The sequence below is a fragment of the Balaenoptera borealis genome (genome assembly GCF_965194805.1).
Source record: "Balaenoptera borealis genome assembly, chromosome: 11".
NCBI classification, from domain to species: Eukaryota; Metazoa; Chordata; class Mammalia; order Artiodactyla; family Balaenopteridae; genus Balaenoptera; species Balaenoptera borealis.
In genome coordinates this window covers 52,848,628-52,917,736 of record NC_138868.1, presented here as the reverse complement: position 1 = coordinate 52,917,736, position 69,109 = coordinate 52,848,628, and the positions used below count along the sequence as shown (strand labels likewise).

General features: G+C 48.2%; 4 protein-coding genes across 15 annotated transcripts in view; 3 read left to right on the top strand and 1 right to left on the bottom strand.

Moving 5' to 3' along the window:
- Positions 1-1,308, top strand: part of C2CD3 (C2 domain containing 3 centriole elongation regulator) — a 125,949-nt gene extending 124,641 nt beyond the window's left edge. For 3 of the 4 annotated variants that reach the window (XM_082343130.1, XM_082343127.1, XM_082343126.1), the window contains exon 33: positions 519-1,308. In XM_082343130.1, the coding sequence (XP_082199256.1) occupies positions 519-659 (141 nt within the window). In that variant the 3' untranslated portion in view covers positions 660-1,308. The other variant, XM_082343128.1, reaches the window with a different exon arrangement.
- Positions 1,309-2,185: 877 nt separating this feature from the next.
- On the top strand, positions 2,186-28,898 carry UCP3 (uncoupling protein 3). Of its 3 annotated transcripts, XM_082343226.1 has the most exons (8): positions 2,186-4,758; positions 10,188-10,407; positions 10,934-11,135; positions 11,397-11,597; positions 12,724-12,825; positions 13,329-13,509; positions 26,411-26,442; positions 28,590-28,630. In XM_082343226.1, exons 2-7 carry the CDS (start codon positions 10,282-10,284, stop codon positions 26,436-26,438), a joined length of 840 nt encoding a protein of 279 aa, XP_082199352.1. In that variant the 5' UTR covers positions 2,186-4,758; positions 10,188-10,281; the 3' UTR covers positions 26,439-26,442; positions 28,590-28,630. The 3 variants fall into 3 exon arrangements, with proteins under 3 accessions (XP_082199352.1, XP_082199350.1, XP_082199351.1); XM_082343224.1 differs by lacking the exon at positions 26,411-26,442 and having other exon boundaries at positions 28,590-28,898; XM_082343225.1 differs by lacking the exons at positions 26,411-26,442; positions 28,590-28,630 and adding an exon at positions 16,002-17,195 and having other exon boundaries at positions 4,589-4,758.
- Positions 28,899-38,739: 9,841 nt separating this feature from the next.
- UCP2 (uncoupling protein 2) lies at positions 38,740-45,514 on the top strand. Of its 2 annotated transcripts, none has more exons than XM_082343228.1 (8): positions 38,740-38,906; positions 39,728-39,884; positions 42,374-42,513; positions 42,671-42,881; positions 43,826-44,020; positions 44,102-44,203; positions 44,544-44,724; positions 45,072-45,514. In XM_082343228.1, the coding sequence occupies exons 3-8, from the start codon at positions 42,388-42,390 to the stop codon at positions 45,184-45,186; spliced, it is 930 nt and encodes a 309-aa protein (XP_082199354.1). In that variant the 5' UTR covers positions 38,740-38,906; positions 39,728-39,884; positions 42,374-42,387; the 3' UTR covers positions 45,187-45,514. The 2 variants fall into 2 exon arrangements, with proteins under 2 accessions (XP_082199354.1, XP_082199353.1); XM_082343227.1 differs by having other exon boundaries at positions 38,742-38,906; positions 42,294-42,513.
- Positions 39,441-68,884, bottom strand: DNAJB13 (DnaJ heat shock protein family (Hsp40) member B13). 6 transcript variants are annotated; one of them, XM_082343217.1, is made up of 10 exons: positions 63,049-68,880; positions 57,917-58,020; positions 56,683-56,844; positions 54,168-54,230; positions 53,296-53,453; positions 52,144-52,257; positions 50,936-51,049; positions 49,872-49,948; positions 49,130-49,311; positions 39,441-39,453 (listed from the first exon to the last, which is right to left on the bottom strand). In XM_082343217.1, exons 1-9 carry the CDS (start codon positions 63,114-63,116, stop codon positions 49,158-49,160), a joined length of 1,014 nt encoding a protein of 337 aa, XP_082199343.1. In that variant the 5' UTR covers positions 63,117-68,880; the 3' UTR covers positions 39,441-39,453; positions 49,130-49,157. The 6 variants fall into 6 exon arrangements, with proteins under 6 accessions (XP_082199343.1, XP_082199346.1, XP_082199342.1 ...); XM_082343220.1 differs by lacking the exon at positions 39,441-39,453 and adding an exon at positions 47,270-47,323 and having other exon boundaries at positions 49,130-49,217; positions 63,049-68,884; XM_082343216.1 differs by lacking the exon at positions 39,441-39,453 and adding an exon at positions 47,270-47,323.
- Between the last annotated feature and the right edge of the window lie 225 nt (positions 68,885-69,109).

Genomic DNA, 69,109 nt, shown 5'->3' with positions numbered 1-69,109 from the left:
CCCAAGACAGGGACATGTTTGGTAGCAGGGCTGTGGGTATGTGCTTCATGTCACCTGGCAGCTCCAGGAACTCCCCAGGGCCATACGGAGAGTGTATTATTCACCAGCATCTTCTCCCTGGCAGGGTCACACGCGGGACAGTCACACTTCGAGGACAAATGACTTGTCTAGACACACGCAGCAAGAGAAGGGATGTCCTGGAGGAGACTGCCCCTCCTCCTCCAGAGGCACAGAAGGAGTCTGAACAGGGGTTTACACCTTAGGTCTGCTACTCCGAGCTGTGGGACCTTGAGTTTATTTCACCTGAACTGTAGTTTCCTCATCCATGACATGGGAACCATGTACTAACCTGTGGGGTCGAGGTGAGGGTTAAACACACTCAGGTATGTAAAGTGCTTTGTAAATCAGTCAGCTCTATACCAGTATTAGCCAAAGGACCAAAAGACGAGAAGAGTCAAAGTCATCTTTAGGCAGTGCCATGTGCGCAGTGCTAACCTAGCTGACCTCTTCCTCTCCAGGGCAAGAGCGAGACCGCCAGGGGAGCCCTGTCCCAAAGGCCTTGTCGTCCCAGACCTAACTCGCTGCCTCCCAGCCTGTCTGAGGAAGAAACTCGCAGGATTGCACGGATATTTTCTTCCCGATACTCCCAGAAAGACTAATGCAGCCCAAGAGACTGAGGGAAGGACCACCCACCCACTCACCCTCAGCTTTGTCTGGCTTGCCTCAGGGCTATGAAAGCCCTGAAACCACCACCAGCCTTGTCCCTGGACACCAGTCAGCCCAGACTAGAGGAGCATCACAGACCAGCCCAGTGTCCACCTGCCAGGACTTCAGCTTCCTCCTCCGCTGGTGAGGCAAAGGCTAGAAATGGTGGATTCCAGTGCCCAAGTGGCCCACCCGTCTTTTGACCAAGGGACCCAAGGGGGCATCTTTCGGCTGGGAAACTCCTCCCAGTGTCCTTGACCAGAGCCTCCTGCTGACACGAGCCTACCCTCTGCCTGAATATGATAGGCCCTTTTGCCTTAAGGGTTGGGGAGGGTGGGTGGAGATTTTGTGCATCGTGCATAGCCAGGGAAATCCTAGGGCCGACCTCCAGTTCATTTGCTTGGGAATAAGGGTATTTTACAGATAAAATTATTTTTATGCTGTGTTGAAATAATCAGTAGGAGAGGAGGGGGAAATTACCTCCTTCAAACTTTTTATCTGATTGTCTGAAACTCTAACCATGCTTTTAACTTATTGTTTTTACCCAGCTCTGAAGGTCATTGTTCCTGCCTGTGTTTGAATAAAATCATATTGGTATTTGTATTCTGTGCACAAGTGTTTCCCGGGTTGGCCACTGGACTGCAGTGTCAGAAATTTGCTTGTGCTCTAACAGCCAGAGAGAAAGCTTTGCGACCATACAATCCCTTGGAGAAGCTCATCTGGAACGGGGGGGTCCACAGTCACCATGAGACTTCTGACTCCTCCAAAGATTAGGTTGATCCAGATTAGGGTGACACCTAGTATTTCCTATGCTGGTACCTCAAATCTATCAGCACAGTAATGGGGCTCATGGCACAGGCCCGCTCAGAATGCCCCATCTCTCTGGGATGAGTACATAGCTCTGGCTTAGACTGTCACACTCCGAACATTCAAGCAGCTACCATAGAAAGGGCCTGTGGGGAGCACTAGAAGGGGGCAGAAATGTGCAGAGTGGCTGGGAGGGAAGGTTGGGAGGGAACTACGTGGAGGGCCCTGCTTTCCACCCCCAAGCACAGGTCATATCAGTCCTCAGAACAACTCTATAACCCACATCTTATGATTCCCGTCTTATAGTTAAACTGAAGCTCAACGAAGTTAAGTGACTTGCCTCTGTTCATGTACTTAGGAAGCAGATCACACAAGACACCTCCAGACGTGTCACAAGGCTTCTGTGCCCAGGATACAGTCAGTTAAGTGCTTTGAATTCGGGGAGTTCATGGAGGAAACCATGTGGGCTGGAGCAGTCAGAGAAGGCTTCCTTGAAGAGCTAAGTCTGGGGGTGAGACCAGGGAGGAACCAGCAGGGCCACGGTCCAGCTGGGGAGAGAGCAGAGATGGGTCCAGCTCTGCCACTTCCTGATAGGTCCCCTCCGGCTTGACTGCGCACGCCTCTATCTGAGCCTCTGTTGCCTCATCTGTAAAGCAAGATGACAAGCCCAGCTTCACTGGGTTGTTGAGAAGATTAAATGAGATGACGTTTGTGAAAGTGCTTTGCCAGCAATTGGCACTTCGTGGAAGCGTAGGAAATGTCAGCCCCACCCACTCCTCCCCCACTGACCCGGAGCAAGTCAGTAGATAGGCAGGCTCACCACTAACTGTGAGGCAGGACATGCCCCAGAGGGTAGAGGGTGATGCAGGGTGCCCTCCTCATCGGTCAAGTGCACTCAGACCAGCATGTCCCCCTTCATCTGTTTGTCTCGGCCCCCTAACCTTCGGCCTGCCAGCTCACCTCCTCCCCAGTGTCTCCCTCTCAGCTCGCCAGCTGCCTGTCTGCCAGGAGCTTTCAAGGCCCAGGTCTCTGCCTCCCTTGAGGCCACAGAGAACCTAGGGGCCCAGGCCTGAGGGGTTAAGCCTCAGGTGAAGACTATTCCTTCCCAATCCTGCTGCAGCTCCTGTAAATAACTTGATGGGGTCGAGTTAGGATAAGGACATGCATGACTCCTACCCAGGCTGAGGGCGGCCTCTGATAACACAGAGGCACCCTGAGGGTCTGAAAACCTCCCCCTACACTTACAGAGTGTGTTATTTACCAGTGTCTTCTCCCCAGAGTTGGATCTATTTTGTGGTAACAGCTCAGACGAGAAACACCCTGCCAAGCATGCAGCACCGGGTAAGGGCATGAGGTACATGTTTGTTCCACCACCACCAACAGAACTAGCCAGTGTCTCCCTACTTCCCTTTCAGCACTCCCTCCACAGAGCCCTGAATATGGGTGCTTCTGATCACCCGGAGGTTGGCTGATCTCAGCCCATGGCAGCCAGCTTTGGAACTTCTAGCACAGACTGGATTCTGGGGACACGGAGCCAAAGCAGACAGACCTGGCCCTGCCCTCGAAGAGCTCCCAGGCCCACGTGAGCTAAGCTGCCCTCCTTCTGGGTCTCACCAGGGCCCACTGCCCCCTTGTTTGGGTTCCTACTATTTACCCCTCCCCACCTCCCAGCTGCAATTCACCCACCACCTCCAGACTGCCATTTTCAGGTGGAGCCAAGAACCTACTTCCAGAACGCTCCCCGCACCTCAGCAGCCCTAGCAGCCCCTTCCCTTCATAGGACTAACCCAACCGCCTGTTCTGCTGACACTAGGGCAGGGCCTGCTCCAAGGAGGAGGACCTTTGCACTTGAGTGTCTGGACTTGTGACCGTGGCCATGGCTCTGCGCCCAAGTCTAGAAGTGGCCTCTGCCTGCTCCTCTGCCCCACCCAGTTACCTCCCTTCCCTTCCCACCTCTCTCCCTTTTTCCTCCCCTGCCCCCTGCCCCTCCTTCCTCTTTCCTCAGTCACCTGGATCCCAGGTTCAGATTCGCCCACCCCTTACCCTCCGTGTCTACCAACGGGGCCTCAGCGGCTGCTGCGAGGGACCCTTCCCGCCCCACCACTCACACCCTCCCCAGAGCCCTTTGGCTTCAGGGGTGTCCATGATGAAGCCCCCAAGTGTCATATCATAGAGAACAGTGGTCCAAAGTACATGACAGTTTGCAGGCTGCAAGTCAGGCCCTGCCACATACTGCGACCTGGGTGAGTCACTGTCCCTCCCTAAGGCTGTTTTCCCCTCTGTAACCTAAGCATCAAAATGCATGGATCCTCAGCCATAGAAAGGAATGAAGTGCTGACACATGCTCCAACATGGATGAACTTGAAAACATTGTGCTAAGTCAAAGAGGCCAGTCACAAAAGGTCACATATTGTGTGATTCTATGTATACAAAATGTTCAGAATCAGCAAATCTATAGAGACAAAGTAGATTAGTGATTGCCCGGGGTTGTGGGGAGGGGAGAAAGGAAGTGACACTGTTGATGTGTACTGGGATATTGGGGAGGGTAATGAAAGTGTTCTAAAACTGATTGTGACGATTGATGGTTGCATAACTGTGAATACACTAAAAACCGTTGAATTGTACCAGGTAAATAGGTAAATTATATGGTATGGGAATTATATCTCAATAAAGCTTTTTTAAAAAAAAAACCCTTAGACTCCTAATTGTACCTACCTCATAGGGTTGTGAAGAGATAGAAATAATGTATGTAAAGTTTCTAGCACGTAGTAGGCACCAAGAAGTGAGTTATCATCATTGCTATTACTAAGAGGAGGCCCAGGAGAGCCCTGCCCAGCCTATCATGGAAGCCTTGACCTTTGGACTCTCAAAAGTGACAAGTCCAAACCCCCCACCCCATATATACCCTCATCACCCGAGGGAGTTCTTCTTTCATCAGCTGGAAAGGGCTAGTTTAAAGAACCCCAAGTCAAGGGAGCTGAAGCAGATCTGGAACTCCGACCTTCCCCCTCACCTCCCTGCCCCTCACCAGCCGCCTCTGGTCAAGTGACCAGGCTGTCAACTAGCTTCTCCAGGATAAGGTTTCAGGTCAGCCAGAGTGTATAAAGACAGGTGCCAAGCCAGAGGCTGCAGGGACGACAGCAAATGACAGAGGGGTGATCAGGTCCCTGCTGCCACCTCCTGGGATGGAGCCCTAAGGAGCCTTAAAGAGACCCTATGCTTCCCCCACTTTGGCTGGACTCACAGGTAAGACCCCACTCTCCACCCCACCTTCCTCCTCCATGTTCTCCCCACGCGGCAGCCTACGGAGAACAGCCAGGAGCTGTCAGGGGTCGCTAACCATAGCAGGACAGAGCCGGTAGAGGTGGAGTCAAGATGAGGGAACGGCAGCCCTGATGAGGGCACTATGGAGGGGCTGGGACTCCACCCCAACTCCTGTGTCACTCACCCAGGACTCACTTCCCCCTTGCCCTGCTGGCTGCCTCTGCTGTGATTTTGCAAATCCCCATAGATAAAGAGGTGGCTTTCTCCTTAGTCTGGCCCAGAGTCCCCAGGATTCCCCCAGAGCATAAAGCCCTTTCCCCATGAGGCCCCCTCTCCTGAGTGGGGGGGCACCCCAGCTCTGCTCAGACGGCTTCCTCAGCGGGGATGCAGTAGAGGCTTTGCCAGGAGGGTGGAGTCAGGCAGCGTATCTCAGAAAAGGGGCTTCTGATCCCTGCTTCAGAGCCACCACGGAGAACTTGTTTCTAATGCAGATTCCCAGACCCCAGCTCAGACCTGAATCTTCGGGGCTGAGGGCCAAGAATACACTCTGTAAACAAGCAGCTCAGGGATCCTGAGCTCTCCCTGAAGTCTGAGACTCTGGGTGGTGGAACAGGAACAGGTGCTAGACAGACCTGTGCTCTAATCCCAGCTCCATCCCATTAGCCTTATGATTAGCTGAAGCCCTCAAAGCCCCAGGGCCCTTGTTTATGCAGACAATCATAGCAGCTACCTTGTATGCCTTATAAAGGGGTTGAATTAGTCAACGCCTGTAAAGCCCTCAGCACGGTGCCTGGTGCAGGAAGCACTCAGCAGATGTTAATGGGGCACCACGACTCTGGGCGTGCAGGCTGAAATGCCCCATCCCTCACGTGCCCCAGCAGAGCACAGGAAGGAGGGTCTGCTCTACGCTTCACCTTTGCCAGTGGGAAAGTTCTTCTGGCTGCTAGGGCTCCCTGGGTACCAATTCAGGAGGCTGGAGTAAAGGGGGAAGGAGGTAAGGAGCACTGGCCTCAGGGCCCCTGCCTGTGCCCACCATCGTGGCCTCCCCCCTGCCCTGCCCGCACTTGATCAGTGACAGTCTAGAGCCCTCCCCACCTGAGTCCACGCCCGTCCACTCCACCTCCCGTGGCGGGCTCAGGACAGCCTCTGGAATAGGCTCCAGCTTCACCCTTGGCTGCTGCTCTTGACCAAGTTCAGGCTCCAACACCTCTTGCTGCACCATCCCTTCAACCTCACTTGTCTCTGAGCCTCCAGTTGCTCCCTTCCAGTCCATCCTTGACACCTGCACCAGCCCGATCCAAACAGGTCTCATGGTGTCATTTCTCAACTTGAAGACACCAACCAGTCCCTGTTCTCGCTAGATTAAGTACAGCTGTGGCATTTGAGGCCCTCCACCAAAGAACACTGTGGGCATCTCAGATCTTGTTGCCCATTTCCCCACCTCAGCAAGTGGGGTCCCTTGGTCACCTGGTCCTCCCTGGACCCCTCTGGCCCTGGGCCATCCCTGTACCAGGCTGTACAGAGAACCAAAATAAGTAGCCCCAGTCCCTGCTTTGGGACCCCCCCCCCCCACATCTAGGCAGGAAACCATTGCAGTTAATGAGTTAATTCTAGGGAGTTCCCTGGCAGTCCAGTGGTTAAGACTCCACGCTTCCACTGCAGGCGGCACAGGTTCGATCCCTGGTTGGGCAACTAAAATCCCGCATGCCGTGCAGCGTGGCCAAAAAAAAAAAAAACAGAGCTAATTCTAAAGAAGGTGTGGGACAGAGGCAGTTGAGGACAAAGGAGGTTCAGAAGGGAAGCCGTGCCTGATGGTTCAGCCCCTCTGGCCAGAGGACACAGGCTCCCCCTGGGACACGGACCCAGCCCATGAGGCAAAGCCCACGAAGTGCTCCCTGCAGGGCCTGGCCCGTCGCAAACACTCCATGCCAGGGGCCCATGGCAGGAAATGCACTGAGTCACACAGCCCTGGGGGGGATCCCACCTCTGCTCCTCAGTTCCTAACTCTGAAAGTGGAATTAAGATACCTAACTTGCAGGACTCTTCTATTAGAGCCTGGGTGGCCACCAAGGTTTTGAAAAAGGGACACTTGTACAACCAGCCAGAGACACTAGAGAAAACAACTCCCAAGGGCCTCCCCGCCCCGAGAGTCGGGCCCTCAGATTCCTGAAGCCGAGGTGCCCAGCAGCATAGCTCCTGTCAGAGGAGGGGAAAGGCCAGGGCTTGAGGGAAGGGAGGCTGACAGGATGCAGGCACTGGCAGCTGTTCCCACACACAACCAGGCACCTTCATTCCAGCCCCAGACAGAGGAGCCAGAGCCTCCCTGCCGGGACTGAGCCTGCCTGGCAGCTGCTGGGCTTCTGCAGGCCAAGGGGAAGGAGGACAGTGTCCCCCCCGCACACCTGCAGTGCTGTCCCCTCAGCCAGGCTCAGCTCCACGCCAACCTCCCGAGGGGCCAGATCCTCCTTGGACCTTCTCAGGGAGGCAGCACAGAAAGGCAGGCAGACGGGCTGTGGGAGGAGCATTGCAGAGGGAGCCTGAGGCCTGACTGCGTGCCGTGCACCAGTCTCAGCCTCTCTGGGCACATTTTCTCCCTCTGCCAAGCTGGACACCGATGCCCACCCACCCAGCCCTCCTCGCCAAGCTCTTGTTCTATGTGCTTAGCACTTAATTCCCCAGAGAGGGGTTTTGCATGTAATTTAAAGGGCTTTGAATGCCCTCAACAAAAAAGCAAGACGGTGGATATCCACCCTACCACATCCACTGGGGCCCCTGAGTGGAAGGAACGGTGAAGGGGGCCTTATTGCCACCACAAGAACCTGGCTGGAGTTCTGTGAATTTGAGGAAGTCTCTTTCCATCTTAAGCCTCTCTTTTCTCACCTGTTAAATGGATTTAAATGCTGTCCTGGCCTCTTTCCAGGGCTGTTTCAAGCCCAGTAGAGCAGAGTGAACCAGGCTCTGACACTGGTGGCTGGTAACACTGAGCAAGCCAACACCTCTGAGCCTCCATTTGCTCATCCAAACGCAGGGAGAGGAGGGGGAAGCTACCTCTCAGGAAAGCTGTGAGAATTCAGTGAGATTGCGTGTAAAGCTCCACTGCAAGAGCCTCACGCCCCACAGCCATTCCCTCCTCCTACCCTAATCGGTGCCCTGGACTCTCGCACAAGCGCACGCCCTTCCCTGCACCTGGAACCCCCCTCCCACTTCTCCAGCTGCTAGAATTCTGCCCACTTTTCAAGGCCCTCCTCCCACCCCCCACCATGAAACTGTCCTAATTCCACCTCACAAACAAGAGAGAGGGTTTCTCCCTCCTTTGGGTCCCTTCCTGATGGTTCCTTCCTTCCAACATTGATCCAGCCCATCTTGCACTGCAGTTATGTGTGGGTGTGTCTAATGCCCCCACAAGACTCCTTGAGAGCTCCCCACGGGCAGGTCACACAGACTGTTTTTACTCATCTCCAGATTTCCTGGAGCGCCAAGCACATAACTTAGCATGAGCTGGGTCTTAGGGAGGTCCATAGGCCACGACAAGGACTTTGGACTTTGTTCTGAATAACTAGGCGGGGCGAGGGCAGTTGGAGAGCTTTAAAACAGGGGAGTGACATGATCTGAATTATGCTTGGACACTAGGTTAGGTCCCCATCCAGAAAATCTCCTCCTGCATTTGCTGTCCAGGCCTAACATTCCAGAATCGGTGCACAATTCCCTTTACGACTCAGTAACCGTCAAAATGCATACAATCCTTATATGTAAGCTATATCTCAACTTTAAAAGTTTTAAAAATAAAAGTAAAATGTTAAGTGCAATTTCATGCTGGGAGAGATCAAAATAAAAGCACCCCCTTCCCCGGGGCAGGATTCAAAAGTTGTCCCTCCACACTATGACCCAGGCTTCCAGACTGGGATGCAGTGGCTGGTGAGCTCCCATCTCAACCTATCCTCCGTCTCACCTCCTTCGTTCCCTTTGGATAATTCTACACCTATCTGTGTTCCTGAATGTGAGCTCCGTGGGGGCAAGGGCCAAACATGATTCATTCCATATCTTTCCTTCCCTAGTACCTGCCATAGTGGTCAAGAAATAGCTGATCATTAAGATAGTCACTTACACCTTAGCATGAATTAGAAACATCAGCTCCTTCTTAAGAACAGACTTTTCTAGGGAAAGGCGACAGCAAGCATAAGAGTCCAGGGAGCCATGTGGGTTGAAGAGACAGGACAAGGAGAACCAGAGTTGTAGACCACAGTCCTGAAAGAAGCCTCAAGTGGTCACCCCTATCTTTTGGAATCCATTTCACCACAGGTGAATAGGTAATATATCATTCCCATTTACCCAAGAGAGGTTAAATAATGTATCTAATGTCCCTCACCCATTAGTAAGCCATGAAGACAGGGCAGGAACTCAGGTTTCCTCACCACAGGACCAGAGTTTTTCCATTACTGTAGAGAAGGGGGCACACACTCTGCCCACTTAACAGTTAACTCTGTGGGACTGGCCCTGGCTCCAGGGGTGACAATGCTGAAGGGTCCAGGATCCCAGCACACTGGGGGGCGCCGAGTGTGTGAGTTGGGGTGCCCATGGGTATGAACTGCTAAGAGATGGCATCAGCACCAAAGGCCTGTGCCAGCTTCCCAAGGTAACCAAGGCTAAACCAGGACCCTCATGTACACATGCCCCTGGTCCACTAGCAGTAAGATGGGTGCAGGCACAAGTGCACACCTGGGGGCAGGGAGGGGGCACAGTCCCCCTCAGAGCCCTGGGGAGGCCGAGCAGCAGAGGGGCCCAGGGTCAGTCACCGCCCCCCCTACCCCGTCCCTCCACAGCAGAACACCAGCCCGGGAGTCCTACAGTGTCGGGAGGAAACATCTCTAGTCACAGGCTAAATGTCTTTAGTGACAGAGAAGCAATCACAGGCTGAGAAGGACTGTGTTTGTTTTAAGTAAAGAAGAGTACATTCAGGCAGGCTTGGAGGAAACAACAACTACAACCCTGCATCCAAGATGGCTAGCAGTTTAACTGAGCCATGAGGCACATTTATTTTGTTGATTTGGGACGGCAGGGCCTAAAGTGATGAGACTTGGCAGGCTCTCTCTCCATACACCTCAGGGAGCAGGCCTTTCCCCAGGAAGCAGCCTGAGGCTGGGGAAGGAGAACGGGGTTGGGGGGTTGCCTGTCCCTGCCTGAGCCTTTATACAGTGAAGACCCACCTCCAACCGGGAAGGGAGAGGGGGCAGGGTGAGGATGGCAAGAGATAAGGGAGGAAAGTGACCTGTTCGTATAAGTCAAATCCACACAGCTAAGCACAGCCATGCACAGGCTTTTCCCTTATAAACACCCTCCTGATGCTGAGGGGGGCCTGGGGACGGGCCCAGAGGGCATGGGCTCTATCCCCTCCTCTGGCCTGTCTCCTGCAGCCTCCTCCATGCACTGAAGCCCAGGGCTGTGCAGCAGCCTCTCTCCTTGGACCTCCGCTGGGCCCTGGAGGGACCGGGCAGAGCCCCTGGGACCATGGTTGGACTGAAGCCTTCAGAGGTGCCTCCCACAACGGCTGTGAAGTTCCTGGGGGCGGGCACAGCGGCCTGCTTTGCTGACCTCCTCACCTTCCCACTGGACACGGCCAAGGTCCGCCTGCAGGTAGGCGCCCTTTGGCCGAGGGTCATTATTCCCATCAGCGGAGGGGCTGAGTTCTCCACCGGGGCACCTGCAGTGTCTGCCCGCTCGCTCTTCCTCACAGCGGACCCTGAGCAGGCCACTCACCCCACTGCCCACGACCCTGCCTCGCCACCTCCCCATCGCCATCACCCAAGACCAAAAGATCTTAATTCCTTGGCAGGACGTGCCAGGGCCCTTCATGGCCTTGCCCTGCTTTGTAAGCCAAAAAGTGAGAAGTAGAAGTAAGGAATTACTGGGTGAGCTTGGGCAAGCCACTGACAACTTGTACCAAGAAAAACAAACCACCCTCTGTTTTCCCTGAGGATCCAACACCACACTGTGTACAACAGTTTGTGGGCTGGAAACTGCTATGCAAAACTGTCACTTTTACTGGGATGTGACGCTGTGATCATGCTTGTTCCGAGGTCCAGCCCCAAGCAGGCCCCCCTGCACACAGCCCCGTCCACCCCCCACCCAGCTCCTCACACCGCTGTGGGGTGTCCCTCAGATCCAGGGGGAGAACCAGGCGGCCCGGAGCGCGCAGTACCGCGGGGTGCTGGGCACCATCCTGACCATGGTGCGCACCGAGGGCCCCCGCAGCCCCTACAAAGGGCTGGTCGCCGGCCTGCAGCGCCAGATGAGCTTCGCCTCCGTCCGCATCGGCCTCTACGACTCCGTCAAGCAGTTCTACACCCCCAAGGGATCGGACCGTGAGTGCCGAGGGGGTGGGCGGAAGCAGAATCTAGGCTGTGGGTCAGAAGACCAGGGCAGTGCAGACTCAGAGGCAGAGCTGGGGCATGAGAAGTTGGTAACATGCCCATGAGGAGACTCTGAGCCTCCGTTAAGGAGGCTCTGGAACCTTGGCCCAAGAGAGGAAGGCATCGAGCAGGGGAAGCCCCCAGAGATCAGCATCAGGCCCAGAGAGGTGCTGGGTGGCGGAACACTGGCCCACTCACTCTCCTCCCCTCCAGACTCCAGCATCACTACCCGGATTTTGGCGGGCTGCACCACCGGGGCCATGGCAGTGACCTGTGCCCAGCCCACGGATGTGGTGAAGATCCGATTTCAGGCCAGCGTGCAAGCTGGGCCCGGGAGCAATAGGAAGTACAGCGGGACAATGGATGCCTACAGGACCATCGCCAGGGAGGAAGGGGTTCGGGGCCTGTGGAAAGGTAGGTCTGGACTCCAGGTTCAGGGGGTCTTGGGCAGTGATTTCCCTACCCTAGGGCTGGAGCAGGGAACTGGGCAAGGGGGGGAGCTCCCAGCACGTGTATTCCAGCGACTCTAAAGGAACATCCCAACCATTGCAACATCCCAGCTGACCCGCCACCCTGCCCCAAATTCAGTTCAGTTTGCCAACTCTTCACCATGCGCAGGACTGTGAGGGAGAGAGAAATGAATAGAAGACATCCTCGTGGTTCTCACAGTCACACAGAGGAGAGGGGACATGTCAAGGAGCAGCCATTCCACAGGGCAGGATATGCTGGGTTCACGTGGAGGGGCAGGGCCGGAGGCAGGAGAGGCCATGTGGGCTGGGGGTTGGGGCAGGGGGAGGTGACGCACAATCTGGGCCTCAAAGGCTCAGCCGGCTCCCGGTGTGCAGAGAGGGAGGGAAGGGCCTCCCCAGCAAAGGCCTATGAGGGTGACTGCAGGGCATGGAGAAGAAACACAAGCCATGAGGAGGGGGCTTCCTTGGGAACAAGGCTTTAGGGTTCCCTACGTGTCTGAGTGGTGGCCACCTTGACAAATGCTGTTGTCTCTCCCACGTGCGGCCGGGGCTCACGTGAATCTTGCAGAGGAAACAGTGACCCAGTGAAGGTTAAAGGCAGGACACCTGGGTCACAGCCTCACTTGCTGTGTGCCTTCCTGGAGCCTGGCCCTCATCTGTGAAACCAGGAGGTGGTCTTGACGCTCTCCAAGGGCCCTGCCAGGGCTACATCCTGTCACTGTTCCAAGAGCCCAGCCTCCCTCTCCCAAAGAAAGGCTTCCTTTTCTGGCTCTAGCCAGGTCTCAGGAAGGCATATTTTAATTTTGATAGATATTGCAGATTATCCTCTGAAATGTGGCCCAAACAAACACAAGAGGGCCTCTCTGTTTTTTGTCTCTAAGATGGACAAGGATAACCTGAGAGTTTTTAAACATCAGAAAGGAAAGTATGGAATCTGCCCACCTGAGGTGGGCTCCTCTGAGACCTCTGGAATGGGGCACCATGTCCCCCCACCTGGGGCCTGTGGCCTTGCAGCCAGGGGGTCCACTTCTCCTCTTCCCCACTCATCAGCCCCACCCCCTCCCTGACAGGAACTCTGCCCAACATCACGAGGAATGCCATCATCAACTGTGCTGAGATGGTGACCTACGACGTCATCAAGGAGAAGCTGCTAGACTACCACCTGCTCACCGGTGAGGCCCTGGGCTCCAGGCAGACGGCCCTCCCATAGCAGAGAGGGAACCCGGGACTCCAGAGAGTGGGCACCACCCACAGGCAACTGGGCTTTAGAAAGAGTAGAGGGAGGTGCAGTGCCCAGCAAAAAGTGCCCAGTACATCATTATGAGGAGTAGGAAAGAAACCCGGACAGGAGGCCAGAGACCTGGCTTCCAGCCCCGTGCCACCTCTCCCCGTGCACCTTTAAGCAAGGGTCACCTTCTCTGACTACAGTTTCCTCCAACTAGGTGGTTGGACTGGATTACCTTCCAACTCTGGGACAGCCCAGTTCTGTTTTACATGTCCTTACCAAGAGGTCCGCCCTGGGCACTGTGAGAGATTTGGAAAACACTATCCTTACACTCAGGGAGTTCACAATTTCATGAGGGACAAACAATGGACACATATGAAACAGAAAGCAGAAAGCAAGGGCACTCCTCATCTCACAGCCCAATATTTGCTCTTCCCTAACCTGCGACAGACAACTTCCCCTGCCACTTCATCTCTGCCTTTGGAGCTGGCTTCTGTGCCACAGTGGTGGCCTCCCCAGTGGATGTGGTGAAGACCCGGTATATGAACTCACCCCCAGGCCACTACCGCAGCCCCTTCGACTGTATGCTGAAGATGGTGACCCAGGAGGGCCCCACAGCCTTCTATAAGGGGTGAGCCTCCCCTCCTGCTGCCAGTACTCCCTTTTAGAGAAGCAGGCCTCCCTCCCCACCTCCCTTCCTTCCCCGCATGTGGATTGTGTCTACCATGGGTCCACCTGGAAACACACTGGTGAACAGCACAGGTGTAAATGCCGCAAAGGACAAGTATAAAGACCTACGGAAATGATTTTTAGAAAGAGTGGACCAGATCTGATTTGGAGAGTCAGGGAGGCTTATCCGAAAGAAAGGTGTCTAGGCATAGGTCAAAGTGCCATCCCCAAACGTCCTGGGCAGGGGAGGAGGAGGGAAAGGTGGTTGGTAATCCTGAGACTTTTCCCTGACCCACTGCCATCACTGTGGATCACCACAGTCAGCAGCCCAAGTGCCCAATGTGCTTCATGTTTTCCTGCTTCTCTGCCTTGGCATTTACTGTTCCCTCTGCATGCAATGCCTTTCCTGCGCCATCCACATGCTCTACATCTTAGCTGTCCTTCAAGACTAGTTCAAATGCCACCTCCTCCCTAACACTCTCAGGTGTAAATTTTCCCCCTCTGTGAAATTCAGCGATACTTCCTCCACACCATTTTTATGGGATCTACCACTTCCTACTTTGTATCAATATTATAGCATTTGAAAGTTTAAATTATCCCCCATGCTAGAGTGCAGGCTCCTTGCAGCCAAGGACTGTGGCTTATACAGTTGACCCTTGAACAATGAGAGGGTTAGGGGCATGGACCCCATACAGTTGAAAATACGTGGACAATTTATAGTCAGCCCTCCATACATGAGGTTCCTCCGTTGCCATGGTTCCTCCATATCCCTGGTTCCACATCCACAGATTCAACCAACCACGGATCCAACCAACTGCAGATCATACAGTACTGTAGTATTTAATATTGAAAAAAGATCTGTGTGTAAGTGGACCCTCACGGTTCAAACCTGTGTTGTTCAAGGGTCAACTGTATACATCTTCCACATCCCAGAGTCCCCAGCACCAAGGCAGCACTCTATAGTGTAGTTATCAACAATCATCATGACTGCTAAGTCCCTAAGTATGAGGCCTTTTGCTAAGCACTTCACAAATATTATCTCACCCCCATGAACTGGGCCGTGTTCTCCACATTTACTGGGGAAGAGACTGAGACTCAGAAAGGTCATGGAACTTGTCCCAGCTCACAAAGTTTGAACGGCAGAGCCACGGCTCAAACCCTGACCATCAGATACCACCCACGTTGTCCGTCCCACGCTAAGCTCTTTGCTTGGCCCTCTTACCTCCACCACTGAAGATAGTCTTCTGGCGCCCAGCGTTAGATTGGGCCCAACAAGCAACCACGTTCTCGACCCTGGGATGACGTCACAAAACTGAGTTCCAGCTGACAGTTCTTTGCCTGTAAGTGCCTCCATCATTTCACTCTTCAGCTGTGGCCACTTGTCTCTGTTTGTACTTTCACTTGGCAAACATTCACTGAGCATCTTGCGGGTGCTGGGCCCTGTGCTGTGCTTCCTTTGAAGAGCAGCCAACCAGTAAGGGACATTTATTGAGGATTTACTAATACCGAGCCTGGTGCTATGTGCTGTACCTTAACTCATTTAATCCTCTCGACAACTCTTTGCGGTAGGTGGTGTTGTCCTCATGTTACAAGTAAGTAAGCCGAGGCTGAGAAAGATTAAGTTCAAGAAGCTGGTCCAGCTAGGATGTGAATCCAGGTCTAACGCCAGAGTGCACATTCGTTGTCCCCGTGCTACACGCCCTGTGAGGGGCCCAGGCTGAGGGTTCAGGAGAGGCCTTGGTGGGAGGTTCTGGTGCCCAAGCTGAGTCCCACGGAGCCAAGAGCAAACAGCCCGGCAAGGAGAGAAGGAGATATTCCAAGCAGAAGGAGCAACATGGGCAAAGCTGTGGGAGGAAGCGTCTGGCAGGAGCTGAGGACCAGGAGGGGATTAGCAGAGAGAGAGGCTGAAGAAGAGCGGGGGCCGGGCCGCTCCCCGAGTCTGCGAAGCACAGCCGAGGGGAGGCTCTCGCCCGGCCGTGCTACCTGCCGCAGCACTGGCAGGCTCTCCGTAGAGTAGCTAAATTTGGTGTCACGTTGTTTTCGCCCTGGGGGGCCTCCAGCTGGAGTCCGGGGTCTCTGCAGGGGTGGCCACTCAGCTTGTAAATGAGCCCAGAAACACCCAGCAGCAGAGTGGAGTCAGGTGGTTTTAACTGAGCTACTTAACCTCGGTTTCTGAAGAGAAAAACCTGGCAACAATCATAGCTACCTGATAGAACTGTGAGAATTAACTGCCTGACACAGTAACACGGCTCAAAATGTTAGTCTTCTTTCCTTTCCCAACTCCAGCTTCTGCCTAAATTCCTTCAGCAGAGAAGAAAATGACTGAACAATCTCAGAAAATGCTCGTGACGAACAGAAGGCTGGTCCTGTGGCACCAGCGCCGAGGGGGGAGCACATAGATCCATGCGGGACTCAAGTCCACCCACCTGACCATGTGGTTGTTTCTCTCATCAGATTTACACCCTCCTTTTTGCGTCTGGGAGCCTGGAATGTGGTGATGTTCGTCACCTACGAGCAACTGAAACGGGCCTTGATGAAAGTCCAGATGCTACGGGAATCTCCGTTTTGACTAAGACAAGGCCACTTGGTACTTAACTAGGACAAAACCAGTTAAGGATGGAATAAAGCAGCGGGTCCACACACACAAGGACGTAGACCCACACATGTTTACAAAACTGTTTACTTGCTGCTGACTCAAGAAATAGAAGAGGAGGAAGGACTGTGGTCTTCAGTGCTTTGTCTTAAGAATACCTTTGTTTTGCACTGACAAAATGGAAAATAAATTACATTAATTTGTGAAACCCATCAGGTTGGATGCCTAACATTTAGGCAAGGAAAAACAGATCCATTTGGATAAAACGGAAGTTTGCAAACTTACGTCCCCTGAAAAATCTGATTAGACGATGAATTATAAACAGGAAAGGGACAGGAGTGGCATGCGATTCACTTGGAAATCAGCTAAGGAGTCTAGAGGGGCACCGCCAAAGCAACACAAAGCTTTTGACTGCAGCCTTCGGTTAGCCGTGGATCATCAGCTATATTTGTAGCGTGCCTGCTGTGTAAAACCCACTGGGATTCCAGGAAACGTGAGAAGAAAAGGAGAAAACCTAGAACCTGTGTCAAAGGAGCACTGCTGAGCCAGTGTGAGGCTTAGACCCATAAATGTTTGCTGATGACACTGGAGAATCAAGAGGGCAGCCTCAGTCTTCTTTCCTGTAAAATGAGAGTAATAATCCCTTTCCTCCTACCTCACTTGGGGTGTTTATGAGGATCAAGTGAGAAGCTGGGCAAGAAAGTACATTATAAAAGCAAAAGCTCTGTACAAATGTAAATATAAGGACCATGCCTTGGGAAAGATTTTGTCAGTCAGTGAGGAAGTGCCAGGGAAGAAGTTTTTGAAAGTCACAGTGGTCTAGAGGTGAGACCAAAGGAACCAGGGGTTCGGGGGCCAGGGGTGACAGAGAATGATGTGCAGCTGCGGGAGCCCCCCACTCCCTGCTGGACTGTGAGGCACCTTGAAGGGTGTGGAGTTTTGGGACAAAGAGATAAATACTGGGCTGAGAGCCTAAAGTACCAGGACTCAGAATTTTTGGAAAATTACTATGACTCAATAAAGGAATTCACACCTTGAGTGTGGGAATGAGAATAGCCACTTTTCTGCCTTCTCTTTCTTGGATGGAATCACCCTTTCTCACTTCAGGCTTCCTGTGTCAGCGCTGGGCCACACCTGGCCCACACACATACACTGCCTTCTGCCCTTCTGCAGGCTGGTTGCTCTGTCGTTTAGGGGTTCGGCTCCTCCATCTGTAAAAGGCAGGCTTGAACCAGATAACCTCCTTCTGAACTTAACTGGCCGTATCTCACATTGATAACTGGGACCCAGAATGCCAGACTTTCTGCTTCTTAGCAGCCTGTGTGGCTCTGATGACAGAACTGGGTTCAAACCACACACACACACACACACACAACTATTAGCAACCTAACCATGGGGAATCCTTGCACCTCAGAGTCCTACAGAGAAGTGGGAATGACAATCCTCACTTTGCAGGAGGTGCTCAGTGATGTCATCCTTCCTTCCCTACTCTGACTCCTCTGCACCCTGGGGAAAAACGAACATCCACTTTCCGAAATCAGCACTTTCCTAAATCTAAATCATAATTTTAGAGCATCTACATATACGAAGTGGAAAGTCCAAGCAAAAGCAAAAAAATAAAAATTATTTTGATTTAATGTCTGGTTCGGCTTTCAAATAAAAGCTATATTTAAAACTTTCTTTTGACTTGACGGCATGTGCAAATCATTTTTAAACACTTGGTCTTGATTTGTTAAGTTCCTAGAGGCCAAGCACTATGCCTTCCATGAGTTTCTATGTAGCAATATTAACCCATCATCTATCCAGAGTATACTATTCAGATGATGCTGCTGAAAGAGAGGGGATAAATGCTTCCGAGAGATATTTTGATTGAGATCAGAAGCCTAGTGACCTCCAACTTCAGGCTTTTGGGAGAGGGAAAACAAGATTGGTGGGAGGTCTTCTGAGGTTTTTCTGGGCAAAATACTAGATCTCTTTCCCCACTTCTTAAAGACAGAGGTTGAACCAAATGACCTAAGACTAAAGTTCTGTGATTCTAAGAACTAAGAGCTTCCTCCAAGTCACAGGCATTCCCTTCCTAGTCCTGCCTCCCAATTTCTGCCACCAGGAAGCCAGGGATGCAAACTCCTGAGGTCAGATCACCAGCTGAGGCCAATACCCATTCCCTCACTGCACCCTCACAGACACCTACCTCCATCAAGTCATTCAAAATGTTACTGAACCAAACTTGAATCCTCTCGCCCACACACAGTAAAGCTGATCTACTGACACTGGGTTGTGGTGAAGGAAAGTATAGCACTTATTGCAGGGCACCAAGCAAGGAGTTCAGGAAAGCTAGTACTCAAAACATGCGAACTCCCTAATGGTTTTTGTTTTGTTTTGTTTGTTTTTGGCTGGGTAGAGTCTTAGTTGTGACACGCTGGATCTTTCGTCACAGCACACAGGCTTCTCTCTAGTTGTGGTGCACGGGCTTGTCTTTAGTTGTGGCACACAGGCTCAGTAGTTGCAGTGCATGGGCTCTCTAGCTGCAGCACGCGGGCTTAGTTTCCCTGTGGCATGTGCGATCTTAGTTCCCCGACCAAGGATCGAACCCGCATCCCCTGCATTAGAAGGCGGACTCTTAACCACCAGGGACCACTAGGGAAGTCCCCCCCCCACCACCAGGTATTGAACCAGTGCCCCCTGCAGTGGAAGCACAGAGTCTTACCCACTAGACCACCAGGGAAGTCCCAGCAAAGCATTTTTAAAGGCAAAGTGAGAGAGGGGCATCCCAGGGTCTGTGAACAGCTTGTGCACAATTCTCTGATTGGTTGATGGTGAGGTAAGAGGACGATGTCACAGGGGTAACATTATCAATCCTTAGGCGCCAGTAGGTCTGGGGACTATGGGCTCATCATCATCAAGTAGTTAATTTCTTCCATTCCGTGGGAGTTTTAACAACTGTAAAACTACTCAGGAAATGTGCATCAGATACGATTATCTAGGTACTTCACAGAGGAGCTAAAGCAGAGACTATAGGAGAGGGGTCTGTCCCAGGAAGGCCCCATAGGGTCCCGCTGGGTTATAGAAAGAAATCTGCTTTTTCACAAACTCTTCTACTATATCAGGAAAAATGAGATAGTTTGACCCCTGACTCAGTCACATTGGTGACATAGTGGATTATTGACTTCACAGAAATCTTGTTAGTAAAAGTAATATTTTTAAAGGAATATTTTATTCAGGAGGAATGAATGTTAAGTAAGGAAATATAATTATACCTCTATAGATGAGTTAATTTGTGTCGGGACACTCTGAAAACTACAGAGCGCTATACAAACCAAAGTATTCATTGTGCATACATCGTTAGCCACACATTGTACAAGGTGCTGAGGTGAACGAGGCCCGTCCTGCCTTCAGGGAGTTCACTGGGGTGGTGGATGGTGGGGCAGGAGAGACAACGATATAGTGTGATGAGAGCCACTGTACGGAAATGCACAAGGCACTCGAGAGCAGAAACCCAGATGAAGGACACCTGACCTGGTTTGGGGCCCAGGAAGCTTCTTTGCAGAGGACACCTAAAGGACAAATAGGAGTTATCCTAGCAAAAGAGGGGAAAGTCATTCTAGGTAGAGGGAATGGCTTGTACAAAGGCCTAGAAAGAAGCAAGAACAAGGGGCATTCAAGTATTGCCAGCTATCAGCATGGCTAGGTTGCAGACTAAAGGGAAGCAGTGAGAGAGATGGGGATAAAGAGGAAAACAGGGGCCCTGAAAGGCTGGAGAAGCCACATATTATGGACTGAATATTTGTGCCCCCAAAATTCATATGTTGAAGCCCCAACACCCAATGTGATGGTATTTGGAGTGTGGGCCTTTGAGAGGTAATTAGGTTTAGATGAGGTCATGAGAGTAGCACCCCCATGATGGGATTAGCGTCCTTATAAGAAGAGGAAGAAAGACCAGAGTGCTCTCTCTCCACCGTGTGAGGACACAGTGAGAAGGCTGTCTGCATGTCAGGAAGAAGGCCCCCACCAGGGTACCTAATGGATGGGCACCTTGATCTTACTTCCCAGCTTCCAGACCTTAATGAGAAATAAACTCCTGTTGCTAAAGCCACCAGGTCTGTGATACATTGTTATGGCAGCCTGAGCTAAGACACCACATTAAGGAGTCTGGAGTACTCTGAGGGTAATGTGGAGCCACTGAAGTGTTTTAAATAGGGACGACTGACTGCAGTGCAGAGAATGAATCAGTGGAGTGGACTCTGGTCATAGGAAGATGAAGCTGTTGTCATAACCCAGACAAGAGTATTGGAAGTGGGAGTTGAGTGAATAGAATAGTAATAAAATCAATAGAAGATTCCATCTGGAAGGAGTAGTGAGAAAAAAGGACAGTGCTCACATGTTCTAAGTAACTTAGAAATACCCTCAGTAATAGTCCCAGCAAATCATTTTTTGGCCTCTGAACCAAACCACTTGGGTAGTAGCAGACTCACCATCCCCAGCTCTGCCTAGGAGAGAGTTTTCTGATAATGAATCAAAGGCACAGATCTTGTAGCATTTATTGCTTTGCCGACTTCTGTTATTTGTTAAACATATGCTGGGTCTGACATACATAGGGGACTAAGGTGCCCCTCCGACAGGCTCCCACAACCCTGGTCACACTGTGCCCACCTGTCTGATGGTCACACTAGCCTATAAGTTCCTTGCAGGCATGAACAGGGTATTGTTTACATCTGTATCCCTCGCCCTTAGTAGAGTGCCTGGAATATTGCAAACTTAATGAGTGAATGAATGAATGTTTTAATTTTTAAAAATTGTAATAAAAGTCACATAACATAAAATTTACCATCTTAACTATTTTTATGTGTTCAGTGACATTAAGTTCATTTATAATGTCGTGCAATCATCCAACCCGAGAACTCGTTTCATCTTGCAAAACCGAAATTCCATACCCATGAAACAATAACTCCCCATTTCCCTCTCCCAGGAAGCCCCTGGCAACCACCATTATACATTTTGTCTCTCAATTTTACTGTTCTAGGTAACTCATATAAGTGGAATCATATAGAATTTATCTTTTTGTGACTGGCTTATTTCACTTAGCATAATGTCCTCAAGGTTCATCATATAGCATGTGTCAGAATTTCCTTCTTTTAAAAGGATGAAAAATATTCCATTTTATATATATATATCTGTATGCCACATTTTGCTTATCCATTCTTCCATCAATGGATATACTTAGGTTGTGTTTACCTTTTGGCTATTGTGAATAATGCTGCTATGAACATCGGTGTACAAATATCTCTCCAAGACCCTGCTTTCCATTATTTTGGGTGTATACCCAGAAGTGGAATTGCTGGATCAATTGCTGGATCATTCTGTTTTTCAATTTTTGAGGGACTGCCATACTGTTTTCCACGGCAGCTGTACCACTCTACATTCCCACCAAGAGTGCACAGTGTTCCAATTTCTCCACATCCTTACCAACACTTATTTTCCATTTTAAAAAATAATAACCATTCTAATGAGTGTGAAGTGGTATCTCGTGGTTTTGATTTGCATTTCCCTGATGATTAGTGATATTGAGCATCTTTTCATTTGCTTATTGGCCATCTGTATATCTTCCTTGGAGAAATGTCGATTCAAGTCCTTTGCCCAACTTTGAATTGGGTTTTTGTTGTTGTTTTTGAGTTTTAGTAGTCCTCTATATATTCTGGATATTAACCTCTTATGAGATATGTGATTTGCAAATATTTTCTACCATTCTGTAGGTTGTCTTTTTACTCTGTCGATTGTATCCTTTGATGCACAAAAGTTTTTAATTTTCATGAGCTCCAATTTGTCTCTGTTTTCTTTTTTTTTTAATTAATTAATTTATTTATTTTTGGCTGCGTTGGGTCTTCATTGCTGCGCACGGCCTTTCTCTAGTTGTGGCGAGCGGGGGCTACTCTTCATTTCGGTGCACAGGCTTCTCATTGCGGTGGCTTCTCTTGTTGCAGAGCACAGGCTCTACGCACACGGGCTTCAGTAGTTGCGGCACGCGGGCTCAGTAGTTGTGGCTCGCGGGCTCTAGAGCACAGGCTCAGTAGTTGTGGCGCACGGACTTAGTTGCTCTGTGGCATGTGGGATCTTCCCGGACCAGGGCTCGAACCCGTGTTCCCTGCATTGGCAGGTGGATTCTTAACCACCGTGCCACCAGGGAAGTCCCAGTCTATGTTTTCTTTTGTTGCCTGTGCCTTCGGCATCACATTTAAGAAATCATTGCCAAATATAATGGTATGAAGCTTTTTATCCTGTGTTTTCTTCTAAGAGTTTTATAGGTTTTTTGGGTTTGTGGTTTTTTTTTGGTCACGAGGCATGAGGAATTTCCCCAACCAGGGATCAAACCCGTGCCCCCTGCATTAGAAGCGCAGAGTCTTAACCACTGGACCACCAGGGAAGTCCATATAGTTCTCTAGATCTTATATTTAGGTGTTTGATCCATTTTGAGTTAATTTGTGTGTATGATGTTAGGTAAGGATCCAAGTTCTCTCTAAAATAAATAAATTTTTAAGAGCTAAAGAAAACCCCTTCCTAAAATAGAGCTTTGCCTTTGAGAGCAAAAAACAATGAATAATCTATTTTGGCAGAGGGGGTGGGGATCTCTTGAGTATTCAAATATACATCTCAATTCATGTCAATGGAATGAGTATGAACCTTGTAACAAAAACCAAAGTTAGAATCCCAGTTCTGATACTTATTAGCTATGTGACATGGGTCAAATTCTTGGTCTCCTTAAGCCCCAGTTTATTTACCTATAAAACATGGGTAATAATTTGACAGAGAGCAAAAATCCACAGCTTTGTCCACTAGAAGTGGTAAACTTTGTAGGAAACAAACTGGATTCCTCATGCATTGTTGATGGAAATGTAAGATGGTAGAGCCACTTTGGAAATTTTTGAATTTTTTAAAATATTAAATATATATTTACCATCTGATCCAGCCATCCTACTTTTAGGTATTTACCCAAGAGAAATGAAATCATATGTCCACACAAAGATTTGTACATGAATGTCAATAACAGCATTATTCATAATAGCCCCAAACTGGAAATATGTAATCCAAATGCCCATCAACTGGTGAATACACACAAAATGTTCTATATCACTGTGATGGAATACTACTCAGCAATAAAAAAGGATCAGACTGCTGATTCATGCATCAACATGGATGAACCTCAAAAAACATTATGTTAAGTGAAAGAAGCCAGACACCAAAGACTACATTGCACTTATATGAAAATTTTAGAAAATGCAAAGCTGTAGAGACAGAAAGTAGATCAGTGGTCATCCAGGGCTGAGGTGAGAGAAGGAAATGACTGCAAACAGACACAACACAACTTTTGGGGGTGATGGAAGTGTTTTAAGACTGGATTGTGGTCATTATTGCACAACTGTATAAATTTACTAAGAATTAATTAAATCATACACTTAGCAATGAGTGAATTGTATGGTATTTAAGTTGTACCTCAATAAGCCTATTAAAAGTGCAAAAGGTTATGACAGTTCATGGCAGTACTACTGTAATAGACAAAAATTGGACACAACTGAAATGTCCCATCAACAGTAGAGTGAATACGCTGGATATGCTCATACAGTAGAGACTATACAGCAACGATAATTAAAGATCTACAACTTCATGTAACTTGGCTGAATCTCACAAATTTAATGTTGAGTGAAAGACAGAAAATAGTACAATTCCATGTATATGATGTTTAAGAACAGGCAAAACAAATATTTGATGTTAAAAATCAGTATAGGGACTTCCCTGGTGGTCCAGTGGCTAAGACTCCACGCTCCCAATGCAGGGGGTCCAGGTTCAATCCCCGGTCAGGGAACTAGATCCCACGTGCTGCACCTAAAAAAAAAAAAAAAAAAAAAAAAAGATCCTGCATGCCACAACTAAAATCTGATGCAGCCAAATAAATAAATAAATATGTTTTAAAAAATCAGTATAGTAGTTATTCTCTGGGAAAATAGTGACTGAGAAGGGACATGAGAGGTTGTTTCTGCGGTGTTAATAATGTTTCTTTTTAAATTTTTTTAGCTTTATTGAAGAATAATTGACAAATAATGTTAATGTTTCTTGATGAGTGCAAATTATATAGAGGCATTCACTATATGAAAGTTTATCAAGCTGTACACTTATGATTTGTGCACTGTTTAATAAGTATGTTATACTTCTATAAAAATTTTACTTAAAAGTGCACTCAGGGCTTCCCTGGTGGCGCAGTGGTTAAGAATCCACTTGCCAATGCAGGGGACCGGGTTCGAGCCCTGGTCGGGGAAGATCCCACATGCCGTGGAGCAACTAAGCCCATGCGCCACAACTACTGAGGCTGCGATCTAGAGCCCGCGAGCCACAACTAATGAAGCCTGCACGCTTAGAGCCCGTGCTCTGCAACAAAGAGTAGCCCCCGCTCGCTGCAACTAGAGAAAGCATGTGCACAGTAACAAAGACACAACTCAGCCACAAATAAATAAAAGAAAATTAAAAAAAAAAAAAAAAAAAGTGCACTCAACTTGAAGAAAGGACTACTGGTGATCTCCAAGAAGTGTGTGTGTGTGTGTGTGTGTGTGTCTGTATCTGTGTGTTTGTAGGGATGATGAGAGGTGCTAGCCACGTAAAGATCTGAGGAAAAGTGTTCCAGGAAAAGGGAACAAGCAGTCCACAGGTCCTATGGGAAGGAGCTTGGCATGTTCAGAGAACAGAAGAAAGACCTGTGTGGCTGGCGTAAAGTGAATGAAGAGATGAATGTGAGATCATTCATTTATTCATTCATCAGATATGTAAGAGTTGTGCCAGAAGCTGAGACATCAGAGGACAGCCAACTGTTCAGAAAGTTTGGCAGAGAAAGAAAGGAGAAAAAATAGCCACTGTAAAAAGAGTAGGAAAGTCCTGAGGGTATCTTTTAATTTATACACATACACACACACACACACACACACACACACACACACACACACACACACACACACACACAGTAGAAGAAAGGAAAGATTGAAGATAGGAGGAAAGGTCCTAGAGAAAACAGAAGAGCATACAATAATGGGTACAGGCAGAAGGGATCACTCTGGAAAGGATATGGTAAACCTAGAAATAAAACAGAGTCACATAGGCAAGAATTTTGAAATGGAGAGAAGCAAAATGAAGGCATTCTCCAATCCTTTCATTGAAATTTGAGGAACGGTCACATATGAGAGTAGATTAGTGAACCTGCATAATTATTTACAAGAATGATGATTTTAAAAGCTCTTTTTTCCTTAAAGTATAATTTAATGAAGAAACTGAGATCCTCTGATGCACCCCTCACACTGTTCTCTGCCGTGCTGAGCTGTCTGGAGCCCTCACCATGGGGCAGCCCGGGCATTCTAAAGTGTAAGGCACCAGGCCTCCAGCAGGCTCCCCACCAGCTGTCCCAGGGCCCTTGCACCATGGATAGGAAGTTCCACATCAGGCACAGCCACTCACGGAACAGGCTGCCCACCAACACGTGATAGGGTCTTGGAAATTCACAGAGGAAATACGCAAAGCAGATTGTCCTCTATATACCCACAGTCAGTTATGATACATATAACTTAATATACGTCATATATAACTTAATATAACTTAAATACGTCAAGAAAGATTGAATGCAAATAGTTTGAGGAACTATTACAGTCGAGATTATTTCACGCTGTACGTTTACCATTTATTGGGTATTATGCTAAAGGGTCTGAGGATAACACCATTATCATATTATACTGAGATTATAGAGGACATTATGAACAATGAGAAAAGTTATGCTTTAGGAGTTCCCTGGTGGCCTAGTGGTTAGGATTGCGGGCTTTCACTGCTGTGGCCCAGGTTCAGTCCCTGGTCTGGGAACTGAAATCCCACAAGTCGCCTGGCGTGGCCAAAAAAAAAAAAGGTATGCTTCATTGCCCAATTTTATTAGGGCTGACTGTCTAAGTTTTCTTGGCAAAAAAAGATAGCAGTACATTGATATTATGGATCAGTGTAGATCATCAAACTTTTTCTTTTTGAAATTTGAGGAATGGTCACATCTTCTACCAATAAAGCTAGTGGAAACTGCCAAAGAGGCATGGTGAGTGGTATAGGCTGGTCAGATCTCAAAAATGACATAAAGATGTGCATTTTGCCTGAGAAATATACTCAACTCTCTGAATCCCTATATTACAATATGCTACATAGTTTATACAACAAAGGATTTATTTGAACGTGTCAATATCTGAATTTTATTCTCCTGAAGGTTTTGTAATGAATTGAGTTCAAGATGACTAGGTGAGTACTTTGAAACTTTATATTTCTTTCAATAGATGAGCATACTAATGTTGCAGAGCTTGCAAATGTCCTTGAGATAGACATACCACTGGCTAAGGATGTTTCCATGTATTGCTGTTTGGGCTTTGCTCCTAAGAAGAGACATAAGTAACAAATGTGCAGCAAGTACATTCATCAAGGTGCAATATTCCATCTGCAAAAAGATTTAAAAGTACTTTCCATCCACAAAAGATACTCTTTTTATTCGATATAAGATGGCAATGAAAGGGACTCCCCTGGTGGTCTGGCGGTAAAGAATCCACCTTCCAATGCAGGGGATGTGGGTTCGATCCCTGGTCGGGAAATTAAGATCCCATGTGCCGCAGGGCAACTAAACCCGCGCACCACAACAACTGAGCTCACGCGCTTCAACTAGAGAGCCCACATGCCGCAAACTACAGAGCCCACGTGCCCTGGAGCCCGCGGGCCACAACTGGAGAGAGAAAACCTGCACGCCACAACTAGAGAGAAGCCTGTGCACTGCAACGGAAGATCCCGCGTGCCTCACCAAAGATCCCACGTGCCACAACTAGGACCCGATGCAACCAAAATAAATTAATTAATTTAATTAAATTAAAAAAAAAAAAAGATGGCAAGGAAAGTAGGAGTCCTGAAAAGAAGTTTTGTCAGCTCTGTTACTGATAGAAATAGTCAAGATCCAGCTGACACAGCCAGTATAAGCGATTTGGATCTGTCTACAGGACTCACAAAGCATATTGCTTTCCTATTTGACTCAACACTTTCCTTTGTAATGATGAGAGATCTCGTACCAAAAGTTGGCAGACTTTCACATAAGTCTCTGGACAGCTTCCTTACAGAACTAGAAAAGGTTCAAAACACTGATGAAGAAAAAGTGCAGACTGCAGAGATATTTTGATCAGGCACTCACTCTGAGAAACACCATACTGTCTCTGCATCATAATAATGATATAGTCACACAACTACATAGCCAGAACAATCAATTATGGTTTTCTTCTGAATCTCTTAAAAGGTGTGAGAGCCTTGTTGATTCGGACCCTGTGACTCGCAGCAGAGTTCTAAACAAAATTACACATGGCTTGTTTCCATGGCTCTTCTCATTAATGAATACAGCCCATCAGCAATAGTACTCCTCAGAATATTAGACCAGTTATCCAGAAGCCACTGCTCAGAAGTCAGATCCCTATTTCTTTTACTGGCCAAAGGTAGAAGACTTCAAAAACCATCAGATATATTTCAGAGCTAATACTGAGTATTAATAATGTTTTGGAGTCATAATCCTGAAGTAATTCCTACTTCAGATTAGCTCAGATGTTAAATGATGGGATGAGAAAAACCTTTTTCATTTGATTAAAACAGAACTATAAGGAAAGTTTGCTGTATCAATATGGATGTTCATAAAACATTGAAAATATTAAGGAATAAAGTGGGCTTGCAGGGATTTCTGTGAATGTGTCACCATATCTAAGCTTCTAGTCAACGTGTAAACAGAAAACTTGATGATGCTTCTGATGAGAAAGGAGAACCTGATTTACCATATTTAACTTCTGGCTCAGAGCAAATGAAGAATCCTGTGAAATGGTCACTGAGGAAGCAACAACGGATTCAACAACAAACACAACTCTGATGTTGCCACAACGAAAGTGACTGGCTTTCTCTTAAGCTGTGCTTTGAAATTCCACCATTTAGCTCTGAATTAAATGAGAAGTTTGTAGGAAAACTGCTACATACAACTTTTGCAGAGAAGAAAGCCTTCAAAGACTCTTGACATTCCAGCATAAAATACTCTCTACGTGTCCTTAACTTTGTTCACTCATTCAGGGAAGGTGCTTCAACACTGGATATTCACACTGAGGCCAGCTTTTTCAAGTCCACTTTACCATCTTATGCTGATACGGGAGTTCTACTTCTTGTAAATTAGAGATGCCATCATATCAGAATGGTTTAGAGTATCACCTTCCTCACTTCTCACTGCTAATCTTCATTTGCAGTAATTTAGTTACACCATTTGTTATTCACACTTGGTGTCTTTTTTTCTTTCTAAAAGTTAGCTTTATAGTGCCAGTCAAAAAAACTATTCTGCTGGTGCAGTATAACTTACACTTAATGATGTTAAAACTGTGTTGTAGGGCTTCCCTGGTGGCACAGTGGTTAAGAATCCGCCTGCCAATGCAGGGGACACAGGTTCGAGCCCTGGTCCGGGAAGATACCACATGCCGCGGAGCAACTAAGCCCGTGTGCCACAACTACTGAGCCTGCGCTCTAGAGCCCGCGAGCCACAACTACTGAGACCTCGTGCCACAACTACTGAAGCCCGCGCGCCTAGAGCCCATGCTCCACAACAAGAGAAGCCACCGCAATGAGAAACCTGCGCATTGCAACGAAGAGTAGCCCCTGCTCGCCGCAACTAGAGAAAGCCCGCGCGCAGCAGCGAAGACCCAACACAGCCAAAAATAAAATAAATAAAATAAATAAATTAATTAATTGAAAAAAAAAGTGTGTTGTATTGTAGTTTGGCAAACATTTAATTTTGTCTGGAGTCTTGCTCATTATAGCACATCCTAATGCAACAAAGAGCTCCTTTTTTTTTTTTTAATTGATCCCTAGGTTGTTTGTTTCTTTTTAACAAAGAACTTTTTAGCAATCAGCACTGTATTTTTATTTTAAGGCAAATCTACATTTCTGGGGTATTTTTGTTTTGTTTTTGTTTTTTGGGGGTTTTTTGGCCACAGCAAGCAGCATGCAGTATCTTAGCTCCCCGACCAGGGATTGAACCCAAGCTCCCAGCAGTGGAAGCATAGAGTCTTTTTTTTTTTTTAATTGGGGTATAATTGTTTTACAATGTTGTGTTAGTTTCTACTGTACAGCAAAATGGAGTTTCCTGTGCTATACAGCAGGTTCTCATTAGTTACCTATTTTATACATATTAGTTAGTGTATATATGTCATTGCCAATCTCCCAATTCAGCCCACCCTCCCTTTCCCCCCTTGGTGTCCATATATTTGTTCTCTACATCTGAGTCTCTATTTCTGCCTTGCAAACCGGTTAATCTGTACCATTTTTCTAGATTCCACATATATGTGTTAATATACGGTATTTGTTTTTCTCTTTCTGACTTACTTCACTCTGTATGACAGTCTCCAGGTCCATCCACGTCTCTACAAATGACCCAATTTTGTTCCTTTCTATGGCTGAGTAATATTCCATTATATATACGTACCACATCTTCTTTATCCGTTCATCTGTCGATGGGCATTTAGGTTGCTTCCATGACCTGGCTATTGTAAATAGTGCTGCAATGAACACTGAGATGCATGTGTCTTTTTTTTCTTTAATTAATTAATTTATTTATTTTATTTATTATTTATCTTTGGCTGCGTTGGGTCTTCATTGCTGCGTGCAGGCTTTCTCTAGTTGTGGCAAGTGGGGGCTACTCTTCCTTGCGGTGCATGGGCTTCTCATTGCAGTGGCTTCTCTTGATGTGGAGCATGGGCTCTAGGCACGTGGGCTTCAGTAGTTGTGGCACTTGGGCTCAGTAGTTGTGGCTCGCGGGCTCTAGAGCGCAGGCTCAGTAGTTGTGGCGCACGGGCTTAGTTGCTCCGCAGCATGTGGGATCTTCCCGGACCAGGACTTTAACCTGTGTCCCCTGCACTGGCAGGTGGATTCTTAACCACTGCGCCACCAGGGAAGTCCGCATGTGTCTTTTTGAGTTATGGTTTTCTCTGGGTATATGCCCAGTAGTGGAATTGCTAGGTCATATGCTAATTCTATTTTTAGTTTTTTAAGGAACCTCCATACTGTTCTCCATAGTGGCTGTATCAATTTACATTCCCACCAACAGTGCAAGAGGGTTACCTTTTCTCCACACCCTCTCCAGCATTTATTGTTTGTAGATTTTTTAATGATGTCCATTCTGACCAGTGTGAGGTGATACCTCATTGTACTTTTGATTTGCACTTCTCTAATAATTAGTGATGTTGAGCATCTTTTCATGCATCTCTTGGCCATCTGTATGTCTTCTTTGGAGAAATGTCTATTTAGGTCTTCTGCCCTTTTTTTCTTTTTTTTCCATATATTTATTTATTTATTTATTTTTAGCCGCATCAGGTCTTCGTTGCTGGGCGCGGTCTTTCTCTAGTGGTGGCGAGTGAGGGCTACTCTTCGTTGTGGCGCACGGGCTTCTCATTGTGGTGGCTTCTCTTGTGGCAGAGCACAGGCTCTAGGCGCTTGGGCTTCAGTGGTTGTGGCACATGAGCTCAGTAGTTGTGGCTCACGGGCTCTACAGTGCAGGCTCAGTAGTTGTGGCACACCAGCTTAGTTGCTCCGTGGCATGTGGGATCTTCCTGGACCAGGGCTCCAACCCATGTCCCCTGCATTGGCAGGCGGATTCTTAACCACTGCACCACCAGGGAAGTCTTCTTCTGCCCATTTTTTGATTGGGTTGTTTTTTTGATATTGCGCTGCATAAGCTGTTTGTATATTTTGGAGGTTAATCCTTTGTCAGTTGCTTCATTTGCAATTATTTTCTCCCATTCTAAGGGTTGTCTTTTCATCTTGTTTATGGTTTCCTTTGCTGTGCAGAAGCTTTTAAGTTTCATTAGGTCCCATTTGTTTATCTTTGTTTTTATTTCCATTACTCTAGAAGGTGGGTCAAAAAAGATCTTGCTGTGATTTATGTCAAAGAGTGTTCTTCCTATGTTTTCCTCTAAGAGTTTTATAGTGTCCAGTCTTACATTTAGGTCTTTAATCCATTTTGAGTTTACTAGAAGTGCAGTCTTAACCACTGGACCGCCAGGGAAGTCCCTACATTTCTTTTTATTAATCTAAGGATAAACTTTATAGGCTTTATGATAACTGGTAACATTTATAAGCAGTCACTGAATATTGTTATGGAGATTTTATGTTACTTTAACAAATCTTATATTTTGTTACCTACACTTTTGGGGATAATGGAAAGTGATTTAACGCTCCCTGTGAAAAGACTTCTTGGTATTTAGAATAGAAAGAGTATAAAACGATAAACAACAATTACTGAGAGAAGATATGATGAGACATTAAGAATTCCTATGGAGGGAATTCCCTGGCAGTTCAGGGCTTAGGACTCCGTGATTTCACTTCTCCCTGATCGGGGAACTAAGATCACACAAGCTGAGCAGCTGCACAGCATGGCCAAAAAAATAAATAAAGTTAAAAAAAAAAAAGAATTCCTGTAGATACCTATAAATTATGTATATCAGCTGAACCTTGTTGAAGGTATGCAAATCAGTACAATTTAACCTTGTTTTATATGTGGAAGTTATGCAAATCAGCAAAATTATGTATAATTTAACCTTGTTTTATAAGGTCTTAATTCAGACTATAAAGTTTCACTGACACTTCACGAGAAATTTTAGAAAACATTCTTTTTTTTTTTTTTAAACCCATTTAGAATTTATTCAGAGTGCAAGAGCAGTCCTTGAAAGGATGTTAACATGGTCTGATTTGCATTTTGTTTTGTTTCTCTCTCTCTTTTTTTTTTGGTAGCAGCATTATTGAAATATAATTCACATATCACACAATTCATCCATTTAAAGAGTAAAATTCAATGCTTTTTAGTAAATCAGAGTTGTGCAACTATCACCACAATCAATTTTAGAACATTTTCCTCATCCTCAAAACAACCACACCCCCTTACCTGTTAACTGTCATGCCCAAATCCCCCCATCCTCCCTAGCTCTACTTTCTGTCTCTATAGATTTGCCTATATAAATGGGAACATACACTATGTGGTCTTTTGTGACTGGTTTCTTTCACTTAGCATAATGTTTTCAAGGCTTATCCATATTGTAGCATGTATCAGTACTTCATTCCTTTTTATTGCTTTTTATACTGTTGAATACTATCCCGTTGTTTGGGTATACTACATTTTATTTATCCATTCAACAATTGGTGGACATTTGAATTATTTTCCATTTTTGGCAAACATCCTATTTTTAAACAATGTTTATGTGTAGACTTTGTCACTCACTTTGGGTTTTCTTTTCATAGAATCTCTAAGGAAAAATAGAACTTTTCCATTTTGGTAGCAATGGTTGCTGCATGCTATCACTTTGATTTAAGAATTTTTTGTTTAGTTTCTATATCAACTAACATAAAATTGAATTTGATGTTTGCAAACCAAGGATTATGATTTCGGGTTAAAGCTACACATTAGAAGCACTGAGGCTGGACTTCCCTGGTGGCGCAGTGGTTAAGAATCCTCCTGCCAATGCAGGGGACACAGGTTCGATCCCTGGTCCAGGAAGATCTCACATGCCACGGAGCAACTAAGACCATGCACCACAACTACTCAGCCTGCGCTCTAGAGCCCACGAGCCACAACTACTGAGCCCGTGCGCTGCAACTACTGAGCCTGCATGCTACAACTACTGAGCCCACATGCTGCAACTACCAAAGCCCGCACGCCTAGAGCCCGTGCTTCACAATAAGAGAAGCCACCACAATGAGAAGCCCGAGCACCACAACGAAGAGTTGCCTCCATTCGCCACAACTAGAGAAAGCCCGTGCACAGCAACGAAGACCCAATGCAGCCAAAAAAAAAAAAAAAGAAGCACTGAGGCTTTCAAGATCAAAATACTCTAGTGATAAATCTACTATGAAAACATTATTTTAGGCATTCTAGATATTAAATTATGCCAGTATAATTTTAAAGATAATTGAATAATTTCAAAGGTTTTCTTAATTCATTTGCTCTTGTAGTATCTCAAATGTTACTTAGAAAAATTGGAATCACCTTTTATATTTTTCAAGTTACCTTCCTTAGGAAGTTTATGTCATGTTATAGTTTAGTTCCTCTAAACGGTAATTATTTACAGTTTAAAATTGTGACCAAATTAACCAAACAAGAATGTGGAAAATAGACTCTGGGAATATTATAATCTAAATATTTTTACTGATTGTTTTTTGTTCTTTATAAAACTATATGTGCATTTAACTTACTTCTAGAAATATACGTCTTTCTTTGAACTGTTAACACGACCATGTGTTCAATACTATGGCCTATTTATAGGATTAAATATTTTAGACCAAGTTACCTGTGGCTCAGTCAGTGCTGTACTTGGAGTAAATGTAATAATGTTTAGTTTTCTAACTTGTCTTACATGAACTAGAAACTAAATATATGCTATGCTTATCTATATAAGGAAAATTAATACATACTGTGATGGTTAATTTTGTGTCAACTTGGCTGGGTCACAGTGCCCAGAAACTTGGTCAAACATTCTGGATGTTTCTGTGAAGGTGTTTTTTGGATGAGATTAACATTTAAATCAGTGGACTTTGAATAAAGCAGGTTACCCCCGCCCCCATACCTAAGTGGGCCTCATCCAATCAGTTGAAGGCTTGAACAGAACAGACTGACCTCCACCAAACAAGAAGGAATTCTACCAGAGGACTGCATTTGGACTTGAACTGCAACTCTTCCTTGGGTCTCTAACTACATATGCAGGTCTATGCTATATATTTTGGGCTTGTCAATCCTCCATAACTGCACAAGCCAACTCCTTTTAAAAAATCTCTCTTTATGGGGACTTTCCTGGCGATCCAATGGTTAGGACTTGGTGCTTTCACTGCCATGGCTGGGGTCAATCCCTGGTCGGGGAACTAACATCCCGAAAGCCACACAGCATGCCCCCCACACCCAAAAATCTCTCTTTACATATACACACATATCCTGTTGGCTCTGTTTCTCTGGAGAACCCCACTAATATACATATTAATATGAAAATAATTTCTAATCACTGTGATTCTTTCATTTATTCCCTCAATAACTGTTACTGAATTATTGTATATTCCTAGTGCTTTTCAATATAATTTCTACAGTGTTTCATTTGAAAGTTGTAAGTATTTCATTTGATCAAGGCTCTTTAATTTTCTTTTCATTTGCTTTGTTTTACTAGCTATAGTTATTTTATTATCCATGTATTAGCACCCTAAGCCTACTGTAATGTTATGTACCTTAATAAAGGAATTAATATTTGTAATGGTTGGCAGTGAATGAATTTGCTGCTATATTTCCTTTGAGAAATAATGGAGGAAAAAATAGAATCTATTAACAATCATGGATTTTAGGGAAGGCACTGAAAAACCATGTGATCAAGTTGTTTCTTATATAAAAATGGAAATGTTAGCCATCTGATCACCAGCTGAAGGCCTATCATGCTGTAAAGAAACTGGGAGAGAACTTGCATTTTCAGAGATATGAGCAAGATGTGAACAACTGCTATGTTCATGCTCTGCTTTATGAACTGAGCTTTATTTCAATCACACATTAATTCACACAAAGAAGCATCTTTTAACTCTTAACAGTGTTTTCCCAATTTAATATTTAAAATGTAGGGTTTCTTACTTGACAACAAAGATTCATTAAAGAATTTAATCCAGTTTTGTTGTTGCAAATGTTCAAAGTAATTCTATCTCATTTTGTGTGGCCATTTCCCCCACATTTTCTTTCTTTTTTTTTTTTTAAGAAACCAAGAAAGAGAAGAACAAACAACAAAAAGACATGGACGGGGGTGGGGGGGTTGGGGGGGGGAGGGGGGAGCTTCCCTGGCGGCACAGTGGTTAAGAATCCGCCTGCCAATGCAGGGGACACGGGTTCAAGCCCTGGTCCGGGAAGATCCCACATGGCGCGGAGCAACTAAGCCCGTGCACCACAACTACTGAGCCTGCGCTCTAGAGCCCGCGAGCCACAACTACTGAGCCTGTGTGCCACAACTACTGAGCCCGTGTGCCACAACTACTGAGCCTGGTTCTAGAGCCCGCAAGCCACAACTACTGAAGTCCCCGTGCCTAGAGCTTGTGCTCCACAACAAGAGAAGCCACCGAATGAGAAGCCCAGGAACCGCAACGAAGAGTAGCCCCCGCTCGCTGCAACTAGAGAAAGCCCATGCACAGCAACAAAGACCCAACGCAGCCAAAAATAAAATAAAATAAATAAATTTACCAAAAAAAAAAGACGTGGACGTTTTAAAAACATGTATGGGTCAATTTCACCTCTTAAATGTTTTTAAAGAAATTCAGCTTTATATCATTTTTTTAAAAATGTATGATCATCAAATTTCCTTGATTTCTTTTTTTAAAATGCCATCAGATAATTTTGTATTTGTTTTGGGGGGGGTATTAACACAGCCAACTTATTCAATATTTTTAGCAAAAAAACACCAGAGACATTTGAATGTTTAATTTTTTTCTCATGTTGGTTTTCATTACCTGATGTTTTCAGTTTTCTCTGTCATTCTTGTGTCTTTTTCATTTTCAGTGTTTCAAACAATGTTTTCAAAATTTTAAAGTTCCAAAACTATAAGATATATATATATATATATATATTTTTTTTTTTTTTTTTTTTCAGTGAGCTAGATGTGAAACAGGTTTGTAAAATGCGCTTACCTGTACCCATTGTGGACAAAGAATGTCTGCCTGCCGTGTCAGTAAACAAAGGATGTTGAGACCATCAAGCCATCAGCCACTGCAGCCACCCCCAATGGTGCACCCTAAGGGGATTCATGATGGAGAAAAACAGGATATAATTTCATTAAGCCCAGACTCTTGCATCTTCCCATACATTGAAGAGTGCTAAATTCATTAACTTGAGATATCTGGTTTTTCTTTAATTAGCAGTAATCTTTTGATGTTCAGCTACCTGGTTTTTTTGCAGAAACTCCTATATACCCTGGCTCCTCCCCTACCTCTTCAGAACAGTCCTTCAGAGATATCTGAGAGGCTGTATCGTGGGCTTACGGCCTCAGTAATGCCCCAAATAAAACATAATTCTCAACTTTTAGGTTGTGCATTTTTTTCCGTTGACACTAAACATTCTTCACTTTCTCCATAAGACATCTTATGATTTGGATGAGCTGTAGCTCTAAAAATCCAGAGGGACAGTGTCTGTAGCATCACCCTGATCTGCCTGGCTCCATCCTAAGGAAAAGAGAATTTAACAGGACTTCTTAAGACATCCATGTTGAATCCTGGTGATATCTACTTCTCTTTTTAGTATCCACACATCACCCTTTTAACAGTCCCTTGAATTTTGCTAGGGATGAACAAACATCTCACAGGTATACAGTCTTTGAAATCCAGATTCTTCCCTGTTTGGCAATCAGGACAACACATTTATTTCCAAGCCTTTGTTTTACTCTATTTTTCATGTCTCCTCAAAGATCACCGACCAGTTCAGTAGTCTCACCACAAACTTGCTGAGCAACCTGGGAATCCGTTCATCACAGCCAAAGACAGAAGCTTACATGCAAAAGCTAGGCCAGCAGTGGATGGGAGACTCCACAGTGCCAGAAATAAATTTTTGGCTTGATTTCCCAGTTTCCACTTTGTTTCTGCCAGGATCATAGGCTCAGTGTGTTTCTTCTTTTCTGCTATAATTATCCAGTCCCATTCCAGCTATAGTCTCCTGGCTGACAATTCCTTCTGCTTGTGGACAAAAAATACACACACTGAGCTGATTAACCAGGGCTTAAGTCATGGCGCACCATTCCTAACCGTGTGACATTAGGCAGATGATTTAACTTCTTTGGCACGCATCTGTAGATCAGAGGTTAATACCAGCCTCACAGGGTTATGTGAAGTATCCACACTGAACCTGAACATAGTAACTGCACTCACTAAATGTTCATCTTCCCGGATCCTCCCATTACACTTCCCAAGGGCACTTTCAACAGCAGCCCAAACAGCATGCACTGAGCCTCTACTATATGTCTGAAGAAAAACACACGACCTAAAAGTAGCGACTTAAGTTTTATTTGGGGATCTTACTGAAGACAATAGCCCAGGAGACGGCCTCTCAGATAGCTTTGAGGAAATGCTCGGAAGAGGTAAGAGAGAAGTCAGGATAAACAGGAGTTTTTTGCTGGAAAAAAAATGTAGTTGAACATCAAAAGATTACTGTCAATCACAAATAATAGACATCTCAAATTAATGATTTTAGTGCTTTTCTGTATATGGGAAGATGCAAGAATCTGGGTTCATTTAAATTATTCCTTAGGTATGCATCTTAACTATCTAGGGCCAATAGAATCCAAAGCACAGAATACTTCCTGTTTTTCTCCACCCTGAATTCTTTTCAGGGCTCACGGTGGGTGGAAGGCTGCAGTGACTAATGGCCAGATCCTTATAGAACTGGAATGGTGGGCAACATTCTTTGTTTACTAGAACGGCAGGCAACGGTCCCTGTCCACATCTAAAGCGGGTCTTAGAGGGTTGTCATACTAAAAATATAGGAAATAGCTTCCTGTTCTAGAAGAGTTTACAATGTAGTCAACGATATGGCTTCCACGACCTCCACGAATTCTTACAACAGTCCCAGACAGTCGACAAGGCTGAAACGAGGTAGAGGGGGTCAGAAGGTACACAAAAGTAGGGACATAGAGTCCAAGGGCGAACATAGACTATCTGCGTCTACACTCCACGTGCACGTGTTTGTCCGGCCACAGGACACAATTACCGGTTGTTTAAGTGTCTGTCACCCCCATAAGACCACCAACCACCTGAGGGCGACCCAGTCCCGGTTAACTCCTACCATCCCTTTCTCATGCCGGGGCCTAGACACGGAGCAGGTCCACGCACTGTTCGGCCTTCTCACTCGAGGGGCGCCTGACCATTGGCTCTTCTGTAAGTGGGGGCGCGAGCGTCACGCTTCGTGCCCCCTCCCCGTCCTTTACTCCCCGGAGAACCCAGGCCAGGACCCGGAGGCAGCGGGAAACCCAGCCGCGCCCAACGGCCGTTGGCGGTTAGCTGCCACCTGCTGCTGCAGCCCAGATTGGCTCCTTCCTCTGGCCCCACGGCTCCCTTAACCAATTGTCAGCGAGGCCGGCCGGGAGGCCCCGCCCCGCGGGGGCCCGCGCTGGCACCTGGGGAGAGCGAGCGGTTTGCGGAATCACGGGTGGCTGAGTTGGGACCAGCGGACTGCGTCCCTGAAAGGAGAGAGTGCTCTTCTACCCGAGTCTCTGGGCGCTGTTAAAAAGAGCCCTGGCTAGGGGCCAGAGGCGTGTATGACCCTGGGCAGCCTCTGCTTCTTTCCGGGAGTCAGTCTTGCCATCCTCACAATGAAGTTGGCGGGGCGAGGGGTAAGCCTATGGGGGAACGAAGGGTCAGACGCTGGGATCGGCTCCCGGAAATGGAAGTGGAGGAAGGCGCGGAGAAAACGCTGGGCGTGGCGGTCTCTGCGGAAATGCGGCAGCTAAAGGGCCGCCTCCCAGCCCTCGGAGCCCGCAGGTCCCGCCCCCGCCCAGCAGGCCCCGCCCCATAGATCGAAGTCGCGCCGCACCCTCTGCCTACCTCTCTGCAAGCCCGGCCGGCCGCGCCTTTGGGTCGAGTACAGTCTGCTCTCCGTGGATGCGCGCTCCGCCCGCCGACAGACATATCTGCCAGTACTCGCTTGTTCTCCCTGCGGCCCGGTGAGCCCGGCCCCGGCCCGCCCCAGCCCTGCGCCCGCTATACCTGCCCTACTCCCGCTACCCCGGCGGAAGGGACCCGCGCGCCACCTTTAATTTCACTCCTAGCCTCCCACCCTATTTTGTATTTTACCTTTTGTTGTTTTTCTTTATCCCTCTTCTTTCACTCTTTTCGTGTCTTGCTTTTGTTCTTTACTTCTCGCGTTCAAATGGCTGTAATAGAAGCCTTTACCCTTCCACTTCCTCTCCTCGGCCGGGGTGGGGGACCTTCAGCGAAGACCAGAATGACCTCTCCCACTACAGGCGGCCCCAGGCCATTCCTGGGGCTCTTTTTGCTGGCAGGAGGCTTTGAGCTGCTTGATGCGGCCTCAGCAGGGCCCGCTCCAGGCCCCTCTAACCTCCTCGCAGCCCCGCTCTGGTCCCTAGTTGACTCAGCGAGTCTCTGACCCATCATGACTCCCCCCCAACCCCCCGCCCCACTCCCACTCACCAGAGTCTGCTGTGTTGCGGGACGCTTCTCCAGAATACTGAGTTCCACTAAAGGAGAAATCTGCAACAGAGCAATGTGTGATACTAAGGGAGCAGACGGGGGAGGGAGGAATCCTGGGTTCATCCCCTCCTCCAGTGTGTCCCCCTCCTCCAGTGTGTGCACTTAATTAGTCCCCAGCTGCCCTGTGGGAAATGGACCCTGTTCCCTACCCTCACACCCACCGATAAGGACTGAGTGGGCTTATGTGCCTTGGACAGATGGCCCTTTCCTTGCTGTGGTGTGGTCCTTTAAGGTCCATTTCCCTTTCTAAACTCTCCTTTGCCCTTACCTGCAGGACATATAGTATGACCATTAGGTGTTTCATCTCCCAGCCATTTTCTATGGAAAACCAAAGGGATCAGGCCATGATAGCCACTGGCAGCTTTGAAGAATGGGATGCCTTTAGAGAAGCTTGATCTTGAAGGCCTCAGCGTGAGATCTAACAGAGCCGGGTAAGAGTCCATTCTAAGGGAGGGGTCTTCTACTGCCTCAGCCCTGTGGTCTGGGGGCAGGTTTAGCAGGACATTAACACAAATAACTAGCACCACCATCCCAGTAAAGTCACTCTTAGCGTTCACAAAGCACTTTCATATATCCCTGGTCTCGTTCTGGCCCTTAAGCTGAACTGACAATCCAAGGATGGTAATCCCCATTTTACAAAGGAGGCTATTGAGGCCCAGGTGGGACAGTGATTAGCCCCAGGTCACCCTAGGAGTCAGCAGCAGAGTTAGGACAGGAACCTATTGTTCTAACTACATATTGTTGACTCAAGCTTTTGACTATCCTTAAGATTGCAGTTAGTAATCAGGTGAAAGTGGTTATTTGCTGGGCATTGTAATATATTATTAACTATTTCTCGTTAGGCCTGAGTTTAATCTTCTTGGTATGGTCTTTAGCACAGAGACCTTTGCCTTCATACCCATGCCTCTGAAGGACCTGACTTATGGCAAACCCAAGGCAACATTCAAAATGGCAACTTAGCCTTTGCACTTGTCTCTGAGGTGGGCAGGGGCTGGCCCTTATTCTTCTCTGGCCCTCACAACACGTTGCAACCCAGATCAAGGTCAGGACATGATTGACTCATGTCATCATGTCTCTGATGCCCAGAGAAGGGATGCCGTTTGCCTGAACCTTCTCAGAACTGTCACATTGTCATGAGAGAACTTGGGTGTTGGACCTCCTTGTGAAAGGCCTGGGGCTGAGAAAACAGCAGGAAAGAAATGAGCTGGGCACAGTGCAAAGCAAATAGCATAAGCTTTGGAGCCTGCAGACAGGACGCTTACTAAGTTCCCTGTTCTGAAACATGGAAGTAAGGGCAGCCACCTCACAGGGCTGCACTGACAAGTAAGTGAGCTAATAGAATGTGCCAGGCAGAGCGGGGAGGAAACGTGTGGAGCACTTCCTGGGGAACGAGGATGTCAGGGCAGGGACGCTGGGGGTTCTGGAACACCTTCATCAACCCCTTCTGCTGCTTGAGTGCCAGCCTTCACTGAGCCTCATGTGGGCCAGGCTCCAGGGAAGCATGAATAAGGCCAGGAACTGAGTGGTGAGTAGCGTTTAGACTTCCCTGTTTGCCCAGCCACCTGGGATGAGAAGCCCAGGAGGAAGAAGCCTGGTGAGCATTTTGTTTCCATGGGTCTGTGTGTTCACAACTGACTGCCACCACATCATTCCTCTGCTGGCCAGCTCTTTCCTCCCGGCCCCAGCAATGGGGGCAGCCAATTAGGTGAGGCTCAGAGCAGCCACTCCTACATAGTGAGAGAAAGAAACTCAGGGGAGAGAAGCAGGTCACCCTCCTCCACTGGGGTGCTGGGCTCACTTCCTCCCAAGGCAGGGGAGGAAGGTGTTGTTCCAATTCTGAGAACAAAATGGAGGTTTTGGTTTCCTTTGTCACTATAGCTCTGACCTGTACTTCCCCATCCCCACCTCTCATGAAGATGTGGATCCCTCTATATTATAGGAGGAGAGGAAACTGGCCAGAGAGGGAATAGTTTTTCCTGCATTACACAGCAGGCCCAGGGTGGGGGTGGGTACAGCACCTATGCACTTACTCTCAGCCCTGAGAATTGCTCAGTATCCTTCAAGGCCCAGCTAAATGCTACCTTTTCTAAGTCTTTTCTGATTACCCACCCTTTCTTTCCCAGTGGAGTTGGATGTTCCCTCCTTTGCACTTTGAGACTATGTTCTGCAAGCCCAAATGCAGCTTGAATCACCTGTCCATCCCCCGTGCCAGACAATAAGCCCCCCTCTAGGGTAGATATTATCTCCTGCGCCTCAGTGAGCCAGTGCCCAGCAAAGCAGACTCCTTGAAAGAGTGACTCTAGAGAGCCCAAGCTGTGTGCGGGCTGGTGGGGAAGAGAATTAGACTGAATTGAAGGAGCTGAATAGGTCTTGTTCACTCCTTTTCTTCTAGACTTAGTTCATAGGTTCCCATAGGAACCTCTCCTTCTTAAGACATCCAGGGCATAAGCCTGTGGGTTTGTGCCTGTCAGGCCTTGGTCTAGCTGAAACCTTTTCCCCACTTCTGTCTGCCCTCTAAACAGATCTGCAGAATCAGGAATGTGGGCATCAGTGAAATTTCTGCACCCAGCAGACAAAGGGCTGGGCCAGTGCCTGTGAGGTAGCACTAGGATAGCTGTGATCCAGACACTCCCTGTGGTGAAAGGGAGGACTTCTCAGGAATGAATTGCTTCTCCAGCCCCTGTCTGGGTGCCTGTGGAGTTCACTCCTATTTGCCCTCCAGGGGCAGCTCTGGGTCCTTGCTTACGGAGGTGGTGCTATCAGGGGAAGTGGGGTGGGGTAGTGAGAAGGGGGGGTCTGGAGCTTCGGCTTCTGATGGAACTTCTCTCTCCTTGGCTTAGATTCCAGCAGAGTTCCTCTGTCTCGTCTTGTTGCTGACTGAAGGTGCCCCCTTCTTTTTTCTTCATCTCCTGGGAGGTAGCAGGAATTGGCATTATGGTTGGGTTCAAGGCCACAGATGTGCCCCCTACTGCCACTGTGAAGTTCCTGGGAGCTGGCACAGCTGCCTGCATTGCAGATCTCATCACCTTTCCCCTGGATACTGCTAAAGTCCGGCTACAGGTGAGGAGATGAAGCCTGGGGTTTTGATGGTGGCTAGTCTGCTCCCTCCCCAAGACACAGACTCCTCAAGGGCCAGTGGGGTTTTTGGGGGCTGTAAATTTTAGAGCATAGGGATGGAAGGAGATGGGGTGGGCAACCACCTGCCTTGGCCTTGCAGATCCAAGGAGAAAGGCAGGGGCCAGTGCAGGCTGCGGCCAGTGTCCAGTACCGCGGGGTGCTGGGCACCATCCTGACCATGGTGCGCACCGAGGGCCCCCGCAGCCTCTACAAAGGGCTGGTCGCCGGCCTGCAGCGCCAGATGAGCTTCGCCTCCGTCCGCATCGGCCTCTACGACTCTGTCAAACAGTTCTACACCAAGGGCTCTGAGCGTGAGTGTGGAGCTGGGCCATAGGCCTCTTGGCCTCTTCTCAGTGATGGTTGATCCTAGTTCTTTTAGCTGCACAGTTCCTTTAGGCCCCAAGACCTCTAGGAGGAATTTCAGATCAGAGGAACTGAGAACTAGAAGGGTCCCTGATTCTTCTAATGATTCCTGAACACCTGGGCTGTGCCAGGCTCCGAGTAGGGCATCATCTCATGACAGTCCTCACAACCACCTCGGGAGCAGGTGGTTTCATCCCCGTGTTACAGATGAAGAGGCTGAGGCTTGCTGGGGTGGGAGGGACTTGGCCAAGGGCACATTAATGAGGAGCCAGAAAGAAAACACACTCAGGACTTGTGCCTCCAAGGCCAGCACTCTTCCATTTCACCTTCTCAGCATGCCATGCCCACCCTCCATTTTACACGTGAGGAAAATGAGAACGCAGATCAAAAGGTTGACTTTTCCCAAGATCACACGGCAAGGAGGAGTAGATCAGGGGTGAGAACCCAAGTCCTATGAATCCCAGTCCTTGAGAAAAGCCACTTCTCTCGGAGCCTTTCATATTTGTCAGATTTCACTGCCAGGGCCCAGGTTTGATCCCTGGTCGGGAACTAAGATCCCAGAAGCCACGCAGCGCTGCCAAAAAAAAAAAATGATTCTGATTTCTCAGGGCTGTTGAGTAGGTAAAATGAAGTGAATGAAAATGCTTTATGAAAGAAAGCATTAAGTCTCATTTTGTCCTGCTCCTCGCTCTGTCCCAGTGCCCAGCACGTAGTAGACACTCCCAGTGATACACTGTATGATGCAAAAAGTTCTTAGAGCAGAGCTAGTCTGGGTCTTATTACCGAAAGGTTACAGTGAAGACAGGAAATGACAGTGACGTGGTTTTGGTGAGGAGAGGTGGAAAATGAGTGTAAACCCAGCTGGCCACTGACCCCCATGGTTCTCCCACAGATGCCGGCATCGGGAGCCGCCTCCTGGCAGGCAGCACCACAGGTGCCTTGGCCGTGGCCATGGCCCAGCCAACAGATGTGGTAAAGGTCCGATTCCAAGCGCAGGCCCGGGCTGGAGGTGGCCGGAGGTACCAAAGCACCATTGAGGCCTACAAGACCATTGCCCGAGAGGAAGGGTTTCGGGGACTCTGGAAAGGTGTGTACCAGGTGTTTTCCCTTCCCCATCCTCCTCTTCCCCTATTCCTTGGTCTCACATAGGCACCCTTTCTTTCTGCAGGGACCTCTCCCAATGTCGCTCGTAATGCTATTGTCAACTGTGCTGAGCTGGTGACCTATGACCTCATCAAGGACACTCTCCTGAAGGCCAACCTAATGACAGGTGAATTAGGGTAGATGATGCTGGGTCTCACCTTCCCCCAAACCAGGAGCCAGTGTGGGTCTGCCTGGAGACCATATCTTTTCATCCCATTTCCCCTTTGCTTATGGAGTGAGTTTCTCTTTCACTGAATTGAAGCCAACTGGGGTGAAGTTTCCACTTTGCACGTTGAGGCGCTGAGGCTAGATTGGCAAAGTGACTCTCAGAGACACTGGGAGAGGTACCAGCTGCAGTCTCTGTGTCTCTAAAACCACGAGACCTTAGCTACTTAAATCATCTCTTTCCTTCTGGAATTATGGGGTGAGGAGTCCTGACTGCTTCCCCTGCTCCTCCTCCTTGGCAGATGACCTCCCTTGCCACTTCACTTCCGCTTTCGGGGCGGGCTTCTGCACCACCATCATCGCCTCCCCTGTCGACGTGGTCAAGACGAGATACATGAACTCTGCCCTATGCCAGTACCGCAGTGCTGGCCACTGCGCCCTCACCATGCTCCAGAAGGAGGGTCCCCAAGCCTTCTACAAAGGGTGAGCCTCTGATCCACCCCACCCAATTCTAGGCCTCTTGGCCACCTGTACCTATCACACAGGTTAGAGAGAACCACCCAGAACTGAGTGGTTGCCGTGGCAACCACGTGTCAAACTATTTCTGATCCTGGTCCTGGCATTCTCGTGCTCTTAACTCCTTCCTTTCAGAGTTGCTATCATGCCTACTTTGTGGGTGTTAAAATGGAGACTCACAGGGGACTCTTGCTCACAGGCCACAGCTCCATTACCTGGGCCCTCCCAACTTCCTTGGGACAGAGCATCTGGGTTGGATTGGATGCCAGGGCCCAGCAGGGTGAAAGAGATGACCTGTGTTTTCTCCCCTCTAGGTTCATGCCCTCCTTTCTCCGATTGGGTTCCTGGAACGTGGTGATGTTCGTCACCTACGAGCAGCTAAAACGGGCCCTCGTGGCTGCCTGCGCTTCTCAGGATGCTCCCTTTTGAGCCTCCCCTGCTGATCACCTCTGGCTTTGGCTGCAGCCTGGCCCTGATTCCCTTTTCCTCCTCCCCTCATTCCCTTCCCTCTCTCCCCACCCCTTCCTTCTGCTCCCTTTCCCACCACCTCCCTTCCCTCTCCCCACATTTTCACCCCTCAGCTCCCCGTTGCCTCTCACAGTCTCGATGGAGTTGACCCCAGCTGACACCGTGGGAAGCCTGGCACCAGCCAGCATCTCAAGCCCTCAGTCCCTTGAGAAGTTCAGCCTGACTCTTCGTCCTGCCTCCTGCCCCTGAGCCCGACTAGCAGGTCACCCATAAAACAAGCTCAACCTTGGCGTCTCCTCCCTCTCTCTTTTACCAGAAGTCTTGGTCTAATGGGCCCTTTTGGCACCTGTTAGGCAGGGGAGGAGCCACCTGACTTGGAAAGGGGGGTGTGACCCATCTTCCTCCAGCAATCTGGGTGGAGGTCATCCGGTCTGCTTCTCTTTCCAGACCAGGCCAGGGCTGAGGTGGCAAGTAAAGGAGCGGCCTGGAGTCAGCAGTGGCCTTGCTCTCTCGCCAGACCACTTGGCTTTCACTCACCAGTGTCTGGTACTCCAGTACCTGCCTTTCCAACTCCCCAGCTGGCCCTGGGCCTGTTAATCTGCAAAATGAGTGTTCCTGTTTGCCCTGCTTCTCCTGTGCTGCTTGGAAGATTTAGAGGAACTTAGGAACCTTAGATGCTGTAGGCTTATTTTATTCCATTTTACAAATGGGAGATCCACCTCCCCCAGGTCCCAGGCTTAGTGAGGACAAGTCAGGTTGCTTCCCATCCTCCACAGTCATACCCTTAGGAGGCGGTATAACTGCATTGGGTGGGACAGGCTGTAGAGCAGACATCCAGCCTCAGCAGGAGTCTTTCCATTTAGAGTCTCACCCTCACCCCAGGCTAGAGATCCCAGGGAGGTGGTGACAAACCAGGGCTGTCAGCCTCCCTGTCCCTCTTCCTACCATCTGTCTCCAGTCAGGAAAGCAGGTGGGCAGGGCTACTTCTGTTTCAAGGGTTAGGGGACTCTGTGAGGTGCCAGAATCCCAAGGCATCTCGTGAAGGGCTGGGCCCTTAGAATTAAGCCATCCAGGCCCATTTTATAGATGTGTGAAGAAGCTAAAGGCTGAGACAGGTCATGCAGGCAAGGACACACAGGAAATCAGCAGCTGAACTGGGACTGGGACTCAGACTCCTCCCTCCCCCTGTGCACTTTTCCCCTAGGGGCTGGGGTCCTTCAGGAAGCCTGTTGGGCAGCTGTGGAGCCAAGCCCAGAGAACATGACCTTCCTGTTTAAGTCAGCTGGTGCTACTGTGCCTTCCTCACCGGTCAGAGCTGGAGGCTGGGCCCTTCAGTGCTTGGGCAAGGGGTCCAGGATATTAGGGTTGTAGAGAAGTAAAGAGGGCCCAGGATTCCTCACCTTACTTTTTATTTTTATTGAAGTATAGTTGATTTACAACCTCACCTTACTTTTGAGCTGAGGTCTCATAGTCCCCAAGAGGGACAGGGTTGGGGGCCATGAGTCAAGCCAGGGTGAAAGTGGCAGGGAGTCAGCATAAGTGGAGGACCCGGTCAGCGTGCTTAATGCACCTTAATTCTCACATTAATCCTCTGAGGCAGGATTTGTTCTGCACCACAGGAAACTGAGGGGCAATTTGTTGCCTTAGGCATTGTCAGCTGGCTCATTCACCAGCCTTGTGTTTCAGACACTGGCATGGACATGAGGCCGCCAGACTTCATCATGGTTCTAGGCATGACCCTGAAACAATGAGGGGCTGGGCAAGGTGGTAGGAACCACTGGACAGCATACCAGGAGGCCTCAGTAACTCCTCAACCCGTAATGCCTATAAAATACCTGACTCACAAGGTAGCACTGAAGACCACACTGAGGTAATAACAACAATCTCATAAATGGCTCTCACAGGCCTGAGAGTCTCACCATGAGGAAGAGGTTAAGAGCAGGCCTTGCTGCTGCCCTAGAGGAGAGCTGGAGCACCAGTTTCACAAGGCAGGCCCTCACCCACTTGCTAGCTCTCAGAACAGGGCACCTACCACCACCTCGCCACCTGGGTCCTGCCTCAGGGCAGAGTTGGCTTCACTCCTCTGGTTTCCACAGCCCTGCAAGATAGGGATTGTAAATAGCCTCAGCGGTGAAGCGATTTGCCCAAGGGTACACAGCTGGTTAAGTAGAACACCTGAGGTGCATCTAACTCGAAAGCCCCCATTCTTCAGTGAACCCTGGGTCAAGACTCTGTCTCAAGGTCTGCTGCTTTCTCCCTGATGGTTTAAAAATGGCTGACTGGTGGTACTGAGCCCCCATTTAAGAAAAAAACCTTAAGCTAATATGATGCTTTGAATGGTGGAATCCAAGCAATATGGATATTATGGGGCCCTTTTCTGGCACCTCTTTTTTTTTTTCTTTTGGGGGCGGGTGCCGCTCTGCGTGGCTTGCAGGATCTTAATTCTGTGACTGGAAATTGAACCCGGGCCCTCAGCAGTGAAAGCGCGGAATCCTAACCAGTGGACCACCAGGGAATTCCCTCTGGCACCTCTTAAGTCACTTCACAAAAGTGGCCACCCTCTCTGTCATAAGCTTGGATCTCTCCTAGCCCAAGTCCAGACTCAAGTGAAGGGCACCTCCCCTGGCACAGAAGAGGTGCGTGCTGCACTGTCGATGGAAGGCAGGCTGGGGAAGCAGGTGTGGTCTGCAAAGGCCCAGCTGGGCTTGGAGGCTGGCACTCCCCCAGGCCACATTGGTAGCAATGCTGTAACCCTGATAATCTAAGCAGTGAGTTCACTAAGCACTTTCACACCAATGAGCTGCCTGAGGAGGGTTATGGGTTCTGCTTTACTAACAAGATGGATAATAACATCCAAAGGGTCAGTGGCAGGATTGGGAGCAGAGCCCAGTTCTAAGACCCTGCCTAGGGCTTCCCTGGTGGCGCAGTGGTTAAGAATCCACCTGCCAACGCAGGGGACATGGGTTCGAGCCCTCGTCCGGGAAGATCCCACATGCCACGGAGCAGCTAAGCCCATGTGCCACAACTACTGAGACTGCGCTCTTGAGCCTGCAAACCACAACTACTGAGCCCTCGTGCCACAACTACTGAAGCCCGTGTACCTAGAGCCCATGCTCTGCAACGAGAGAAGCCACCGCAATGAGGAACCCACACACTGCAATGAAGAGTAGCCCCCGCTTGCTGCAACTAAAGAAAGCCCGTGTAGCAACAAAGACCCAACACAGCCATAAATAAATTAATTAATTAATTAATTAAAAATAAAGTTCCCTTTAAAAAAAAAATAATAATAAGACCCTGCCTAGAGGCAGCCCAGGCAAGGCAGAAACCAAAGCCATTTCCAGCACTTGTGTCCTTCGTGCTGCCTCTAATCTAAGCAGAGTGAGGCTGTGGGAAGTGGCCTTCAAGATTCTGATGACAGCTTCGCCACTGAGCCCTGTGTGACCTGAGACGAGTGTTTTGTTCTCTTTGTGCTTTGCTTTCCTGAGTACAATGTGACTATATTACACTAGAGACTGCCCTTCCAAAGATCATGTGTCATGAGAAATAGAGCTGGGGACCCTCAGAGACGATGCAGCACTGCCCCACGCTATCAAGGTGGGAGCACAGAGGCTCTGAACCCTCAGGGACCTGGCCAGGCTCACACAGCCAGGACAGGGTCCCAGGTCCTCAGCTTCTTGAGCCCTGCCCTTCCCTCTGCTCCACAAGAAGGGCTGTATGAAGCTCTTCTCCCTCCAACACACACTCTCTTGGGTGTAGCTGGAGGATAGGAAATACAACTTTATTGTATCAGTCTAAAATCCCAGGCCATCTGGTCCTCACGTCACGCCTGTGCAGTGGGCTGGCTCCCGTGCGCACCCCGTGCTGGGGGGAGGGCTGGGGTCAGGCCCAGCTCGCCTTTTCTTACCCCTGCGCCAGTCTCCAGCCCGCCAGAGTTACGTCAGCAACGCCTGGCGCAGCATCTGCTTCTTCTGGGGTGTGAGGCGGGTGGGGAACTGGATGTCAAAGAAAATGAAGAGGTCCCCCTTCTTGGTGGGGTCCTCTGGCAACGGCATCCCCTCACCTGGCACCTTCTTGAAGTACTTGGGGCTGAGACGGGAGGATGAAAGAAGGGGGCTCAGAGGGCACCCCAGAGCAGCACAACCGCCCCTGCCCAGAAAACCTCAGGCGTGGGGCGGTCAGCAGCTTCTAGAACTAGTGGGAGGGGAGAGGAGACTGGCTTGTTCCAGACAACTTGCTCCCTGAAAACCGTTTACACTGAGGCTCTGATGGTGGATTCCAGGAATCCCATTTTAGATGGGAAACAGGACAAGGAGCAGACCCTGGGTTGGGTTGGGTTGGGTTGGGGGAGTGCTGGGCTGCTGAGCTTCCCATGCAGAGGGCCTTGCTTGGAAAAGGGCTTAGGGGATGCAACTCAGAATTCTAGAACTTCTAGAGGATGAAGGCAACAATGATTTCCCAACACAGGGGGCCTCTGGCCTCCACAATGGCGGCCCGCAGCTTGGCCAGAGAGGGGGCTGGATTTCAGTCTCTCTCACCCCTTTGTGCTGGGTACAACCTGAACAACTATACCAGGCCAGCCTGTCCGACACACCCTCTAAGGACCAGGCAGCCCTTCTGCGTACTGGGGCCCAAGCAGATGGACTCACTGGACGATGTCATTGATGGGGATGTTGAGCAGACGGTCATCTAGGGTCTTCACCTCCACGGTGCAGCAGGTCAGAGCCTAGGGGACATTAAGGCCAAAGGTGGGAGTGGGGGAGGTCCCCATGTCCATTCTGTTTAGAAGGCACTTTATGAGACTATTCAGTGCCAGGCCCTAAGCACTGGAGACAGAAGGATGTTCAAGGACTAATAGGTGAGTGAGCCAGGCTATTACCTGCCCTCAAGGAGTTCACAGTCTGGGAGATAAGAATGATGTTGATACATGTTATGACAGAGGGAAGTAAAGGGGTCGGTGGGAGCCAAGGTGGCGGGTCCACCAAACTATTCTGGGGTGGGGCAGGAAGGCCCCATAGTGGTGGTAGCAGTTGATGAGGGCCTTAAAGGGTGAGGAGGAGCCTGCCAGTTAGACAAGGTGGGCAGACAGCACTCCAGGCAGAGGGCCCAGCATAAGCAAGAGAACGAGGGTGTGAAAAAGAATGCACCCAATGGGCAGGAGCTCTAAGTGGCAGTGGCTGGAGTGCAGGGGATGAGATCAGCAGGGGCCAGACAGCAGAGGGCCTTGAATGCCATGCAAAGATGTTTAGACAGGAGTGTGGCAGGGTCAGATAACTTTGTGGAAAGACCCTGGTGGGGAAGTGCCTGAAGGAGATGAGAATAAAGGCAGGAAGGCCACTGAGAAGGCTGCTGCACACACCCAGATGCACAGACCTGGACAGTGGGGCTGAACAGAAGTGGACCAAGTGGAAAGAGATTTGGAGGTGGAATTAACAGGACTTAGTGCCTGACCGCAGGTGGGGTTGGGGAGGTGTGGCAAAGTCTAGGCTGGTGCCCAATTTTTTGCTTGTGTTGTGAGGGCGCAGAGGGGCCACTCACACTCAGGAGTGAAGACAGCCACAAAGGTTTTGTGTGGCACTTATCACGTTCTGAAGGCCTGCGCCATGCACCGGGGGGAGTGGGGAGTGAGGCCTGCTTGCCTCAGAGCCTCCCATGGGGTGGGGGGCCTCACTCTGATCTGCCCACCCCTTGTTCCTCCACTTTGCCCACTCACCTTGCCCAAGGGGATGGAGTTCACAAAAAAGAGGTTGTCGTTCTCCCTGCGGAAACGAGGGTGTAGCTTCTCCTTTACGATGAAGATGACGTCGGCTGGGATGATGTTGGGACCCTGGGCAGGGGGAGCCAAGGGATGACAAGGCCTAATTGGCTGTGTGACTTTGGCCAAGTTTCTGCCTCTATTGTCCCCATGTCATCCTCTGAACAATGAGGAGATTAGACCAGGTTTTCTGGAAGGGCCTTTCCAGTCTGGCTTCATAGCCCCTCCTCTGAGAAGCCTACCCCAAAGAATCCTGCTCTACCCCGATTACTGTCCTCTACTGAGCAGCCCAAGTAGATGCACGCAGCTGGAGGGCAGAACACTGTACTGGGGACAGAGAACTGCCTGCAAGTCTATTCTGCCAAGCTTCATTAAGTTCCAGAACTCTGCTGGGTCTCTTCTGGGCCCTAGTGACAGAGGAATCAGACTGGCCACCACCCCCAAGGGCTTCCAGTCTAGTGGAGGAAACAGGCACACAGTGAATCCTCAGCAGGCTCAAGAAAGTGATAAAGGGAACCCAGAGGCGGGAGCTCAGAGAGGCGCTGACCCAGGGGGGGAGGCCAGGGAAGGATGCCCAGAGCATTGGAGCTGGGTCTTGAAGTGGGTTTTTCGGAAGTAGGTGTTTCATAAGTGAGAAAGGGGGCAAGAAGCACAGGCAGAGGAATTCATCACTCTGGCTCCAAAGACACCATCATCCTGCCTCTTCTCAGGACTTGAGGATTCAGCATGCCTTGGACAATAATTTTATATTTTTATTTAAGTAAGTATTTAATTTAAAATTATTATAAATAAATGGTTTCTGCGTAGCTCCTATAGTTGGGCTTTACTCAGAGAAACACTAAAGAAAATCAGGAAGAACACTGATGTTAGGACTGGATTCTCCTTTCAGCTCTGGTGCCCTTGCCCAGGGAAAGTCCCTTCCCTCTCTAGGCCTCAGTTTCTCACTCTGCAAAATGGGGAGAAGCCCTGGGCTACCCGCTCCCCGAGGCATTGTGTGAGGCTCTGTCCCTCGGAAGGGACATTAGGGATCAGCTCACCCACGCTGCAGACCGGTCTCCCTTCCAGACCAGGGCTCATAGGGGCAAGAAAAAGCATTGCCTCCTTCTCCCTCAGTCTTCCCACCACATGAACCCATGTGACTGTCCCTAGGCAGCGTCCCTGCTCACCTGGTCCCCTTCCTTCTCGAAGGTGATACGTGTGCCCTGCCTCCAACCAGGCTTCACGTCAATCGTGAGGATCTTGTCCTTGATGGTAGAGGAGTACCCATCCTCGTTCAGCACCTGTAGCGAGATGACAGGGGAGGGAGATTTGCTCAGGATTTCCCAGCTGGCCTTTACACACATGAGAGATGCTCCATGGGATCTGTGCTCAGCTCAGTTCTCTAGCAATGGGGAGAACTTGCCCTGAGCCATCCCCACTCCCACCCTATTCCACTGGAACCAAGAGCTTATGATTCCAGGATGGCAGGGCGTGTCATGGGGTTAGGGCCTGAGGTGCCAAGCAGTCACCATGAGTCGATCAAGGGTACAACTCCAGCCCTAGAAATTACGTGGCCCTGGCTTCTAACAGACACACGGTGAACACGCACTCACTTCCTCTCCCACCCCAGGGGCTTTGGCCCTGAGCCTCTGGCAGGTCTCTTAATCCCGAAGGGAGAAAGACCACAGAGGGCAACATATCTCAGCCTCACCCAAAGCATTCCTCTGTTATGTCATCCATCTATTCTCCAATCACGTACCCAGATGGGTGCCATCTGTGGAAAGCATGGCTACAGCTGGCATCTCCTCTGTTGGGCAAAGGTGTGAGGTGGCCTTGCTCATGTGCCTAGAACAGGGCTGGACCATGGGACAGGGCCAATGCAGGGTCTGGACCCTGGGGCACTGAGTGTCTTCTTCAACCAGTCCCCTTGGGAACTGTCCCCCAGCCCACCCCTCCATGCCCACACAGCTCCTTCTTACTCATGAGGCGGACACCCAGATGAAACCCAGAGGGTATGGTCTGGTAATACCCAGAGAGCAGAATTCACAGGAGACTCCTCCCACCCAGAGCCCTCCCTCTTCCCTCAGGGATGGGGCTGAACTGAGAAGAACCGAAAGAGCTCGTCCCAGTTAGCACACAGAGGGGATTCCCGCACTAGGGAAGAGCCAGGCTAATACCCTCAATTGTCCCTTCCAAACTTCAGATTTTAGAATTCTACCATCTCCAAATCTAAGATTCCATGATTCTGTAAGAGACCATACCTGAGGTCTCCAGTTAGGGTCAGGGAGGAGGTGACCAGTAGGGTTGGAGGGGACAGAAGGTGGCTCCCAAGTACTCACCCTTCGGGAGATCTTAATTTTCTTGGTGCAGCCAAAGAATAAGTCCTCCAGGGACAGGTAGAGGTCTCGTTCGATTGGGGGGTCCTGTTTCTTGACCCCTCGGCCCCGGAGTCCCCCAAAGTTCAAGTCCACCTCATTTCCTTCTGCATCAAAAAACTCTGCAGGAGGTGGGGAGAGGCAAGGAGTAGGAGAAATTGTGTCCAGGAACTCGGATTCATAGACAATCCCTCCATCTCTTCAGTCCCCAAGTGTAATACCCAGACTCCCATTCCCACCTCGCAGACTCAGACTGTTTGGCCGGGCCAACGAGCTGTCCTTGTAATAGGGAAGAACCTTTGTACTCTATTACAAGTTAATCACTAAATGGATGTTACCTATAAGCTTAAATTATATGTAATGGCCCATCTCTGGGAACCCTACCTCCCAGGTAATAAGCATTAAGCTAAAATACCCTTGTTTAGCTCACAGGAAACATCCTGACCAGGCTCACCTGTGAATGACTGCAGGAAGGAAGAAATTAACACCTCCCCTCCTGAGGCTGACCGGAGCTAGGAAATGTGACTTTACTGCCTCCCCTTTTAGTATAAAGGAAGCCTGAATTCTAACTCAGGCAAGATGGTTCTTTGGGACATGAGTCCACCATCTTCTTGGTTTGCTGGCTTTTCAAATATAGTCGCTATTCCTTGACCCCAACAACTCATCTCTCAATTTATTGGCCTGTCCTGCAGCAAGCAGTAGAAGCTTGGACTCAGTAACATCCTCAACTGTAGATCCAAGGATTACCATCTCTTGATGCCCTCTACTGCTTCATCCCCCACTTTGGACTCCCTTCACCCACACTTCCCTACCTCCCTCCCCCACCCCACCCCTACCTCTGGGGAAGTGCTCCTCAACTCTGGCTGCCTCAGGAGAGGAGTGTCCTCTGGTGGCAGTGGCTGGTAGTGCCAGAAATGATGTGCTGTTAGCTTTCGTGGAGGAGGGTCACAGCATGCCAGTCCTCCCTACCCTTCCCCAGGCTCCATTCCTCCTCCCTGTTCAGCCCAGCCCGAGACCACTAGAGACCCCAGACTCAAATTTCTATGAAGTCAGCAGCTGAGATGGGGAGAGACAGGGTTAATCCCTAACAAATTAGAGGTGTCACCAACATGTTCCCAAACTCCTCTTTCCTCAACTTCTTCTAGCCCTTCCCAGCTCTACACCCATAACCCCTCTTGCTGCCCCACCTTCCATCCTAGTGCAAAGAGCCCCTGCCCTTGAGGTGCACTGCAATAGTCCGGGCTTCAGTTTCTCAGTCTGTGGGATGGGGTAACATGCTTGACCTGCCTTCCACCATTAGGATCAGATAACAAGATGATGATGAACTAAAACTAGCTCAGAGGGACCTCCTTGGTGGTTCAGTGGCTAAGACTTTGCCTTGCAATGCAGGGGGTGCCAGTTCGATCCCTGGTCGGGGAGCTAAGATCCCACGTGCTTCGCAGCCAAAAAAACCAAAACATAAAACAGAAGCAATATTGTAACAAATTCAATAAAGACTTTAAAAATGGTCCACATCAAAAAAAAAAAATCTTTAAAAAAATAACTAAAAACAAAACTCTCTGAGAGCTTACTACGTGTCAAGTGCTGTTCTCAAATCTTTGCGATATTTTCTTATTGGCCCAGAGAGGTCAAACAAAATGCCCACAGTCCCACAGCTAGTGGTGGTAGAGTTGAGATGTGAACCCAGGAGGATTTGACTACAGAACCTGTGCCCTTAACCACTATGCTTAATGAAGCCCTTTGTAAACTGCAGGGGTCACTATCATAATTAAGATTTTTCTGTACTCTGCCCCTCCTGGTTAGTGTCACAAAAAGAACTTTGCAGGCTAGAATGACCTTAGGCTAGGGAGGGCAAGGTGGTGTCACACTCTGTCCCCTTAAGATGTGATGAGTCATCGACACAGATGTAGAGAACAAACGTATGGACACCAAGGGGGGAAAGTGGTGGGTGGTGGTGGTGTGATGAACTGGGAGATTGGGATTGACATATATACACTAATATGTATAAAATAGATAACTAATAAGAACCTGCTGTATAAAAAATAAATAAAATAAAATTCAAAAATTCAAAAAAAAAAAATGTGATGGGTCATCGAGAGGCCTGTGAATTACCGGGTCCCCTCTTGCATGGTTGAATTCATTTGTTCTCCCAGCACCTATGGTGTGCCAGGTCTCAGACACCCCAAAAGCCAGGTCACAGGAAGCCAAGCCCCTCAATTCTGCAGGGAGATGGGACACAAGAACCCCTAGGGTGAAGCACTATAGCAGTATAACTCCTGGGCACTGCCTGAGGGACCCCCATACCATGAATCTGACCTTCCCTAATGAGCAATGCCCCTGTAAGCTCTGGTTTGGCTCCTCTGAACAGCTTCTTCTCCATGCACCTGTCCCTGGGAGAGATAGGCCCATTGTATGGCATTTTTCTGACTCCAAAGCCCATTTTCATAAAGATCATCTCATTTGATAATGACCTGTGAGGAACTGGCTGTTTAACAATGAGGAAACTGAGGTTTCAGAGAGATGAAGAGATTTGTCCAGAATCACATGGCTCACAAGTGGTGGTGCATTGATTTGAAACAGGCCCTCTGACTCCAAGTCCCTTGCTTTTCCAGTTTCACCTGGAGTTTATAAACTCAGCTTCCTCTGGCAGACAGGTGAAGGCAATGCACAGTAGGAGGGGCTTCTGAGCAGGCTGTAGCCCACTTAACATATCAATGTGGAGAAGAGGAAGAGGAAACCTTTGAAATGCAGACAAGCTGTAGTATAGCCTGGGAGAAGGGGCTGGGGAAGCCAGGCAATGAAAATCTAGACTCTGTGAGTTGCTTAACTGGAGCCAGGAAGGAAGACAGGTCTGAAGGTGAACTGTCCTTGCAAGATGATTCGGAGCCTTGGAAATCAACTCTTTGTCAGTTTGCCTTGAACCTGGAATCATTCACACATCCATCCCTGTATTCATCTCACTAACACACGCTTGTACGTTGAAATCTTATGCAGCCATTAAAATGAATAAAGTAGATCTGTTTATAATATAATGTATAATAAGATAATCTCCAAAATATAAGTGAAAAAAAATCAGTGTATATAATGTGGTCCTTAACAAAATAAAAGGCTATGTAAAAATAAATATAAGCTCATAAATCCATAGAATATTTCTAGAAGGATACAAACACTGTTAACAGTGAGTGGCTGCTTCTGGGGAAGGAATGGAGGACTGGAATTTCTTTTTCAATAATTTTTTTTTTTTTACCATGGACTATATATTTCTTAAAGTAAACAAAACTACTCAGAGAAAAGCATCTTCTATAGCTATGTCCTTCCCAGTAAGGCAAAGGGGCAGGCAGGACCTCTTACCATTAAAGGGGTTATCTCCCCCGAAGAACTCATGGAAAACCTTTTCCGGGTTGCCGTGGAAGACATAACCAGTTGTCCACGGGGTCTGCGATCCAAACTCCAGAGGAATTCCACCCTTCAGGCCTTCCTCTCCGAACTTGTCATAGATGCCTCTTTTCACAGCTGTGGATATGTGTCACCTTGAGGAGGGATCCAGCATAGGGGCTAAGAGAGCTGGAGGGCTGGGAAGCAGAAGGATATGGGGCAGAGAGGAAGGGGCGGGGCGAAAACAGCCTTATTTCTAAGGTGCCTGCTGTCTGGCAGTCTTTGGAGAGAGACTCTAGAAGTTAGGGATTTCATTTCATCTTGGGTGGACCTAGGTATGATCCCCTAGCCCAGAGGAGAGATGACAAAGACTGAAACTTGCTGGGGGAGGGATGGGGATCGGAGAAGACAGTGAGAGGCTGAGGGTCCGGCTATCATCCTGGGGTTTGGCTTAACTCAGTCATCACAGCTATTGTCTTTTGTGGGGTAAATAGAATCCTAGAGCCTTGAGATTGTAGGATGTAAGAATTCTAGAGTTTCCAAATTCTAGAGCTTTTAAATCTTAGAGTCCGAAGTCCTGAAAACTTGGGGCTGGAGAAACATTAGTGATCTTCTGGCCATTCTTCTGCACAGTATCCATGATTACAGTCTCCAGAACAAGCCCTTAGGGAACCCATGTGGGCACTGCCTCAGGCAGGGGCGGGGGATCTCTTTCCCTAGGCTTCAGTTTTCCATAGGAGAGAGATTTCCTAATCACAGACCCCTCTCTGTCCCTTTGTACATATGCTGTCCTCGGGGAGATGGAGATGTAGCTTCTTGGTAATCAGGGAATAACCGGGCGTGTCTGCCTCAGCCTTAGCCTTCTTCCCTGGGCAGCAAGCATCTCACTCTGCAGTCCTGCAGGGGACGGGTGGGGCATGGGGCATGTGGGGGGGCCCTGCCCCAGGTCCTGCACTGCTGAGACTAGGGGAGCACATCAGCCTAATCTGGGGGCTCTCCACACCACGTCCTCCACCTTAGTTTGTGTCTACTGAGAAAGGCAGTTCATTATGTTTTCTTTCTCAATTTGTTTAGATTCTGGGCAGGGAAGAGGAATGCTTACTCTCTGTTGGGCCCCCTCAGAAAGCCCAACGCTCAGAGACGTGAGGATGATGTTAACAGAGACGCGGGACGGAGGAGCCGCCCTCCATGCTCAGTCCCAATCACTCACGGTCGCTCAGCACATCGTAGGCCTCCGCTATTTGCCTGAATGCCTCCGCTGCGGATGTCTCAGTGGACCTCAACGGGTGGTTCTTAAGGGCAAGTTTCCGGTACCTAGAGCGAGGAGGGTTAATATCCTGAGGCACAGACCAAGGTTCAGAGCTGGCTCTGCTGTCTGCTGCCTGGTGGTCTCTCGGAGCTTTGATGTTCCAGCTATAAATCAGGGCTGTGGTGGCCAGGGAGGCACATCACTCAGATCCCCTGGAAGAGAACCCAGTGTCGGGAGCATGGTTGACTGACAGTCCCAGTAGCTGCCCCACTGGCCATTTGTGCTGAGGCTGCACTGGCCCCAAGCTGCTCCCAACCTATGCCTATGCTTGTTGGGGTATCAGTGCTGCACCAGCCCTACAGGACCCAGGTCTCCTCCAATGCCCAACCTCTGCTTGAGGCCTCCCCATCAGCCTGGCTGAGACTTTCTCTGGACGACGCCACAGCCCTCCTTACCCAGCCCTTCCTTCCCTCTCTCCTTCCACGAGCATCAGACCTGCACTATGGTCTGAAGGCTCCCCGGCACATTCCTAGTCCCGCTTCATCCTCACAGTTGTTTCCCTCAAACACTTCTTGCACATCTAATTCTGTCTTGGTGTCTGAACTGACACACAGGCTTCTTGGGAAGATTAGATAAAATAAGGTGTCAGAGGGCCTGGTACAGAGAGGCACTCAGCACAGATCAGGTCGTCTCGCTGTCTCCCTGCTCTGTGCTCATTCTTTCCCCTATTTCTTTTTTATTTATTTATTTGTTTGTTTATTTATTTGCCTGTATCAGGCAGGTCTTAGTTGTGGCATGTGGGATCTTCGCTGCGGCATGCAGGATCTTTTGTTGCGGCGCTCGGGCTTCTCTCTAGTTGTGGCGTGCAGGCTCCAGAGTGCGTGGGCTCAGTAGTTGCAGCACGTGGGCTTAATTGCCTCGCAGCAATGTGGGATCTTAGTTCCCCGACCAGGGATCGAACCCGCGTCCCCTGCATTGGAAGGTGGATTCTTAACCACTGGACCACCAGGGAAGTCCCTCTTTCCCCCATTTATGTGTCTGCCCAATCCCACCACACAGTGATGCCACACCTGCAGCATCTGGGGATCTGTATCATTACATTCCAGGAGGAAAGACATGGCACGAGCTGGTGATTTGTGGAGAGTTTAAGACAGCACAATCCCTTAAGGTTACGAGTCCTGAGGTGCCCTGACCACCCATGAGCCTGTAGCAGTGAGGGGAGGGAGAGGTTACTGAAATCCCGCAGGAGAGAGTGTGTGGACAGGGCCTTGGTAAAAGCTGTGATCTTTGATTCAGGGCCATAGCCAACCTGAACAGATCCCATAAGAAGGGAGCTGGGAATAAATACCCCTGCCCCACCCTCCTCCCTCCCAATCTCCTGCCTTGTGCTCCTTTTGCAGGATGCATCTGGAAGCCTGAGGGCCAGGAAGTCTACTGATGCAGTTCATAAGGGCCAGTCTCCCAGAGCAGAGAGCAGGGTGCAGAAAGGTGGGGCGGGGGTCTGCAGGAGCAAAAGGAGGGCAGCCGCACAGCCTCCTCAGTCACTCAATACACATGTGGTCCCACACACGGTCCGCCGGTCACGGGGCGTCTCCTCAGCCCTGCTCACACCTTCCATGCCGGTGACCCCAGAGCTCTGCCGCGCTCCTTACTCCACTCCACACACTCCGTGGACAAGCTCAGCTAGCCAACGGCTTTGAGCACCAGCTACACGCTGGGGATTCCCAAATCTCTATCTCAAACTAGTGCACTCCCTTGGCTCCAGACCTCTGTACCTAGCTGCCTACTCAGTATCTCCTCTCCAGTGTCTCATGGGTCCCACAACCTCAATGACCCCAAATGTGCACACATTTTCATTCCCTAAACTTTTCCCCATTTGTCCAGACCCTAAAGCGGAAAGGCTGAGTATCTTCCACTCCAAGTTCTCCTTCGTCCCCTCCACCCCCATCCCATCAGTCACCAAGGCACATCAGCTTTTCCTTCTAAATAATGTTTTCTTGCTGCTTCTTCATCCCTACAACCATTGCAGAACCATGTCTTCCTGTTTCCAGTTTCCCCCTCTCCAGTCTATTCTGTGTGCTGCCACCAGTTTGATCTCTCTCTGTTTTGTTAATTTGATGTTTTTAAAATGCTCCCTGACCAAGTCACTCTCCTGCCTGAACCCTTTACTGGTTCCCCCTTTGTCTTCAGCATAAAATTCAAATGTCTCTGAGATTCAACTTCCACTTCTCTCTCTGCCCTTCTCACTCACAGCTCTCCCTCCCTGCTCCCACGACCTCTCCTGTCCTTCTCCCCAGGCTCCAAACTCCGCACTCTGCACTGCTCATGGCTTTGACATTCTCCTCCCTTTACCTGGAATGCTCACCCCTCTCCAGCCCCTTTCATCTCCTCCTGGCAAATATTTATTCATCTTTCCACATTCAACTCAGGGGTCAACTCCTCCAGGATGTCTTCCCTGACTGCAGTTTCCAGTCTAGATTAGATACTCTTTCCCACATCCCCAAGTGCCTTTGATCCTCGTACTTAGCACGTGGTGTTTCAGTTGTTTGATGGCTCTGTCTCTCCCACCAGCCTGTGAGTGAGTCTCTCCAGTTGCCGTGTCCAGTTCTCTGTGTCCTCAGTGCCTAGCACCAAGTGCAGTGAGTAAACGTTGTGAAATCACTGTCCCACAAGGCAGCCCATTTCACTATGGGGCCAGTCTGACTTTTAGGCAAAGCTTTCTCTTACTGAGTTGGGTCTGCTGTCCTGTGACTCTGCCTCCATCCACGAGGGTCCTGGTCCTGGCTCTGCCCTGGGGGGCCTTACAGACAGAATCTGCTCTGTCTACCTTGACAGACTTGAAGGCAATTTTCACACCCTCCCTGAGACTTCTAAACCAGCCCTTCTCAATTACAAAGGTTGTAGTCAGGTGTGAGAATTGCAAGAAAACTCTAACAGTGAGTAAAAGTAATGAGGTTTGAGAAGAGTTCAGTTTTCCATATAAACTTGAGTGGTTTTAAGCTCTGCAGTAACATCACTCTCATTCACCTGCTTTCCTGAGTGGGAGAGAAAGGGGTGAAGTCACAGCCCAGATGTGGCAGCCTAGGATGAATGAGTGAGAAGTTAATAGCTGGGCGATTATGAATCATCGTGGTGCTTGTCTTCATTACATAAGTTTAGCCTTTTTTGGGGGGAGGGGTCAAAATCTAGGTACTCCCATGGGAGAGTGTGTCAAACATGTGACTCATGCCTTAAGAGTTGTTTCAGGGGGACTTCCCTGGTGGCGCAGTGGTTAAGAATCCGCCTGCCAACTCAGGGGACATGGGTTTGAGCCCTGGTCCAGGAAGATTCCACATGCCGTGGAGCAACTAAGCCCGTGCGCCACAACTACTGAGCCTGCGCTCTAGAACCTGGGAGCCAAACTACTGAGTCTGCATGCCACAACTACTGAAGTCCACGTGCCTAGAGCCCGTACTCTGCAACAAGAGAAGCCACCACAGTGAGAAGCCTGCGCACCGCAACGAAGAGTAGCCCCCGCTCGCCGCAACTAGAGAAAACTCGCGTGCAGCAATGAAGACCCAACGCAGCCAAAAATAAATAAATTAATTAATTAAAATTTTTTAAAAAAGAGTTGTTTCAGGGGAGAAAGGTTAAGGACTGTTGTTTGGAACATATATGGTTCTTTTAATCACTCTTTATAAGACATGGTTTCAGATGCAAATGATTGCTGGGCATTTTCATGCTCATTATCTCATATAATTCTATTTCAATACCACAACAATTCTTATTTTTCATTTTATTTTTTTTAAGAGATGGGAAAACTGAGGCTCAGAAAGGTTAAGCAATTTGCCCAGGTCACACATCTAGCAGATAGGAGAACCTAGGTTCAGACCTGGCTCTTTCCAGTGCTTAAGTTGGGCTTATCTTTCTGCATTCCAACTGCCCTCCCTCCTTGTGACCTTTCCCTAGACAGGTCTCACTGGCCAATGAAATGCTATGAACAGTGAGTGACATCACACACTGTCCCGAATTGTTCTCTAATTGATTAACGAGTTTGTGTCTTGCTTCGCCAGCCACACTATAGACTCTCTCTACTTACCCCACTGAGATCCCCTATGGGACTTGGCCTGTGGTAGGCAATTAGAGTAGGCAAGGTGTCTGAATACTGGCTCTGCCGGTTACTAGGCACATAGCCTGGGGATAATAATGGTACCAACCTCTCAGGGCTGTTGTGAGGATTAAGTGAAATAATGATGGAAGGTTCTCAGAACAGCATCTGCACAATTCAGTAAGTGTAGCTGTTATCATACAACCTTAATTAATTAAATTGTCCTAGATTCCTCCCTTTTTTCTTTACCCTGCAATGACCCAACTTATAGCTAAGTCCATTCTCTCTTCTCTCTCCAGCCCACTGCCCTGCTTCAAGCCTCATCTTTTGCCTTGATTATCATGACAGCTTCTGAAGGGGTCTCTCTCCTTCCAAGATAGCTTCCACATGCCCTGTATGTCCCCTTTTGTAACATTCATCAAGCTTGCTGTGACTTATTCAACATCTGTATCCACCAACAAAGTTTAGCTGCACATCTGATTCACGATATCTCTAGCTGCTGAGACTGCACCGAACCCATATAAGTAGGCGCTCAGTAAATATTCGTCAAAAAATATTTTTTCAGAAAAATGTGCTGATTCCTGTCTTAGACACACCACAAAGTCCCCAAGACTTGATGGAACTATTCAGAGATGTAATTTATTCAATGCCAAAACCCCACATGGACAGCCAGAATAAAATATGTAATACATCCATCTGGTCAGGTCACTCTCCAGCTCACAATACTTTGGGTCTCCATAATATTAAGCATAAAGTCTCCTTTGTTCCCATTTTATTGCTAGGAAAACCAGGGTACCCAGGAGAGCAGACAGGGCATAGAGAGTAAAGGATGATGGATTGGGAACCCTGACCCAGCCCAAAGCCAGGAAGTAGGTGTGCAAGAAGCAAGAAAAGGAACAAGGTCTACCTTGCCTGCCCTAAGCTGTGCAGGAAAGCTCAGTTTGGAAGAGATGAGGGTGGGCCTGTCCCAGTACAACCCAAAAGCCTCGCTCCTGCCCCCACTCACGCATTCTTGATCTGGGTATCTTCTGAATTGCGAGTGATCTGGAGCACAGAGTAATAATCCTGGCCCATGGCTGGCTGGTTGTCAGTCGGTGGATAGTCCTGACTCCAGCAGATCTGTTAGTCTGCATTCAGTGGTTGCTCCTGACAACCGCACAGGGGCACTCTGGGAGTTGTAATCCTTCCTGCCTAAGCAAACCGCCTTCTCAGCTGTGCCCGTAGAAGAGGGATTGAGAAAACTGGGACTGATTCTGCGAGCCTAAGGATCACTCAACTCAGAAAACAGTTTTTCGTATGGACACCAAGGGGGGAAAGTGGTGGGGGGGTGGTGGTGGGATGAATTGGGAGATGAGGATTGACATACACACACTAATATGCATAAAATAGATAACTAATAAGAAACTGCTGTATAAAAAAAATAAAATTCAGAAAAAATAATAATAATTTAAAAAGAAAACAGTTTTTAAGGAGAGTAGCAATTGGTTTTAATTAAAAGTTTTCAGACAAATAAATAAATCTTTATTTTAGAATGCTTTTAGATTTTCAGAAAAGGTGTGAAGATAGTAGAGCTCTCATATGCCCCACCAGGTTTCCCCTATCATTAACACGTTACATGAGTATGGTACCTTTATCACAAATAATAACCAATATCGGTACATCATTTATAACATAACTCCATCCTTTATTCAGATTTCCTAGTTTTTACCCTAATGCCTTTTGTTTGTTTTGTTTTTTTAAATGAATTTATTTATTTATTTTTGGCTGTGTTGGGTCTTTGCTGCTGCGCGTGGGCTTTCTCTAGTTGTAGTGAGCAAGGGGGAGCTATCCTTCGCTGCGGTGCATGGGCTTCTCATTGCGGTGGCTCCTCTTGTTGTGCAGCATGGGCTCTAGGTGTGCGGGCTTCAATTGTTATGGCACGCAGGCTCAGTAGTAGTGGCGCATGGGCTTAGATGCTCTGCGGCATGTGGGATCATCCCAGACCAGGGCTCGAACCCGTGTCCCCCGCAAGCCCGTGTCCCGTGCATTGGCAGGTGGATTCTTAACCACCGCGCCACCAGGGAAGCCCCTAATGCCGTTTTTTGTTTTGTTTTTTCCTGTTCCAGGATCCAATCCAGGATATCCCATTAAACTTAGTTGTGGGGATTTCCCTGGTAGTCCAGTGGTTAAGACTCCACACTCCCAATGCAGGGGGTGCGGGTTCGATCCCTGGTCAGGGAACTAAGACCCCACATGCCACATGGTGCCGCCAAAATAAATAAATAAATAAATAAAAATAAACTTAGTTGTCATGTCTCCTGAGGCTCCTCTTGGCTACAGCTGTTTCTCAAACTCTCCATGTTTTTGATGACTTTGACAGTTTAAGGAGTACTGGTCAGGTATTTTGTAGACTGTCTCTCAATTGGGATTTGTTTGATGTTTTTCTTATGATTTAGATTGGGGTTGGGGTGCTTTGGAAGGAAGACCACAGAGGTAAAGTGCCATCCTCATGCCATCAGGTCAAGGGTACCATCACCATGACTTATCACTGTCAAGGTTGACCTTGATCACCTGCTGAGGTAGTGTTTGTCAGATTTCTCCCCTATAAAGTTACTTTAATTTCCCCATTTCTGGATTGTACTCTTTCGAAGGAAGTCATTTCACAGTCCACCCTTAAAGAGTGGGGAGTTCCGCTCCACCTCCTTGAGGGCAGCAGCGTAGTTTTCCACCCACATCCTACACCCAGTCACCAAGCTCAGACCATTTTGCCTCCTAGACGTCTCTCGAGCTCCTCCTCTGCTCATCCTCCTCCTAGCCATGGCCTTGCTTTGGCTTTCATCTTTCAGCAAGGTCACCACGACTTCCTCACTGTCCTGCCACCTTGTCTCTACCCTGCCGAGACCTCGCTCCACTTGTAATAAGGGCAGGGCAGGCGCGACCAATAGCAGTCCCGCTCAACCATTGGTAGGCATCGCAGTGGGTCCCCACTATCCCCTTCCTCTGTGTAAAAGGAGCCCAAATTTGTACTGAGGAAGATGGTTTTTTGAGACACTAGTCTGCCATCTTCTTGGTCTGCTGGCTTTGCAATTAAAGTCGTTATTCCTGCCCCAACAACTGGTCTCCCCATTTATTGGCCTGTCGTGTGGCGAGCAGAGTGAGCTTGGGCTCCGTAACACTGCCCAGAGTTAACGCAAGCCGTTCATCCTGGCACACAGGTGCTCAGGGATCTGCTCCCTCCTGTCTGCTCTTACTTCTCACACTCCACCCGCTCGGCAGAATTCACTACAACACTTGCAAATGCCCAGCTAACCATTCTCTCCCATTCACCTATGCTGCCACCTCTACCCAGACCCTCCCCACCAAACCCACCACCAACCCTCGCTTGGCTCAGCTGACTCCTACTCATTCTTTTGTTTCTTATGAAATAGTTTACATGCAAGAAAGAGCAGCATTAGAACATTTGTTATTGAAGGACTGCTGCCCCTGTGTGCCCCTCCCTACCTGTTTATTATTCTCTTGGATTTCTTTATCATTTTACTACTACGCATGTATCTGATGGTGTACTGCTAAATGTTTAACAGGCTCACCAGAAGGAAAAAAATAGCTCGGATTTGTAGCATTTGCCAATTTCTCCCAAGTTGGCACAGCCAGCTCCACATACCACTGCATGTATCCCAAACAACATATTTACCTTTTCATATTTTTAAACTTTATATAAATGGTATCATTTATGCAAACGGTATGTGTTTGTGTGTGTGTGTGTGTGTGTGTGTGTGTGTGTGTGTGTGTGTGTGTGACTTGTCTTCACAGAGGTTGTATCGCATTCTCTGCTGATCCTGAACATTTGGGCATGTGTGTCAACTCTGCAAGGTAATATCAGACAGTTTTCTGATGTGGTGATTCTAATTTACAATGGCAAAATAGCAGTGTGTGAGAGTTCCTTTTTGCTCCACATTCTCACCAATTCTTGCTGTCAAATTTTTAAATGGTTGCCAATATAGGTGTGAAATAGCATCTCTTTGTGGATTTTAATTTGCGTTTCTTGGTGGAGGTCTTTTCATTTTTATTTGCAATTATTTTTCCTCGTTGTGAAATGCCTATTTACATCTTTTGTCCATTTTTCTATTGGGCTATTCTTTTTTTACAAATTCATTCGTGACTCTTCATGTTTCTTTGTTGCTAATATAAAATACAAACCCCTTCCACCTTGGAGCTTGTCTTTTTACCATTTTTTTAAATGGGGTCAAATTTATCAATCTGTTCCTTTTTGGTTGTCTTTTTGTGTCTAGTTTAAGAAATATTCCCTATACAAGGCCATAAAGATCTTCACCTACATATTCTTCCAAAAGTCCATTTTACTTTAAAATCTTTAATCCACCTAGAACTTATTTTTCTGTATATGGTGCCAGGTAGGTATTGTTTTTTTCTTTTAGACATCCCACTATCCCAGAACCATTTACTCAACAGTCCATTGTTTCCCCACAAATCTGTATGACTGCTGTGTTATATACAAATGTTACATATATGCATGGGTTTGTATCTGGACTATTGTTCCACTGGTCGATCCCTGGGCCAGTGCCACACTACAGCCCTTCCTCTCCTCCTCCTTCCTCAGGAGTATCTTCTCTAAGTACTTAGCTTCTTACTCCTCTCAAATGGAAACGTATTCTTAAGAAAGGATCAAATATCAGTCATACAGGGAAAAGAGGGGTGCTACATTTTAAACCTCATCTCTAATTGTGGATGGAAAATCTTGATAGTTCCCTGATGGCACTTCAGATACTAATGACTGAGATATTTAAGAACTTTCCTGGGTCCTCTGAAGCCACACTATTACAGAGGAGGGCCTGCCTTAAAGTAGATCTTTCATATTATTTGAGGCAAAAGATCTATTTTAGGTATATTTAGGTATATCTGGAAGTGGTAAAACACACTTTTGGAGTTGGGCCAAAGGACAGAGAAATCAATTAAAAAGCTAAGAAGTAAAGTGTAGGTTTTGGGTGAGTTGACTGGTCAGATTGACCCTACCATTTTTTTTCTTTTTTTTCTTTTCTTTTATTTTTTTATACATCAGGTTATTAGTTATCCATTTTATACACATCAGTGTATACATGTCAATCCCAATCTCCCAATTCATCACACCATCACCACCACTGCCCCGCCACTTTCCCCCTTTGGTGTCCCTACGTTTGGTCTCTACATCTGTGTCTCTATTTCTGCCCTGCAAACTGGTTCATCTGTACCATTTTTCTAGGTTACACATATATGCGTTAATATACGATATTTGTTTTTCTCTTTCTGACTTACTTCACTCTGTATGACAGTCTCTAGATCCATCCATGTCTCTGCAAATGACCCAATTTCGTTCCTTTTTATGGCTGAGTAATATTCCATTGTATATATGTACCACATCTTCTTTATCCATTCCAGAGTGACCATATCTTGATGTTGCTGTATTCACATGCCATTTGTGTGACCTGAAGCAAGTTTACTTAATGGTCCCAAGTCTAAGTTTCCTTGAATAAATAGGGTTATTAACATGAACTCCACCACAGGGTTGGTGTGAAAATATTAAATAAAACTATACAAAAGCACGCATCACACAGAAGATGCTCCCTCAGCATTGAGGCAGTAGACTCAGAGCCAAATCCTATCTGTTAGCTACTAGTTTTATGCCCTTAAAACAGTTATTTCTTAGCTACAATTGCGTAGTTATAAAATGAAAATATGGAATTACTCTTTATATTTTTTTGCATTTCTGAGCTTTCTTATGTATTTAATTTGCATTTTTATTTAATTACTTAAATTGAACATTTTTTCTTGTGTATTGGCCATTTGTTTTACTCTCTCTCTTTTTTTTTTTTTTTTAGCCACACAGCTTGCAGGATCTTAGTTCCCCAACCAGGGATCAAACCCGGGTCCCTCGTGGTGAAAGTGCCGAATTCTAACCACTGGACTGCCAGAGAATTACCTGTTTTACTCGTATTGCCAGAAAAAAGTGTTGCTAAAAATCAAACTCAGGGCTTCCCTGGTGGCGCAGTGGTTGAGAATCTGCCTGCCAATGCAGGGGACACGGGTTCGAGCCCTGGTCTGGGAAGATCCCACATGTCGCGGAGCAACTGGGCCCATGTGCCACAATTACTGAGCCTGCGCGTCTGGAGCCTGTGCTCTGCAACAAGAGAGGCCGCGATAGTGAGAGGCCTGCACACCGCGATGAAGAGTGGCCCCTGCTTGCCGCAACTAGAGAAAGCCCTCGCACAGAAACGAAGACCCAACACAGCTATAAATAAATAAATACATAAATAAATAAATAAAAATCAAACTCAGAAGGTTGGGGGAAGGCCTTGCTTAGTCTGGGACTGGCTGAGGTGAATGGAGAGGAAGGAGGCGACTCTATCTGAGGGACACCAGGTGTGCAAGGGCCATAGTAAAAGGGGAGGAGATGGCCTGGGTGGCTTGTGTGGTTGGAAGATTGGTTACTCACAGCGGTATTGAGCAAATAAGTGAATATACTAAGAATTATGAGAGTGAAGCTTCTCATTGTTGGAGAAAGGAGGTAAATATGTAAAAGGTGGAGCTGGATTGGAACTGGTGACAGTGTGAATGCATGATTTTTAATATATATACAGAATGATGGATGTAGAAAGAGAGATGTGTATATGTACTATCTACTGATAGGGCCAAGAAGCAATAATACCCCACTAGTAAAGAGTATATTATTGCCCAGATTTTGGTTTCTGAATACTATTCTCGGGCTTCCCTGGTGGCACAGTGGTTAAGAATCCACCTGCCAATGCAGGGGACAAGGGTTCAAGCCCTGGTCCGGGAAGTTCCCACACGCTGTGGAGCCCGTGCGCCACAACTACTGAGCCTGCGCTCTAGAGCCCGTGAGCCACAACTACGGATGCCCGCGTGCCTAGAGCCCGTGCTCCGTAACAAGAGAAGCCACCGCAATGAGAAGCCCACGCACTGCAACTAAGAGTAGCCCCCGCTTGCCACAACTGGAGAAAGCACACACGCAGCAAGGAAGAGCCAACGCAGCCAAAAATAAATAAATTAAATAAATAACTAAATTTTAAAAAAATACT

Excerpts from the sequence above, each read along its gene's own strand:
- UCP3 (XM_082343224.1), top strand. The coding sequence starts at position 10,282 with ATGGTTGGACTGAAGCCTTCAGAGGTGCCTCCCACAACGGCTGTGAAG. Across the intron at positions 11,136-11,396 it reads CACCCCCAAGGGATCGGACC|ACTCCAGCATCACTACCCGG; the intron begins GTGAGTGCCGAG and ends CCTCCCCTCCAG. Across the intron at positions 11,598-12,723 it reads GGTTCGGGGCCTGTGGAAAG|GAACTCTGCCCAACATCACG; the intron begins GTAGGTCTGGAC and ends CCTCCCTGACAG.
- UCP2 (XM_082343228.1), top strand. The coding sequence starts at position 42,388 with ATGGTTGGGTTCAAGGCCACAGATGTGCCCCCTACTGCCACTGTGAAG. Across the intron at positions 44,021-44,101 it reads GTTTCGGGGACTCTGGAAAG|GGACCTCTCCCAATGTCGCT; the intron begins GTGTGTACCAGG and ends TTCTTTCTGCAG. Across the intron at positions 44,204-44,543 it reads GAAGGCCAACCTAATGACAG|ATGACCTCCCTTGCCACTTC; the intron begins GTGAATTAGGGT and ends CCTCCTTGGCAG.
- DNAJB13 (XM_082343217.1), bottom strand. The coding sequence starts at position 63,116 with ATGGGCCAGGATTATTACTCTGTGCTCCAGATCACTCGCAATTCAGAA. Across the intron at positions 56,845-57,916 it reads CTACGATGTGCTGAGCGACC|CTGTGAAAAGAGGCATCTAT; the intron begins GTGAGTGATTGG and ends ACATATCCACAG. Across the intron at positions 52,258-53,295 it reads AAATTAAGATCTCCCGAAGG|GTGCTGAACGAGGATGGGTA; the intron begins GTGAGTACTTGG and ends ATCTCGCTACAG.